Consider the following 71673-nt stretch of genomic DNA (forward strand, 5'->3'; position numbering starts at 1 on the left):
TGGCTATAGCAGACCCAAAGCAAGGCATATCCCAATACAGATCAAGAGGAGACCAGGTTCCAGTTTAGAAGAGTCATATGACTTGTTTCCATTGACACCTCTGTGCTCAAGCATAGTTTTTCTTCTTCTCAGATGGACTCACTATCTTACCACCATGTAAATGTCCATATTCATTGTCACTCCATTGACAGCAGTTCGGGGAGTGGCAACAGCCTTAAATCCCATCAGCAAATGAGTGGAAAAAGAAAAGGTGCTACGTTCACACATGTGGATTCTGAGGAGATGCTGGCACAGTCTTCTCATCATTTGGTACACTCTATACAGCTTCCCTCAGGCTCTCCCCTCTAAGCCTCATTGTTCTGGCTTTTATATAATACAAAAAAAAATGTAGGTTTCTTCATCCATTTCAGTAAAAGGAGCAAGAGCTGCTAGAAGCAGGCTCGCTGATAATATAAGAAATACCAGCAGAGGAAAGGGAAAGTAACCCAAAACCACATCAAAGCTAGCGTGTCTTACAAGTCTGGGCAGGATCATTTAATGGAAGAACAAAGGCACCATGGGCCAGTGAAAACTTTCAGATCCACAGTACTGATCCCTGGAGCACGCTAATATGCTACCGTTCCCAGAAATTGATAGGTGAGGGTGTGAGCCAGGCCTGTGCTCAAGATTTGCAGGCAGGGAGATAATAATCTACTGGAAATGGCTGGTCAAGCCATTCGGTCTCTGAATTTTGAAAACTACTTTTTCCAGGGAGTGAAGACTCCCCTGGAGCTCACTGGCCAGCCAGTCTAGCTAAATCTATGAGTCAAAGAATGAGGTGGGGAGCCCTGAAGGGAGATGTCTGACATTGGCCTCAGGCATGTGCACACACACAAATGTACACTCAATAAATATAATATGAATTCTTAAAAGATAAACCAGTAGTTTATGAGTGAGAAAAAAGCAAGATAAATATATAGTATGCAGCAGTACTCTTTATATGCTGGGCATTGAGAAATCACTTTTCAGAGAAGCAACAAGTGTCAATGGATTCTACACCCATGGATTTGGCTGTCAGGCAATGATGTCACTTTCAATTCATCAACTCAACTGCACTGTTTCTTTGGAGCCTGTCTTAATTACATTTCTATTGTTGTTATAAAATACCATCACTAAGGCACCTTATAAAAGGAAGTATCAATTAAAGGCTTACAGTTTTAGTAGGTTATGGTCCATGATCATGATAGTGAGGAACATAACAGCAGGCTAGAAGACATGGCACAGGAGAGGTAGCTAAAAGCTTACATTTTGAGAGAAGGAGAGAGAGGGAGGGAGGGGAGAGGGAGGGAAGTAGGGGAGGGGAAGAAGAAAAGAGAGGGAGAGGAGAGGGAGAGAAAGAGGGAGAGGGAGAGGGGGAGAGGGAGAGGGAGAGGGAGAGAGAGGGAGAGAGAGAGAGAGAGAGAGAGAGAGAGAGAGAGAGAGAGAGAGAGAGAGAGAGAGAATATGAGATCACCAGACAGGAATAACTTAGATATTGAAACCTCAAAGCCCATGCCCAGTAACATACCTCATTCAACAGGCCAACACCTTCTAATCCTTCCCAAACAGCTGTACCTGCTGGGGGCCAAGTATTCAAGCATAAGAGCCTATGAGGATGGGTTCTCATTCACCACCACAGAGCTGCATGTTGGGGTGCAAATGTGAACCCAGTCAGAATTGATTGTGTCCCTGAGGCAAGCTGGACCCATTTGATCCCTCCTTATTAAAGAGGGGCTAGAAGATGGCTCAGTAAGTATAGCGCTTTCACACAAGTTTGGGATCTGGATTCAATGCCTTAGAGTTCACATTAATAATTTAGAAATAGAACAATAACAAATAAACAAAAATCTGAGAGAATGGAAAAAGGCAGTCTCTGTGTGCAATTGGCTAGCCTGTATACCTGAGTTGATGAGTCCTGAGTTTAACAAGAGACATTGTTTCAAAATTTAAGGTGAAGAGAGAGCAAGGAAGACACCTGATAGTTACCCTAGATGTATATAGATATAGATACACATGAGCTCCAGGATTCAGCACTGTAGGCCTGAAAGGTTTTCATTGGCCCTAGGTGCCTTTCTTTGTTCTTCCATTAAATGGTCCTGCTAAGACAAGTAAGACCATATATATATTCTATCATCTGTAGATAGATAGATAGCCTCTGTCTTAATATATTTTGAGGGAGAGAGAGAGAGAGAGAGAGAGAGAGAGAGAGAGAGAGAGAGAGAGAGAGAGAGAGAGAGAACAGGTTCTGGACTTAAAAACAGAATGATTGGCCAATCTTTTTTTTTTTTGGTTCTTTTTTTCAGAGCTGGGGACCGAACCCAGGGCCTTGCACTTCTTGGCCAATCTTTAGAGTAGGACTACATTCATGTTTTCGATTTTCAGAAGACTCCAATTCTAGAAGGAGACTGATTTATGTATGACTCTTCAGCCACTTTTCCACGCTGGGATTCTTCAATAGCCACTGTGGAATAGTCTCCATGCTATCTTACAAGCTCCAGACAAGCATGAGGAAGTAGGTGTGACAGTGTGACTCCATCTATGGACCAACCCAGTGCTTCTTACTGTGAGAAGGAACCTGGAGGAAGAGGGCAGCACGAGGGCTGAGCTCAATAAATCTCTGTTCTCCCAACCACTACTGAAGTGTAAGGTCAGGAATTGAAATGTGACCGTCCATAAACAATCATCTGTGTGTAAAATTGATTCCTCAGATGGAGGGGCACACATCAGGCATGCAAACATGTTGGTGGGGTTGTCCTGGCAGGACTAGGAACCTCTGAGCCCCCACTCTTAAAAATTATATAGGTTTGGCACTGTCCTCACATAGCAACACCCAACTAGGAATGACATTCGGCATTTTCTTCTTGTGGTGGCTAGAATGAGAAAGACCCCCGGAGACTCATATTTGAAAACTTGGTAGCCAGCTGACTGGACTATTTAGAAAAGGATTTGAAGTTGTGGCCTTGTTGAAGAGGTATGTCAATAGGGGTGGAGGTTAGTTTGAGGTTTCCAAAGACTGTGCCATGTGTGTGTGTGTGTGTGTGTGTGTGTGTGTGTGTGTGTGTGTGTGTGTGTCTTTCTGTGGTTATAGATCAAGATGTGAAACCTCAGCTGTTTCCTCGCTCTGAGATCATTGACTCTAGCCCTCAGAAATGGCAAGTCAAATTAAACACTTTCTTTTCTAAGTTGCTTTTGTCATGTCATGGTGTTCTATCACAGCAATATAAAAATAACTAAGATACATTCTCTTCCAGTTGAGGGTACATCAACAGGCCATCGTTTGTCTAAAGTTAGATCCAAGGTCCTGGGGAATCTGCATTGTATTCAGTAGTAGTGCTATTGAATGAGAAAAAATTCTATTTTGTTTTTGCTAGCCTCAAGTAGCAATTTAGCACTTGTTCTTCCTTAAATGTTGGGGGCAAATCTCCCATATCTCACCAATTATTATTATCTAGTTAGAGCGGGTGCAGACAAGTCTGCTGGCCACCATTTTGAAATTGCATGAACGCTGAGACCTCCTCAACCTTCCCTTCAACCTATTTATAAGACAGTTTGTCCTAGGATTATTGGAGAATCAACCTTCATTATAGCTGGTACTTTTATAATATTATAAATTTTGTTCTATGCATTTAAATCTTGAAAGGGCTCCAAAGACTTCTCTAAGTCACCTGTGGTGCACCAGCTCCATGGATGCTGCCTTGTACTTAGTCTCTACTGGGACAGGGTGGAGCTTCAGAGGGGCTGGACATTTCCCCACATCTCCAGCCTGGCTTTCATCTACACATCAGGGCCTTTATACATCTTGTGTTGGTACTCAAGCTGGACAATGTGTAGGTGACATCTCCTTACCCTTCTGTGCTGAGACTGCCGCCCAGTTGTTACTGTAAGTGTATTTATTTCCTAGACAGAAGTATCCTGAACTGTGACTCCACCATTTTGCAAATTTTGTGTGTTTATAGCACAGGGTAAGAAGTTTAAGGAAAGTGAGGATGCTCTAATACATGTAACAGTTGGGAGCCTGTAGCCAGGCAACTGTTGTGTGCTAACTTGCTTCCAAGAAAATGAGGAGGAAAATCAGAGTAGCTCCTTGGTACCCTAGCATATATGATGACCCTCACTGGGAACCAAGATATATCTCACCTCAGAGAACCCATGCTATGATGTGGCCCTTGACATATGTGACAAAGACTCTTGAAGGCTTGGACGATGTCTCTGTTGGTAAAATACTTCCCTTCCCTTGATCCTGAATTCAATTCCCGATAATTCACATTTTAACAATAAGCCAGGTAGCAGGCTCAGTGTTTAAGAACATTGGCTGTTGTTCTAGAGCACTCAGTTGAACTTGAAGCACCCACATGGTGGCTTACAAGTGTCTGTAATTCCAGTTCTTGGGATCAACACCCTCTCTACACAGGCAGAGAACACACATGTGCAGACTTAAATGCAGGCAAAAAACCCACATACATAAAATACGTATGGTGGTACATGCTGCGGAGGCAGAGGTAGGAAGGTCACTGGGGTACTCAGGCTAGTTAGCATAGCCTTCTTGATGAATTACAGGCCAAAGAGAGGCCATGTCTCAGAAATAAGTAAAACAGCAACAGCACAGATTATCCTCTAGCCCCAGAGCACAAAAATGTACCTGCAGAAGAAGGGGCTTGACTTCTGTGGTCGTCCTCCAGAAAACCTTATACAGATCTCAAATGAATGGCCTTCATCCAAACACCCAAAGCTCAAATAGTAAAAGACTGCAAAATGGCCACAGGCTATAATAAGTTAAGGCAAAGACACAAAGTTCTATCATGAGGCATTCGGGGATAGAGGCTTCATTGGGAGAGAACTTGTGTCATCCTGCTAATGTCAGAACCCAATGACTGTGGAGCACCAATGTTTGCCTTTTAGTGACAGGGACCCCAAGGGTCTGTGACGGGGAGTTGCTAATTGTGTAATGGCTTGGATATAAATCAACCCCTCCCCCCAACTCCCCACTCACATACTAGAGACTTAGTCCTCAGTGTAATAATGCAGATCATGAGGGAGTTTAATTCATCAGTGAATGACCTATACAGAGGTTGTCAGCTATACAAAGTGGGATCTGAGTGGAGGATAGAAATTTCCAGATTTGTCATTGTTGAGTGTTTACTGTCCCACATTCTTGCTCTTTGCCTTCTGGCTGTTACTGTGTGACATCTTCCTCTCTCACACTCCTGCTACTATGATTTCTGAACCACCAGGTTACTCTTTTAGATCCAGTCAACAAGACTGAATTCCAGTGGGCAAGGGGCACTCAGCAGGAGCTCTGGGGGTCAAGGGTAAAGTTCTGCCCCTTCCTGTCACACACGCCCTCACAGGGAAAGGAAAAGACACAAGCCACTGCAAAGTTACAAATTTATTGGTCTGGAAATAAATACAAACATCTCATTAAGAAACTGTCCTGGAAAGACATAATACAATGATTTCTTGTCAGCATTCAGTCACTCTGGCCTGGATCCCTGATCTTTCTACACAAGGTCAGTGGAAGGCTCCATAGTAGGAGTTGGCAGGTAAACTGACTCCTTGTCTCTCATGCCACCTACATGGTGTGACTACATTCCTCTAGCAACTCCAAGATCCTGGAACTCACCAGGCCTTGAGGGCTGACTCCCAACAGTCAAGTGTCTCTGATCTGATCACATTTCCTATAGGAAAATTCCAAGGTTAGCCACAGTAAGAATCAAAAGGCAGTAGTATGGGGCATGGGCATTAGGCTGGCATTGCTTAGAGAGGCCAATGCTGCAAACCCAGTCAGCAGGAGGGGCAGGAAAGGGAAGCAAGTTCCCACGGAATGTACAGAATCCAAAAACCAGTCATTCCCCCAGCAGTACACATGGTTCTCTCTGAAGAACCAGCAAGGGGCCAGTTGAGAGACATTCAGTTATCAAGTTTAAAGTCAAGGCTACATATCAATAATGGGAGACAAGGTGTGACTCATTCTCACAAGATTCCAGATCACAGGCTGGTGTTCATGGAAATCCACACCCACCAGGTTCTATCACTTTGTCCTAACATTAGTCGTCAAATCCCATGCTCATTCTATCCCCATCCTTCCCATGCCTAGAGACTCATCCCAGACAAGGACCACTGTCACCTGCTGGGTTCTCCCTCCACCTCAAAGAATGCAACTACAAATCAAAACCATCTTCCCCAAGGACAAAGGTATCATCCACTCATTCACTGTGGAATGGAAGCCGGGCATGATGGGGTACATAGACTACATAGCAAGAGCCTTAAACCACTGAAGTATTTGCGGAATCACTTTCTCTATAAAGCCAGGAGTTTGTGACCAGTTTCCCCTGCATGTTAAAAGGTTGCCAGAAAAACAGGTTGCGAGTTTCAGCATTCAGAACTCTAAAATCAATTCCTTCAAGTGAGCCTAGTAGACTTGTTTTTCCTCTACCTGCCCTAGATCGCACCTCTTTCTCTTTCTTGTTTTCTCTGCTTTGAATAAGGTGCCCAACTTTCCTTCCTCTCTTTCCTTTCAAAACAGAACTACGTTTGTTTCCAGGAATGAGTTTAGTGGGGAGGAAACAGGAAGTAGGCAGGCTGGCAAAATGCCTGTGGACCAGAATGCTGGATCAGCCTGGGCTTGGAGCCAGGCAGTGTTACAGCTATATATTTCTTAGTTTTGGCAGTTTGGTGTCTGAGGGTAGAGAGAGGGTCCACCAGGCCACTTGTTAGCAGATCGGAACACTAAACTGCCTCTTGCCTCTTGCCTTTGGTCCACCACCACCCACCCTGGTCCCAGGAGGCAGCTTGAACAGCCTGGGTCTGCCACCGCCAGAGTTCATTCTTACAAAAGCAGCTTTAGATTAATACCGCATTAGCGTAGGGTGGCAGGCAAGGGTTGGGGGCTAAGGGAGAGACCACCAGTCCAGGATGACTGATGCAGACTGCTTAGCAGGACACCTCCATGGACTTGGGCCCGGCATTGTTCCCTGTGGCACCCGAGCTGGGGGTGATGTTGAGACGGGCATCCTCACTGGTGTGGGAGCGGCTACGGGACCCCTCACTTGTGTGGGAGCGACTTCGGGGCCCCTCGCTGGTGTGGGAGCGGCTACGGGTGCCCTCCAGGGATGTGACACTGGAGCCGGAGGCTGTGCGAGACCGCATCAGGCGAGTCATGCTGGCAGAAGGCACTGGAAACACAGAAGACAATAATTAGGATGCAGAAAGTGTGAGACTATACCCCTGTCTGCCAGCCATGATGCTAGCCAAAGAGCACAGCTGAACACCACGTCTCCATTGTCTTTGTCCTTGAAGCCATCTACTTTCTGTGCCACTCACAAAGGGGACACTAAGGCCCAAGATGTGGGAAAGGCATATAATAATCACATGACAAGAGACCCAAGCCAAGGCCTGGGTCTGAACCCCAGTTTGTTATGTGCTTCTTCACTGGCTGACTACCGGATCATCACACCTGAAGCCTTTCCGTTCCCGTTTGCAAAATGGAGCCTCTGTATGACCATGTAACTTCCTCTGCAATGTCCTGTTAGTAGGCAGTAGTAGAATGTGGAAGCCAGCAAGGCCAGTTCCTGCACATCCCAAGAAGGACGCTAAGATCTCACCACATGGTTCCTGAAGAAATGTTAGCAGTCTGTCTGCCTTCCAAAAGTCTGCTATCTCTCAAACCCTGGCAAGACCAAAACTGTCCATGCCACAGCAGATGCCTGACAAATGGATACAAGACAATCCTCCTCCTATCTGGGGTTGCAGTGTTTCCCCCAAATTCACGCTCACCCGAAACCTCAGAATGTGACCTTGTTTGGGATACTTAGAGATGTTTAGTTAAGATAAGGTCCTTCTGAATTAGGATGATCTCTAATCCAAAGGCCAATATCCTTAAGAGGGCCATGCGGATGGAGAGATTGGTGTAATGTAGTCACAAGCCACAGAAGGTCTATGACGTAGTCAGCAGAATCCAGCAGGCAAGAAAGGGCCTTGAAAAGTGAGCCCAGCCCTGTCTAAACCATGACCTCAAATTTGTAGCCTCTGAAGTTATGGGAAAATCTTAAGCATTCCTGATGCTTAAGAGCTTTATCTGTGAGAATCTCCTAGGTTAATCATTGGGGTGACTAATGCCACACCCCAGTGAAGCACTGCCCTAGGTCAGACACCGAAAATTGGATTAGTCCTTGCTCAGTGGAATTTGCTCCTTAAAGAAAGTGTTTGCTCCTGGTTTGTCTGTCTCTGTCTGTCTCTCCCTTCCTTCTTTTCTTTCTTTTTTGTTTGATTGTTTTATTGTTGTTGTTCATTTGTTTTGTTTGTTTTGTTTTGTTTTGTTTTGAGTAAGCTCCATTTATCCCAGGCTGGCCTTAAACTCTCTACGTAGCTGGGAAGACCTTGAACTCAGAATCCTAAGCATGCTGTCTCAGAACAGCCTATTTTTAATTCAGAAAGAATTAGGGTCAATGCATATCTGTGGCCCATGTGTTTGTTCCTGAGTCTCTATTTCTCCACCCAAATCTGAGTCTCTGATGACCTCACCAGGAAATGACAACTTCCCATGACAACACCAGACACACAATGGACTAGTTTTATGAGCCCAGAATCACAGCCAGGCCTTCTGTGAGCTGAAACCTTCTCTTTCAGTAATGCCCTTGGGTCTGTGTCTCTCCCTTTTATTTTTCTCCTAGATCTATGGGAACCTTTGTCAAACTGAACTGATGGGACAGATGGAAGACAAATTTTGGGAACAAGTAAGGCCTTGCTTTTGCTTCGTTTCCTTCCAGAATACACAGCCAATGATCCATGCTCAGCCAGGGAAACCCAACTACACCCATATTGGCCAGGGACAGCAGGCTGTGGAGGAAGGTCCACAAGCAAGTGTGCTTTGTTGGAGAGAGACACCTAGCAACAGGATCTTGTCTAAGGCACTCATATGAGGTTGCTTCACTCTGTCCTGCTGGGAAGCAGGCATGGTGAAGGCTCATATGAAAATTATAACTCACCCAACAGGCCCACCGTTTGTAAATGGGTAGGTGGTGCCAGGAAGAAATATGAAGTTAGACTTCCCCAGTTATGAAGACTGCATGGGCTATAACTCCAAGAAGTAGACAGGGAAAATGAGTAGGACTGCTTTGATCCAGAGCAACAACTAACATGTCAACCAGTATCCATCCAGGCTGCTACGCAGACTAGCCTATGAGTCCTGGTCAGAGTCTGGCATTTCTGAAAACAGAGGCTGCCTGAATGACAAATTCACTCTAAGCTTAAAGCAGGAAGCAACCAGACCTTGTAGCAGGGTACTCAGGGTGCTCAATGATATAATGATCTAGCAAAGAAGCACCCTTCCTTCAATCTCAGGCACTCCAGTCTCCCTCTTACACTGGGTTCTAGCTCAATCAGCCTTCAACCTGTCTGTGGTCTTCTTAGCCCCTCCCTTGTAGGATTATTGTGATGGTTAAAGGACAAACAAACTCACTAATCTTTCATCACCATTATCATCCCCATCATTGCTACAACTGCTGGTGTCCTGAGCAAGCATGTAGTCAAAATTAGGGGCATTCCTTGATCAGCTGTTGGTCATTAGTTTTTGTTGTTGTTTGGTTTTTTGGTTTGCTGTTGTTGTTGGCAGTGGTGATGTTTGAAGAGATAGTCCTAACCTAGAATAGTGGTTTCTGTCAATAATCCTAGCATTTGGGAGACTGAGGCAGGAGGACTATTATGAGTTCAAAGACAAACCTTGCCAATAGGGATATGGTCTCATTCTTGCACCAAATGGTTTTTAAATGGTTCTCATATAAAGCTAAATCAATGTCAGATGCAAAGCAACTTCTTCTGGTCATACACACACACACACACACACACATACATATACATGATGAGGTCCTCTGCTCAGAACACATTGCTCAGAAAGGCAAGCACCATCTTGGTTTGCTGTGTGATATACATAGCACAGTAACCACACTGGTTACTGATCCATTCCTCACTCAGCCATGTGTGACCGTAACTACTCCTTTCTTAGACTTGCCCAGTGCTTAAGAGCTGAAAGCAGCCAAGATGACAGAGCCCACTCCAGCCCCCAGTGGCTATAACATAACCACCCAACACCTGTCTGTGCCCAAGGTGTTATACTCACTGTATCCCATGCCCTGCACAAAGTACTTGAAGGCCTCTGCAAGCTTGGCAGGCTGTAGGAGAGAGAGGAAGAATGAGGTCAATGGCTGGAGATACAGATTATCATGGGCCACGTGCATCTGCAAGTCAGAGCTTTGGCCCAAGATGGAGCCACCACATGCGAACAGGAAAAGTCCAGAAGCAGAGGAAAAAGCCAGGATGGTTGTGGGGACCAGAATCAGCTTTGGCCAGGAAGAAACAGCTTAAGTCTGCCTTGCGGTTGAAAGAGCATGGATAACTGACAAGATTGCTGAGTCAATGTCCTCAACTGCATATAGGCTCAAGCCACAGTCTGTGCTCACAGCCCAGTGTATGAGCCACTTGGCCTGCTAGGGACTCCGTACAACCATCTCCAGGAAGCCTGACACAAGCCTTACAGGACACAGTACTCCCAAGTGCATGTGACATAGATGAGCAAAATGCAGGTTGTATAGATGAACCGGAAGCCTCTGGGCCAGGAACCCTTGTGCCAGAGGTGGTTCGCATCAGGTTGATGACAAGATGGTTGAGTAAGTAGAAGGATGGTGATGGGAAATATTAGTAGAAAGAGGAAAGGGTGGAAAGAAAGGATGGGGGGATAGAGAAATAGTGGGAGGGACAAAGGGATAGAGAGATGGAAGGAAAGGAAGGGCTATGAAAGGAGGGAGGGAGAAATGGAGAGATAGAGGGAGAGAAGGATGGAGAGATGGCAGGAAGGAAGAAGAGAAGAAGAGATGGTGGAAAGGAAGAAGGGATGGAGGTAGAGGAAAGGGCAGAGGAAAGGATGTAGGAAAGAAAGAGGCAGAGAAGGAAGGATTGCAACAAGGACAATAGAAGGAAGGGGTATAAAAGGTCAGATCGTGCACTGACTGGTAGATAAAAAGAAAATTGAAAAAGGAAAAAGATGGGTGGGAGAAGAAATAGAAGGAAAAAATGATAGAAGGATAGATGAATGTATTAACAGGCTATGGGAGGGCGGCTATATCACTAGCTGGGTTGGCCAGGCTATCCTTGGATAAGTGATCAGGCAGGGCCAAGACCACTTTCAAAGCCACTGTTTCCTCTTCACGACTCATTCAACCAAATCAGGGGACCAAGGTGCCTTCAGTGGTATATCTGTGTCATCCCATGATCCCAGTTCAGTAAGACACCACCCCGTGGCTCACTCTCCTCACAAACAGAAATCATGTGGTCCCTACGCTGCATCTGCACCAATCCTGCCACTCATCTGCAAGGAGGCAAAGAACTCATGTGACATTTGCCTATGTAAAAGTTGCCCACTAGGATCTTGTGACACTACAAACAATGGCATAGTAGGGCATGCGTTGGCTGCAGAGAAAAAGGATGTCTTTTGTGTTGAAGATGGGCTGATTCTGAATGAGATGAGTGGGCCAGCTGTGTACCACTGGCAACTGTTACCATAGGCAACATTCCTTCTCTTCAGCCTCAGTTTCCCCTTATGATGCTGAGCTGAGAAGCCAGCTCCTTCAGTCTCTGAGAAGGTGTGGTACAGTCTGACCAGAGGTAAGAAAGTCTTTTGCTAACACACCTAGTCTGGGAAGGGATGGTGGGAGGGGTTACACGGGAATCAGGCTTGAAGCTCAGCTCCTACCAGTGTTTAAATAGTCCCAGTCCTGATGAGGCTAGGTCTGTTATGGCTGCAAGCAAAACCGAGAGAGCAGGAAGCAGAACATGGATTGGAGTAATATGAACATATAAGCTGTGCAGATTCAGAGGTACAGGTCCCCTCACGACTGGATACATGTGCATGTAGGCACATGAATGTTCATGCAGGCACACATGTTCAACGCTCGTGTGCACATGCATATGTTGGGGGGGAGAGGGAGGGTATGAACATACATTTTGGTGTCATATCCTCTCTGTCCCTCCCTCTGCTCTGAGCTTGAGCTCCCAGTAGCCCCAGGCTAGGGTAGGACGACCAAGATTCTGACCCCATAGCCACGCCGGATCCATCTGGCAAATCTCTTAAACCCGTGGACCTCAAGGTCATCCAATCCCCAAAAGCTGCTTGATAGGGATGGAGTGAGCCCACATTATTCACAAAGAACATTTTACACAGGATATATGTATAAACAATAATTGGATGCCAAACAGAACCAGTGGAGAGCTCATGGGCCCCAAAGGCACATGTAATCTACCAGTGGAAGGTGGCAGGTATTGCATGAAAAAGCCATAATTTCACTCACCTGAGAGATCTGAGGAAGGCCTCCACAGTCTGCCATCTAGGAAGGAAGGAAGCTGGTTAGCACCAAACACCCACATGGTTGTGGCAATCTGTGCTCTATGGGACTGGTCCCAGCATCACCCACCTGGTATTGCTCTGGGTGGGTGCTGCTGTTGACTGTGACCCCTTATCTTCCTTGGCAACTACTCCTCAAAGCTTACACACAGCAATAGCCCCCACAGGTCACTTGTATGGATATAAGAGCATCCATACAAGACTTAACTGCGCCATTTTGGAAGCCAGAGTGGCTTATGGAACTTCCAAGATCCCAACCTCCAGAGTATACCCAGTGAAGAGAGATCCTCAGGAAGGAGCTGAGCCTGGGGCACATTCCAGACACAGCTGCCACACACAGGTGGACCTGGATGTGCAAACAACCCTGACTGCATGCTGTGGGGATTTTGTAGACCTCTAAGCACAAGGTAGCACTGAAATCAGGAGACTTTGCTGGAGGACGTTTCCTTAGCCTCACAGCCTCTCACTACACAGAGGGATCTGATATAAGGATATTCCTGTCTCGTCCTAGGTAAAAGAGACTTTTATCCTGTGCTCCCAGACTCTCTTTCTCCAACTATATGGGCAAATGTGTAGTCCCCTGCAGTCTAGTCTCTGGGATGGACCACTTAGCAGCCTCAGGTGGACTCCAAGCTTGCTCGCTCCCTCCCTCCCTCCTTCCCTTCCTTCCCTAACTTCCTCTCTTCATGTTTCCCTTCCTTCCTGTCTTTCAGAGACAAGGTCTCAAATATACCGTCTAGGTTAGCATAGAGCATGCTATATATAGCTGATATCCTCCTGCCTCTGCCTCTCCAGTGCTGGCATTGCAGGGATATGTACTACATCTAACCCCAACTCTAACAACAGTTCTGTGCTTCAATAAGCATAGCTCAGCTCCCAAAACACACGAGGCCTTGACACCATGACAGCTGCAGCCCCGCTCTTGCTCATTACCTTGAGCAGGGTGGTCTTCGTCGGGTCCAATTTGGAATTGCATTCCACCTAAACAAGGAGAAAGGCTACGTAAGTACTTGACTCACAGCTAACGTCATCAGTGCCCTGCACCCTGTCCTATCACCTGAAACACCAGTGTTCCTTCAGCCATAAAGAGAGAAGGTGGGCTTTAAGTTGTAAAATGCATGTGGCTTTGGAGCCTGGCTCTACCATGACTGTCTCTGTGACCTGGAGACAACTTAGGTCATATCCGGCTCCATGGAGCACGGCAGAGGCAGAGCAAGACAGTTTCCTGTCACACATCTCCCCAGGCATGGGAATGTGTGAAAATAGGTATCCTCTCTGTGCCTCCCTAGCAGTACAGGTGGGAACTAAAAGGTAGACTGAGGCAGGAAGCTCTGTCTGACCCAACTGCCTTGCTATTCTGCTAAGCGGAAAGGTGCACTGGTGCTGAGACTAGGAAAGAAAACCCAACCATGAAGCCTAGCATTAATTCCGCCATGTAGATGAGGTGCTCATGAAAAGCAGGAGGGTAGGACAGGAAGCAGATGGCCAGGCAGTGAGAACTGGTGGCCACACAGAGAAGCTGGTCTGAGCTCTGCCCCAAGGTGATGACGTCACATTTAAACACTGTCTTCACAGCAAGAATGTCATACAGGTGAGCACATATGGCCTGCTGAATGGATACGTACCACAGCATCCACGGCAGGAGAGTTGTCTCCAACCACAAGCAGAGCAGGGCACCTGCACGGGAAAAAGGGGAAGAGGAGTCAGCCCAGGATCCATCTCCAGGTTCTTAGTTCAGACTTCCAGTTACAGCAAGATGCTAAAAGGATGTTTAGGTTTCCCAGCACCCTCTGCGCCTCTATGCCTCTACGGTACAATCCTCTGCTTTGAACTTTGAATAAAATGGGCTATCAGTTACTTATATCTTAGTATAAAACTTCAGCCCAATGATTTAGTGTCTTAATAACTTCATTCCAAAGCACCTCCATCCAAGAAAGGAGAAAAGGGAATCTTCTAGGAATTAAGATGGAAAAAAAATGTCTGGCATAAATGACAAAGCCAGGTTCACAAGTACCTAACAGTGTGGCACACATGGCGAACCATAAAAAGACGCCATCATTGCCACTGGAATATGCTAGCTGCACCCTTTCCTACTAGACATTCAGGACTCCCTCATGTCGGGTCCTGCATCTTTCATCTATAGGCTTTGGGAAGATATCCTAGATATGATCACACAGTCCCCAACTTGATGCTGACTCCAGCTACACAAGGGGAAAAGTTCAAGTCAGGCCCCTGGGATAGAACATAGATAATCATCTCTACTGTAGTGTTTCACCCTAAGGTTGTGTTTCTCACAGCCAGCCAAAGCCCCCACCAGCAACCCTGAGGAAAGCCAGGAAGGCAACACAGGAGAAAGAAGCCACTTACTGCAGGGTGACAGTGTGGGTTCCGGGCATTGGCCGCTCAATCTCCAGGTCTCTCCGGCTGCAGACAATTCACATGTGGTTAGCATAAGCAAACCTACCCCAGAAGCCATTCCCACTACACCAATCCTACAGGTCCCACCATAGACCATCCTAGAAAAACAACCTCAGGTCATCTTCATACAAGCTTCCACTAGAAAGTTCCAGAACTTTTGACTGATGCCAATATCCTTGTGTAATCCCCTCTCCAGGAAAGCTCTGAACAAGTACTTCATCCTTTACCCTCAGCTGCCTCTCCTCCTAACAGCATCCAGGGTTCTACATCCTCACAGCATTCCGCTCCTTTGCCCAACTCTGCCCACAGGGGATTTTATTCTGAGTCAGCCTTGGGCACATGCCTCAGCTCTCCACTCTGCCTGCTCAGCTGCACCCCACTCATCTGGCCCCACTGTCTGGGTAGGAGCTCAGATGCCAGCAGAGCTCAGTCAGTGCAAAGGGCCAAGCAGCTCCTACACAGCCATTGTCCTCCCCAGGCCCCACTCTATTAACCTAGAGCTGCGCGGTCCTGCTCTCTGCTTTTACCCCAGGTTTGCTGCAGGAAGCTGATGAGGACCCTGGTGTGACCTGGCCGTTTCTGCCCCTGCACGGGGCTCTCACCTGTTGTAGGCGCTGATGAACAGGTGTAGGTTGCTCGGGTTCATGTCGTTGAGGATGTGCTGGCGGTATGTGTGCACTACCTCCACATTGTTGTGTATCTCCTCCTGTGGTGACAGAGGAAAGAGTGGGGAGGCCTTGTCACCAATCTCCAGCCACAGGGATGAGGAGGGAAGGCACAGATGAGGCAGAGGTAGCTGAGTGAGTCTGGTGCAGACATCTGAGTGATAGCTACTGGTACTAGAGAGACCCAGCTTTCCCTCAGGAGCCTCCGCTAAACTCAGGACTCCAGCTTCACAGTAGACCTCAGAGCAACCTGCCCCCATCACTCAGGGGATTAAAGTGGGAGGAGAAGCCCTTGGTTCTGCCAAGGCTGGATCTCCCCCCTCCACAGTGTAGGTGAATGTCAGGGCGGGGAGGGAGGAAGGGGTGGGTGGTTGGGGACGGGGAACACCCTCATGAAGAAAGGGGAGGGGGAATGGGATAGGAGGTTTATGGACGGGAAACCATTTGAAATGTAAATAAAGAAATATTCAATAACTCCCCCCGCCCCCAAAAAAGGATCCTTTGTCAGCCTTAGCCATGACAGAGACATCCTGGGGGAAAGTGGTCTGAGGAATCTGATCAAATAAACAGCAGTAACTTGTGGACATCAGAAAGCCTCAAGGGACTGGGGGACAGTCTGGACTGTGTGCTGATAATCTCAGGTTGCTCTAAACCATTTCAGTTACAAGCCAAGGGGTTACACCAAAGCAGGGTGTTTTCTGCTACCCTAAGACTCAGGAGGGCATCACCATGATGTCACATCCATTAGCTCAGCAGTTGAGAATGCGGCATCCAGTAAGCAGTGCTTCACTGGGTCTGGGCAACCAAGGGATTTTCCAGACATGGAACTTAGATGTGAGTCTAAAGTATATCCTCCCTCATGGCTGTTGGCCCTGGAGGAGGCTAAAGATGTGACATCAGACAAAAGCTGAGGCCAGGTCTGCCACCAAGTATACTGCATGGATGCCTGCTCTGTCTTCACTTCGTGTAAGAACCAGGCAAAGGAAGAGGCTTAAGAGACTGTTGTAGTCAAACTTACAAGTTCAAATTCCAGTCATACTTCTCCTAGTCTCCTGGAGACCTTACCCAAGCCATTCAACCTCTGGTCTGAATTTCTTCAGCTCAAACTGGAATGAATGTCGTGTTTACCCCATGGTCACAGAGTTCCTAAACAGATTCCTTGAGCTAATTCTTGGAAAGTACTGGGGATAAAGCCTCACACAGACACGGAGCTGATCTCATAAACATGCACACTGCAGACTTCACTCCCGACAATCCCAAACTATTACAAATGAAGGCCCGACACAGGTCAACAGGAAACCAACGGTATATCCATTCAGTGGAATATTACAAAGTACCAAATCTATTATGGTGTCCAAAAAACGTGAGTAGATTCTAAAATAATCACGCTAAGAGAGAGAAGCTATGGCAATGAGAGGAGTACAGGGCTCACCTCACAGACAGAAAGCAGAGCAGAGGGTGCCTGGGAGGAGTGAGAAGAAGATGGCTCACAGTGCAATGAAATGGAGGGGAAGGGTGAAGGACATTTCCATTATCTCAGTTGCTGTGATGACTGATGGATTTGTTCAAATATGCAGCACATTGTGCTTCAACAAAAACAGTTTATCACTAAACCCCACCCCTGGGGAGGAGCAATTAGTTGTTGATGACTGCTGGAGGGGAGAAAGGGGATCAGTTTTCAGCAAGAACACACACACACACACACACACACACACACACACACACACACACACGAAGTCAGTAAGGAAATCTGGGAAGAGCTAGAGGGAAGAACTCAGGGTACGTTTGTTCAGAAGACATTGTACACATGCATAAAATTCTCAAAGTGGGAGAGGCAAGAAAAACCATCAGAATGGCTTGCTGGCTGTAAGTCAAAATTTCACAATAATTCAAACTTTAGCCTGGGTGACCCCTTGATTGTATCTTGTTTGTACCATGTGCCCATGTGGCTTTGTGCTGAGTGCCACATAGCTAACTGCTCAGTGAAGACATAGGACACAGGTCTACACCACTCACCTTGCCGAAGAGGTGGGACACCACCATGTCTGGCAGGGCCTGGGTCCATCCTGAGATCTGTGGAGGGTGAACCAAGAAAGAATCAGCAACTAGGACTGGCAGCAGAGAGGAGAGTCAGACAGCCTAGGGCCCTGGAGGCAGAGTGAGAGCCAGCTGGCTCCCTAGGCTTCACCCAGTTCTCCATGATAGCCTGGGTAGAGCTGACTCTGGGATGTGTCTCATAGGCCACTTCAGTAGAGGCTGGGTCCTACTGGGAGGTAGGACATTGGGGTAGTTTCTCTTATTTTTGTCCCCAGCCTGTGGGACCAAGATCATAACCAAATCCTCTGAACGGAGGAGACCGAATAAGCCTTTCCACAGCAAAAGTTAGTGAGCGCAGACATCTTGGATATCACAGATCAGCTGTGTAGCAGTTCAGCTCTTGTCTCCAGGCTCCCTAGACCTACAGCCCAAGGCCAGGTCCGTCTGGCTTTCTATCCAGTCCCTTCCCATCAAAGTCCACATGGAAGACACATCCAGCAAATGGGAGGAGCCACCACCCAGCTAGGCCAAGCTTTCCCTGCTCCCAATGCTCAAAATCCTCATCACAAAGGCCTCATCACCCCCACACATGGTCACCTTTGTATCCACAGGTGGGGTCCATTCAGCCCTGGCTGCCCCTTCTACATCAACCCCCAGATTTTCCCCTCCAGCCAGCCTCTGACCTATGAATTCCTATGAGATCTCTGAATTCACTAATGACTTCCCACACCCCCTCCAAAGAAACTGTGTACAGCAGGACATGGAAGCATAGTAGTATTCAATAAATGTTCAGATCATGACATAAAATCTAAGCCACTAGGTATACAACAGGAGCTGTATAAATGCACATGGACACTGTAGGTGCTCAATAGATATAAAGCTGATAGCACAGGTAGCTCCACTTGAGTAGAGACGGGTAAGGGAAATGAACCCTTGACCTGGGTTTCTGGAGTGACCCAGTGGCCACTTGCAGCTGTGGAGTACCAGGGGTGGGGGTGGGTGGCTAACTGAGGTATTAGGAACCATGTCATCAGGCCATACTAAGGCTCCCATAGTAAGGATCCCGTAAGTCACCAGGCATCATAGGCTCTGACACTCATTCTAGGCGCACCAACAGCCCTAGATATGCAGGCTGTCTTTTCAGGCCAGAGGGACTGCACATGGGGAAATCATTAAAACCACAGCCTATCTCTCAGCTGGAGGCCTATGCCCCAGCCCTCCCTGTTTGGCTTAGAAGAGTGGACCAGCAGCCAACTGGGCCCAAATGGAATGTCCCTTTCTCAGCTGGAAAATAAAATAAAAGCCAGGCAAGATCCTTCATTCCAGGCTGCCCTACAGGGAGAGACAGGGCTCCCAAACTCTATCAAGGATTTAGGAAAAAAACAGCATCTAGCAGACAGGAAGAGGCGGGTTCAGCCCATGCCCCTTTCCCCAACAGCTGCCCAAACTAAGAAAAATATTATCCCAGTGAGAGACAAGTCACACCAGCCTGTGTAGCTTAGATCAGACGTTTCTCCCTATCCTTGGTATATGACGGGGATTTTTACAGAAAAAAAGAAAGCAATCTTCACTTAAAAAAAAATCAAGTTCAACAAGATCCCTTGGGACAGCAGTTAGGGCCAAACCACTAAGACCTCTAGAGCAGCAAGTGGTTGTTAGCTTAAACAGGGCTGAGGAAGGGTGCTCTCTTGGACAGTAAGGAAAGCAGAAGAGGAGATCTAAGAAGACACTACCCTGAGTAGAGACTGGGACCCTGTCAACCTGTCCTGTCCAGCCTTACCTTGGAGGCAGCCCAGTCCATCCAGCCTTCAGCACAGGGATTCACATTCATGAGCACAAGGCCCTCCACCATCTCAGGGTTGTTGAGCTGTAATCAGAGACATAACATGATATATACTGAGGGCTTTAAGCCAACAACAATGGGACCTAGAGCAGATGTTAATGGTTTCCTGCATAGTCAGTGCAGAACTGAGGTTCTTGGATTAGGTCCTCAAGAACTCGAGAGGAAGAAGCCATAGAGAAAGAAAGAATGCACTTGCATGTCCCCTCACTTCACAGAGCTTTGGCTTCCCCATGTGCCCATTATGTATCAGCCAAGCCATAACTAAGTGAGAAGGGCACAGAAATGCCCTGTAGCTCTATTATGTGAAATCCCTGTGTATTTAGAACTCTAAGACTTCTAGCATCTAGTTGAGACTGATGCCCAGGTTGATTTGTACTTTGACAGTAAGCCTGAATACCCTTAAGGTGCTACACTTACTAAGCATCAAAATATCTTGGGCTGAAGGGCATAAGCCACTTTAAGATAACTGGTAAAGACAAGAAGGACACCCACAGTGCTAGGAGTGGTCACTGTCATATTAGGACATGTCTGATTCTCATTTAGACTTAATTCTGGATTCCAGATGACCCGAGTCACAAAACCCAGAGATAAAACAGTGCAGGATCAGAGGATTCTTTGAGTCAGAAGCCATTCACATTTCTGGTTCATGGAACAAGACCAGTGAGCAAAAGTCCTATATATGGCATTTCAGCACTAAAAAAAACCCAAAGCTGTTAGTATGGGGTATATGTCACAAATGGTCCCAGTGGCTCTCACTTGGGAAAGGAAAGTACAGCTTTGTTCTTTCTTCTGTTTAGGCTTGTTGTTGTTGTTGTTATTGTTGTTGTTGTTTTTGATGCTTTTCAAAGTGTGTGTGTGTGTGTGTGTGTGTGTGTGTGTGTGTGTGTGTGTTGCATACTTGACTGTGCAAGTATACATGCCCAAAACATCTATGCAAAAGCCAGGGCAAGGCAAAGGTATTTATCTCTGTTACTCTCCACTGTGTTCCCTTGAGACAGGGTCTCTCATCAAATAGGAAACTAACTTTTAGGCTAGGCTGGCTTGCCAGACACTTCTCTAGATGCCTCTGTCTCCACACCACTGCAATGCTGAGGTCACAGGCACCTGCAGCTATGCCGGTCTTTTACATGGGTTCTGGGGATCCAAATTCTAGCCCTCAACTCTCAATGCTTGCACAGCACATTCTTTCCCACTTAGTTAGGTCCCCAGCCCCTAAGTAATTTTTAATGTAATCTTACAAACTGCCAAAGAACTTACTGCGAAGCGGGTCAGGATGTAGGCACCAGCTCCTGTCCCCATGCCAATGACACTCTTAAGCCTGGAAACCAAATGAAGATTCAGGTCACCAAAGGGCAATGTGATAATGCCTCTGTATATTACTATAAACTCCCCTCACTTGCTCCCAAGAGCTCCACCCCTTGGATGTCATTGCTGAAGATGCTGACAAGCTTGCCCATGCTATGAAAGGCAGACTGCCATGATGTGCCCTCCAGGTTCAGAGCTGTGACCTTAGAAGCCTCATCCTCTTGCTCCCTTTCCACTGACTATGGCCAGGCCAGGCTCTGAAACATCTAGCATCTACATGAAGGCCCATAAAGAAGTTGCCTCACTATACTTCCAAGCTTTATTCTGGATTCTGAAACTTGGAATGAGAACAAATCAAGCCAGAACCATAGTGTTTAACCCTAGGAGAGGCTGAAGTGAATGAGAAAGGGGAGCTTGCAAGGGCAGAATGAGAGTCTGGAAAGAAAAGCCAAGTTCCCAGGGAACACTATTCCAGAATGTTCCATAGGGAGCTTGCAAGGGCAGAACGAGAGTCTGGAAAGAGAAGTCAAGTTCCCAGGGAATACTACTCCAGAATATCCCATAGGATCAGGAGGCAAAGACAGAATGTGTTTTGGGGCCACTCACGAAGCAAGGCCACAGTCACAGGACAGAGTGGGATGTTGAGCTGGGGAGACAGTGGATACAAGCTGTGACAAGTTCCTTTCTGGACCTGTCTGAGAACTCCAACCTGAACTTTAGTAGTCAGGCCAGCAGCTACCCTTTCCTGACAACCTTGGGAGAGAGGGTCCCTTGCTCTTACCCAAACTTGTGAAGGACTCCAGGAAGCATTTCAGCCAACTGATCCATTGAGGGATACATGTACCTGCGGGGTATATGGGGAGGCAGATCTTGAGAACCCAGACCCTGGGGGAAGCAAATCACCCACACCAGCATATTCTGAAAGCCCAGGTACCAGCTGGCCCTTCCACACACAGACACTACAACCCCACCCCTCGGCATCCACTGTGTAAGCACACCCCACCCGAACACTGTAGCTTCCTCTGAGCTGAGAAGGGACAGTGATAGGCTGGGAGGACACAGAAGCAAGGGATCCACTCTGTTTAATTGGTCAGGAAAGGTTCCCTAGAGGAAGTGATGCTGAGACAGAGCCCAGTGGGGAAATGGACCCTAAACAGAGCTATGTGGAGGACACTGAAAGAGCTGGGGGGAACCTGAATGGTGTGACTTTACTTAACTGAAGGCTCCTTTAGGAGAAACGAGAGGCAAAGACATGTGACTCCTTTGGGAGTGGTCACACCTCAGCTTGGAGCCAGAGCATCTCAAGTACAATAATGGAAAAGCCACCTAACTATGAAGGCGTCAGTTTCCTGTTAGTTTCCTGGAACTAAGTATACAATAAACAAATAAACAGAGTGGTTGATTCCTAAGCAGGAAGAAGATTCTAAAGAGGAGAAGACAGCCATTGATCCCCAATCCTGCTTTGATAGCTCTGTAACAAGAGGTGTCACCCAGGCCCTACCCCAGAGGGCAGGGAGAAGCCGCATCCTGTTCCAACAGTGCTCTACCTTAGGCACACTGAAGCCACCAGGTAAACTTGGGTACACACACCTCACATCTTAATCTACAAATAGTCTCTGCATAGTTGTCTAGGGGAGGCAAGGTCTAGGAGCACAGTGAGTAAGAGCCTCTGCATGACACCCCCCACCCCCAATCTCTCAGACTAAGTGGAGTTTCAAGGTGACTTAGTAGAGAGAGCCCTGGTTCTCTCAGCTGGTTAATGGTTAACTGTACCCCACTGTTGATCAAGCTCTTTACATCTGGGCCTGTCCCGAGGGGCCAGATGTCCCTTCTCTTCTTTAATGATAAAAGTTAATAATTAAGAACTGAGATGGGTAATAAAAGAGTATATCTGTCTGTCAATGGTCGTGGGGACACGATGGAAAGCCTGTAAACCCAGGAAAGGGCTGTTCCTGCATCCGTCCAGCACTGAGTGTTGGAGGAGATTCCCTGCATGAGACATTGTAAGAATTAGCGAGCCCAACCCCCCCAGCTGCACAGACTCTGTGAGATGCACAGCAGAGTGAATAACCTGGACAAGGAGCCCTGATTTGCCCAGAGACAGAAGCCTCCCTCCCATAGGCAAACCAGAGTTGGAGCCCAACTCTCCATCCCTACTGTGTGGCCTTTCATTAGCTCTGAAGCCTCCTCCATGCCTCAGCGACTTCACCAAGAGGAAGCTAATAACTCCAGCCGAAGAACAGTGGCTGTTGAGGGATGCCATTTCCTTAAGTGAAAATGACATTTGTCCCTGAGGATGCACAGCAGCAATCCTGTCCCTCTCTTCCCCCCTTTTTTCCCCCACTTTCTGGGTTTCCTCTACTGGCTAGCTCATCTTGGCAAGGCTATTCCCAGCCTTGTCCTGAATAGCTGAGGCACAATACTGTCTCAAAGCCAGCCTAGCTGGGATGTGGAGTCTGGGTTTCCTGGACACAGTATCAGCTGGAGCTAGAAGTCCTAAAGGAAGAGGGCACACTTGCAAACAATGTCACGATGTACTTTTAAGGACAGTTAAATCGGGCTGGGGAGGTGGTTCAGTGGTTAAAGCTCCTGCCACAGGAACAGTGAGGAGCAGGGTTTGGATTCTGAGAACCTGTGTAAATGCTGCACAGGCATGGTGGTCTCCCTACAATTCCAGCCACAGAAGATGGAGATAGGAAACCCCTAAAGCAAACGAGCTAGTGAGACTAAACGTATCAGTGAGCGCTGGGTTCATTAAGAGAACCTGCCTCAATGAACAGAGTAGAAGAGTGGTTGGGGTGATTCCACAAGTCAACCTTGGGTCTCTATACATAAATGCACATAGGTGCACATGCACCCACATCCCTAAAAACATGTGTATACATAAATGTGTGCACATGTGCTCGTACTCTCTCTCTCTCTGCTCTGTCTCTTTCTGTCTCTCTGTCTCCTTCTCTCTGTTTCTCTGTCTCTGTCTCTGTCTCTGTCTCTCTCTGTCTCTCTCTGTCTTTCTCTCTCTCTCTCTCACACACACACACGCACACACACACAAAAGAAGTTTAAAAGTAAATATTGTTACACACACACATCAGCCATAAAAATAATTGTTGAAATAAAATATATTGCCTTGGATTTGTCTTTCTTTCTCTTCTTTTCTTTTCTAAAAACTTTGAGATGATTTTGTTACGACCTGAAGCTGATCTCAAACTAGTGATTCTCTTGCTTCAGTTTCTCAAGTTCTGGGATTCAGGTATGCATCACTGTGCCCAGCTTAGAAATCATAAATCTTGTCTTTTACCATGGATAATTTTTTTTAACCCAGATTGGCATTTCTTCCCCTACCTGCACCCCACCTGTTCGTAGGGTGAAGGCCTCTGCTCTTACCCCACTGGGAAGGAAGGGGCACCATCCTGTTGGCCAGGGGCATCCACATGGCAGACCGCAAAATGTTGTGTGATCTCTTGCATATCCTCAGAGTTGAAGAGAGGGTTGTAGCAGGTCTTGTCTGCAGGATAATTTAATTGTAATACTTCTTAGACAGCAGAAGAGCAGCAGAAGGGTCCCTAGAGCATCCAGTGCTAACAGCAGAGTATTTTTCAGGTTTTCCCAGGCTGAGGCTGGAACCAAGAAGTCCCCAAAACAGAAAGAGCTGCTGACTTCCTCCAGCCCTCCCCAAGTATTCCAGCTCCCCAAACTCACGGTTCATGCCGATGTCGTGATACGTGAGGATGACAGGACGGTTGCCCTTGGGGGTTCCACACAGAGTGACATGCAGGGAGCCATGTAGGGTCTCAATGTCCTGCTCCTGAGGAGAGACCACAGATAGAAGCTCATCACGTGGAATTCACAGTGTCAGTGTGGCTGACTCACTGACTATGGGCATCTGCCATGCTCCCAACTGTGTTCTGAGGATACCCAAGGGCATACGTCCTTTGGTCCCCATAGCTCTGCACTGGTAACAGCAGATGTCTGAGACCAGAGGAGAAAGGAAAGGAACGAGAAGGGAAGGGGAGGAAAGGGGAGGGGAAGGAAATGTGAGGGGAGAGGGGGAGAAAGGGAGGGAGAAAGGGAAAAAGGAAGAGAGAGGGGAAGAAGGAGAGAGGGCAGGGAGCAGAAAAAGAAAGAGAGAGGGGGGAAGGGGAACAGGAAAGGGTAAGGAGAGCGAAGCTGTGTCAGGAGGTAGAAGACAGGAGCCTGGCAGGTTAAATGCTACAGTCCAGGGACAAGTGGCCTCAGTTACACTCCCTGCAAAGTACTCTGTTGTCTGTATCTGGCTAGAGCTTCCTGATTTCTTGTTCCTGTGTCTCACTTATCCCATGAGTGATAGGTATTTTCTTATTTGAGGCTTCCTAGAAGTTACTCCCCATTTCAAAGAACAACCTCAGTTTCCTTTGGGAACACACAATGTGATGACTTGAATAAAAATGCCCCCCCCCAGGCTCATATATTTGAATGCTCAGTCAGCAGAGAAGGGAACTCTGACAGGACTAGAACTAGGAGATGTGACCTCATTGGAAGAAGTATGTCACTGGGAGTGGGCTTTGAGGTTTTCAGAAGCCCGTACCTAGCCCAGTGTTCACCTTTCTTTCAGCACCCCCTACCTCAGCCTCTGGATCAAGATATAGATCTCAGCTACTGCTCCACCACCATTTATGCCGCCATGCTCCTTGCCATGATATAACTGAAACTGTAAGCAAGTTGCAATTAAATGGTTTACTTTGGTAATGGTATCTCTTTACAACAATAGAACAGTGACTAAGAGACACACACACATACACAAACACTGGCTCCCTTGAGCCTGTCACAGACTGAAGCCAATTGCCACATTGCACTTCTCTTTTTTTTTTTCTTTCTTTTTTTCGGAGCTGGGGACCAAACCCAGGGCCTTGCGCTTGCTAGGCAAGTGCTCTATCGCTGAGCTAAATCCCCAACCCCTACTTTTTTTTGAAAATGCTAACACACTTCTCAAATGCCGTGCACTACTAGGCAATACCAACCAAAGGTAACCTCATTCACTGTGGAAGTGGGCTGTGCCTGACCTAGCAAAGTTTAATTAGCAGCCATCATATTACCAATAGGCAACCATTTGCCTGAATTGAACCACCAGCCCAGGGATGATAAGGGCAGAAAGGAGGAATCAGTCTCAGCATGGCATCCACCTCCTGGGACTGTCAGTGTAGTAGGCCAACAACTTCCCAGTCTGGATTGAACAGAAAACCTGCAATGGTCTCCTTAAATTCCTTCTCTTTCCTGCTCCACTCTGAAGCCAGTTCTCAGTAATCCAGTCAACCCCACCCCCATGCACTCTTATGAGAGCAAAGACCATGCCTCTCTTTCTTCTACTCTCAAAAAGACAGGCCATACCTCAGTTCTGAGCCCTTAGCTCCCTGCAGACTGATTTTCCCTGACAATGTCATATGAACCTCCCATGTAGATGGTTGTGAGCTTCTGTGATCCTCTATGACCCTGCCTTTGTCCCATGGTGCCTGTCCTCTTTGCTGTCACTCTAGGCTTCTGAGAACCCAAGATATACACATTCCAAGAGTAATTTCCTCATCTAAGAGCAATAGCTTCGTCCTCTGATGTGGTTGGCCCTTGGCTGCCCTCCTCAGGTCTGCTAGGGACACTGAGGCCTTCCCTGTGGCTGGGCCAGTTCTCTCCAGATCCTTCAGCTCTTGCAAAAACCCTGAAGGGCTGTGTGACACCTCCAGCCACAACCAGTAGTCAGAGCCACGCAGGTGACACAGAGGCACAGAAAATATCAGGTGCCAAAAACGTCCTTCCAGAATCTAGGATCCATATGTCTCACGAGGTGTGAGACAAGAGACAAAGGTGGCACCCACAGTGTAATGTGAGAGAAAAAGGGATGGGGAGGGCCACCCACTCAGGAGCTGTGTTCTGGAAAAGTCACCCTAACCTGTCACAAGAGCGGTCTCCATTCTGCAAGACTTGAGGTGGTCAGAATAAGGCAGTAAAGCCCATGTGAACAGGGATTCCCTGGCTGGGGCACTATTGCAGCACAAACAGATATTTGTGCACATACAGCAGTGCAAATGGGTGTACTTGCACACCAGTGCGCATGCCTGTGGCAAAAATAGCAGAACACATGTTCGTAGTAGTAGAGCGGGTTGGAACTAGTACAGCAATGTACATGGATGTACAAGCACAGCAATAAACATGGATGTACGAATAACATGGTACACACAGATCTCCTAGAATAGCATTGCATATCAAATAGTTACATTATGGCTCATAATAGAGCAAAATTTTAATTGTGAAGTAGCAACAAAAATAATCTGCATGCCTAGTACCCAGTGTGGCATCTCACCAAGGCCTCGCCTTAGGTGGTTATGGCTGTGTACATCTTCAATCCCAGCACTGAGGAAGGTAAGGCGGTGGGATATAGAGTTTGAGGACCGCTTGGGCTACATACTGTCTTAAACACAAATGAGCACATAAACTCAAGAGCTGGCCCTGATCCAAGCAGGCCAGAGAGATGCAGGGGGTCCTAACCCTGAATACTTCTGAAGCGAGCAAGCCCAGAGCCCTCCCGACTCTCTGGAATATGAATTTGAACCTGCAGTAGTCTCCAAAAGGGAGTGCTGATACAGCAAGCGCAGACCAACATTGGCATGGGCGCAGGCAGGCACAGACAGACACCAGAAAACACAGTCAAGCATAGGTAGGTACGGGCAAGCACAGGCAGAGATGCCCAGCTTCTTGAACCCCCAGCACAGGAGTCTCCTGAACCATATGCCTTATTACCCCAAAATAAGTCCCCTGGGACACAAAGCCCGGCCCTGTCTCCCTCCCCCCTTCCCTTCAGGCCTGGCACCTCTTTCCTGCACAGAGCAAGCACTGGAAAAATCCATAAGACAGGAGCAGCAGCCCAGCCCCGTGGGACGTGGGTCATCTGCTGTCCCTGAAGCCACCACAGGAACAATGGTCTTGTGGGGCTACATTCTTTATTGTCTTGGGGCTAACCCACATGGCTCCATCTAAAAATAGGCCAAGCCAGCCTCTCTGTGGATACTACCCTTCAAATCCTTGTACCGCTCCATAAGCCTTCTGGGCCTCATCTCTAAAAAGGAAGAGCATATCCCCAACCTAGGAGCTTGATCAGCAGTGATAGCAAGAAGAGTGGAAATACAACCAGGCAGAGAGCGTCCTCAGCACTCATACCACTCAGACTGGCTTGTGGGGGCGGGGGGAGATGCATAACTGACTTTTCTGCTGTGACAAAACCTCTGACAAGAGCTTCTTAGGGAAGAAAGGGTCTATTTCAGCTTACAATTCCACATTACGGTCTATCATTGAAGGAAGTCAAGACAGAAATTTGAAGGCAGGCCTTTCTGCTATTCCACACAAGGCTTTCCTCAATTCAGAACCTTAGCTTACAGCCAGAGTATGGTGAGAAACACAGAAGATGCTGCTTGCCTGCTGGCAGACAGGTTTGCACTCAGCTAGTTTTCTTAGGCAATTCACCAACCTGCCTAGGGAATGGTGCCACCATGTACTCTCCTACATCAATTAACCATCAAGACAATGCCCCAAAGACATGCTCCTAGGGCAATATGATCCTGGCAATGACATTTTCTACCCAAATAATTCTGAGTCATACCAAGTAGACAGTTAATGCTAACCAGAACAGGAGTAAAGGCAAGTTTGTCTCTCCTCAGGCTGCTACCGCAGCTAAGACCCAGAAGTGCTTTTCATGCAGTTACCTCTCTCCATGTTGGTTGTTATGGCAACTGTTGGAGAGGTGATTACTGTGGAGACAGAATGGCTTAAGTCCCTGGCTGGATAATCCAAGGCTCTAGACACCAGCTGCTGTACCCACCATAATCTAACCCTTTCCTGAAGGCCCTGGGCAGATGCTAGAGGATGTTACTCTCCAAGATTCTACAACAGCTAATGGCATGGACCACCACTTTCGCAGGCCAGCAAGTCACACCACAGGAGATACTGGGAGATGAGACTGCAATGACCTAAGTGACCACCACCTTTTGTGTCACCATTCCACCAAAACAGAGAAGAGAAGCTAAGGATCAAAACAGAGAAGAGAACCCATTGTTGTGGCTTTGTGTCAGCCTTGGTCATAAAAAAAACATCTAGGGCCATATTGAAGACCCAGAGTCTCCAAAGAAGGCAGACAGGAGAAGAATGTTCCTCAGACAGGCAAAAGAAAAAGGGGTGACCAATCTATCCAAAATCCAGTGGAGAAGCACTGTGGTCTGTACATAGGATCAAGGGACATGGATGGGAGGCTTCCCACGCCCTCCATGGTAGTGATACACCCTGCCCCCTGCATAGGTTTCACGGATTAGAACTAAGCTTTGGGAAAGGAAACATGCAACTAAGGACTTCTGTCCATGGCAACATGTCCTTACTATTGCCAGGTGAAGGTCTACCTGGGTCAGTCTGACAGATCCCGACCTGGCGTAGATACATTTGCACAACTCCAAACCTCAGCCTAGATGGTTTTCCTTTACGGTTCCAGGGGATGTTGCTAGGAAACCCCGGAGCAGGCAGCTGGCCTGTCACATGCACCCAGATGTGTATCCATGCCATCTGCCAGTGGAGTTTCTGAATCCCAGGAGCTTGCTGAAAAGTGGGACCAGGAAAGGGAAAGGACAGGAAATGGGGAATTAAGAACTCATAACTTTCTGTGAGAGTTCTGCCCTCTCTAGAATGAATTAACTGGGGAAGGAAGACAGGAAACAAAGGTGTAAGGAAAGAACTTAGTCCAAGATGGCTGCTTGTTTGCATATCCCATGAGCAGATGGGTTTGCAACAGAAGGGAAAAGAAACAACGCCCAGCCAAGCTTGCTCCAGTGAGACAAGGTACAAGAAGTAGGAACCAAGCTTGGGAGTTACTGAGGTCAGCCACTCTGTCTGGCTCTCTACCCTCCAGGAGGCCCTGAAGGGAAGGAACATCTGTTCATTTTCCAGAATGCCCTGAGTACACTAACATATTCCCATGGAAACAAAATCAGATGAAGCCATTTAAACAAGCAGAGCCTAGGGAGAAGGCATTAGACCAGTGTTTCTCAACCTGTGGTTCAGAACCACTTTGACATTGCATATCAAATAGTTACATTATGGCTCGTATCAGTAGCAAAATTATAATTGTGAAGTAGCAACAAAAATAATCCTCTAGTTGGGGGTCACCACAACATTAGAAACTATATTACAGGGTGGCAGCATTAGGAAAGTTGAGAACTACTATTAGACACTGAAGACCTCCCAGTAAATGGAAGCCAACCGGCCTGGATCCAGAAGTGACAGAGTAGATCTGAGTCCCTCCCCAAACTACTTGCAGAGGAGACTCTGTATCTGGATGTAGGAGCTGAGTCAGCTTCAATGCCCATCTCATCACCATGTGATTTCCCTAGAGTTATATCTTAGATGTTACCACAGGGAGGGCAGGGCATTGCCCTTAGCTGGATGGCAAGAGACTCATATATGGCCATTTGGGGAATGCACAGAGCAGTTTCCAGAAGGTGCTCTGTGCTCAGAAGTAAACCCTTTTGACTTTACAACTTCCTGGACTATTTTGTTTTCAGGAGAACTTTCTCAATAGTGCCTCTGGGCCTCTTCAGACAAACCTCTTTGCAAAGATAGGTTACACTGTGTGAGACCTAGTGAGGAAGCCCTGGAACCGATAGGCATCCAGTGGCTTAGACATCTGGAGCAGAAGGGCAGGACTGGACCATCTCAAAGGCGACTACCAGTTTTAATAATCCTAAATTCCAGAATTGTAGTTAAAGGACTTAAGTTCAAATCTCTCAAACACTACCACAACTCTGGCTCATCAAACCTAGAGACAGAGCCATTATCCTCTAAGGACAGCTGCCCCAGCAGGACCAGATCAAACTGATCTTCTGTTCTTCCTGAAGCACTGCAGGGTAGCAGCCGACAGCTAAAGTACTAAGGGATCCAGAGGCCCTTTACAAAGGGCCATGCATCAATATGAGCTAGAACAGTGCTCACCTCAGACAAGGAGATACCCCAAGGTGACATAGGCAGGGAAAGATAAGGTCCATACCACTTGCTCCAGCAGTCCAGCTATCTCCAGAGAGGGGTTATCCCTCTTCTTGGTGGGAGAGTCTTTTCTGGTTAGCACTGAGCATTGAGGCGTATGTTTCTACTGCTTGAAAAATTGCGTAAAAATCTTACACCCTTAAGACCATGGAAAAAAGGAAGAGTCATCTAGGTTCATTGGAAATGCCAAAGTAGGGGCTGTTCCCCATGGTAGCAGCACAGACTGCCTTCAGGTAGGCACGGCTAAACAGCTGGGCTCCTCAAGCCAACTCCCATGAGATTAGCAGAATAGAAAGTGGATGAAGACACTGAATGGTCGTCAAGAAGGCAGAGACATTTTAAGCCTCACATCACCTCCTCCCTTCCAAAGACCAAACAAGAGAACAATGGAGTAGGTATAAACCATGCGGTTGGCCAGAGAGACCAAACAGGTATGGTACAGGCAAGCCCCAGTGCAGTCTTATGGAGAGGGGGGTCCCTAGATCTGGAACTATAGAAAAATCTATGGGGGAGAGTCCTAGCCAGGCTTGGACCAATGGGGGGCCACCCTATAGATGCAGTCATGGTCTCAGTATCCATCAGCAGAAACAATGAGTTGATAGTACAGGTACCTGAAGACTCATCAGAGAACAGAGAAATCCCAGGGCAACTGTCTGAACCTCATAGTAGACAAGTAGCACCATTTTTACCACGCTATGACATTACCAAAATGAAGCTGCTATGTGGCCCCATTTTCACAAGATGCTTAAAAAAAACAAACTCTGTCAAAGAAGGTGAAATGGTAGTAAGAGGGCCTTGGGGAGAGGAAACATGGACTTTTTAAAGCTATGTATTTATTGCCACCAAATTGCACACTAAAAATGGTGAATATGTCAACTGTTCTGTGTATTTTACCACAATGAAAATCTAAGGAAAGTCACAGTAGAGAGTGGGATATGTTCCGTGATATTAGAGCTCCAGCAACATTATCTTCTCTAAAATACAAAGTCACTTAAACAAATGAGGAAACTATGCTACTGACTGGTTTGGTAACCAGAAAGAGGCAGCTGGAATTAGCCTCCCACTTTTACTGGGTCCACACTCAGCCTTAACTCTGAGAAGAGATAATTACTTTGCTAATCATACATTGAGCAGGAAGGCATAGAGAGCAAAGAAGGCAAGTCACCAGGCCCTAATCAGGGAGAGGCTTGTGGGGCTCAGCCCTCACTGCATAGGTGGGCCCCAGGGCTGTCAGTTACAGCTCTCTGCTCGGCCCACACAGACAACTGAATAACCAGGGCCTCAGGGGACAGTTTCATGGCTCCTATTACCCTGGGACAAGAGGACACAGTGATTAGAAGCAATGTGGGGCGTTAGACTCTTAGCCACCGCTGAGGTACAATGTCTGCTCTTACTCTGTCTCTCCATGTCTCCAGCAGGACGGATCAGGGCTGAACAAGATGAACCAAAGTCCTCAGAACATTCCATTGACTTCCAGCTCACCACAGTACAAGCACATCCCTGAGGCCTAGATGGCTGGTGTGGAGTTCTGGCCATCGCACAGGAAGTACGATGACCAAACACACAGGCTCAGAACCTGGAAACGGTGAGCCAAAAATGTTCACTTCCTCCAACAAAGCCAAAACGGGATGTGCTGTGACACCCAGCACTACCAGCTCTACCTCACTGTTTCCATGTGAGCCTGTGAACGTGATGCTTCTCACAATTGTTGAGGTGTTAGATGGGGTACTGGCTGGGAAGCCCATAGTATGGTTCCTTGTATATAGAACAGGCAATGACTTTATCACCACCACCCAGACATCTGTCAGTCTGAGACAGTAAGGTACAGACTGTGACACTGTCTCCTAGAGCAAACACAAGGTGGCCTCTGGCAAGCCACTCTCCAGAGCTGTCTCTCCCTTTCTTAACAAGAAAGTGGGTGGAAGTGGCAGCACCACAAACCCTACTCTCCTTGCTGATAAAATGATTCCCCTCCATCCGCAACCTTCTGACAGACAATGGACCAGGTCTCAGGGAGTCAAATGGAAGGGATGAAGTAACAAGCAGTCCTCAGTGGGCCTTCAGTACTTCAAACCCCTCCCTAGATCCTCTCTACCCAAGGAGCTGCCCCATCCCATTCATGGTCCCTCTTCTGCTTCTACATATGGGGCCAGAGAGCCTGTCTGTCTTCCATATCTGGTGGGCTCCAGGCTGGATGCAGATTACCCTACTAATTTGGGGGAGAGGGGCTTCTCTTGATGCTCCCACCCATGCTCCTTAGAAGCAAGTTTCTGGCCTGACCTCATGTAGATTAAGAAGTCAATTTCCTGAACTTTAAAGGACACCTCTGCCCACTTGTGCCTCTAACACGCTTCCTTGCAGACCATAGCCTCTGCTTTCAGCCACTACTGGAAGCTCTAGTTGTACCAAGCTGTTACAGATGAGAGGCATGGCAGGGCAGACAGCTCCACAGTAGCCCCAGACCGGTGTGCCAGCAGCACCAGTCACCTCCGAGACAACCTGGAAGCTCCCATTAAGAGATGACCATAGAACCCATCACTACTAGGTCTTTTGACTGAGATTAAGTGGATGAGAAGTTTATAACCAGGGCTCTTGTGGAGAGTGGAGGAGTAGATCTCACAGTTATATTAAAGCATTAAATTCAGATAGACTCAGCATGCTTGTAACTGTATCTACTACACAGTTAAATACTGGAACTTTGTTGTGTTCATTGGGTGAAGCTTACTCAGCAAGGTGAAGGAAATTGCCAAAGCACACAGCTTGTCAGGTTAGTAAGAACTAACATCACTGCAGACTCTTAAAAGGGTCAGTTTCTTGGGGATGCAGAGGTCTGAGCTATGATATAACCTTGGGTAAGTCTCAGTCTCCCCATAGAATGCAGGGATGCTATCCCTATTGGAAATTTATCAACTGCAGAGACAGACTGAGGGCAGCCAGGACAGTGAGAGCTGGGCTGTGAGTCAAGGAGACTGCCCTAGGACACTAGGCTAATCTGCTGCCAAGCAGGAGCCCTGGGGTCGAAACCACAACCTGCTCCTCCAGGAATCCTCACTGTGCCTGAGGCTGCAGGCTTATCCTCAAATGGAAGCAAGTGTCATCCCCGAATAGCCTTTAGATGGTCACTGGTCTTTGCCTCAGAGCTTCCTCTTAAGGGCCAAGATGAGTGTGTGATTGTGCAGTTAAACCCCACAGGGTCTCCTGCACAAGTGTGGACTAGACAATCTATTTCTGCTTTGGGAATAAGAACAAGTCCTCTACTTTACAGGGTTCTTGGGGTTCAGAGAGATATCTCTGCACTGTAAAGGTACTGCCTTTCTTAGTGGACTCCAAGGGCTGGTATACAGCAATGGCTTAATACCTCATTCCTGTTGCCAGTTCCACTGGCTACTCTGTCCTCAGAGGGGAACAGACAGAAGCTATGGTCTCAGACCCACACTAGGTGTCTCTGGAACCTCGAGGTCAGAGTAGCCAGTAATCCTACAGGTGCCGGACTCTCAAAGGCCCACCTTATGTCTTTAGACCTGTGATGGAACTAAGCAAACTTAGTTCTAATTTTTTCTCTTTACCTTCCAGAGTCACCTCTATGTGGAAGGATGAGTGTACATCAAAGCAGGAGACCCTGGAAGAACCAGAGGTAGGAGATTCCTCTATCTGCAGAGAGCAGGCTGAAGTCAAGATGTGTGATTGGGAACTGGTGGAGGTCTAGGTGAGCATGCCTGCAGACAATGCTACATGCATTTATTCTACCCTCCATGGTACTCATGCTTGAGAATGATGGCTCAGGACACTGGAGACGCCAGGGATTCTCCATTCTCTATAACAGGACAAAGCTGGAAACACACCCTGGCTGGCCCTCCATCTGGCTCTGCATGGGCTGGATACTACAACCTTGTGCCTAGAACCCCAGTTTCAGACACAGCCAAGATTACTAAGTGTCCACATCACAGGATCCCACATCCACTGGACAGCTGTTCTTTCCCATAGCCACCCCAGCTCTCCAGGGGCAAATGGCAATATGTCTGTCTGCTTTCCTTGGGGCTGATCAGTTCTTGACTTCTTGGCTAGAACTCAGACTAGCTTCTTCCAGGAGAAGCTGCAAAGTGTGGGTATAGGTTGAGCCCACTCCCTGCTCTCTGATGACTCCACATTTTAAAAAGCAATCTACTTCATTCCAATGGAAAGAAGAAAAGAAGGGAATAGGTAGACCAGTGGATGAAAAAGGAGACATCTTCTACTTGCCTGAACATCGAACTCTTGCAGGAGACCAGTGATGCTCTGTGGAGAAATGGAGAGCCATGGTTATATAGTTAGTTTCTTTGGTTGGAGACAAACATCAATCAAAATTTATGGTCTTTTCCTTTTTCTGAATCTAAACTCTGCTCAGTGGGCTTCCCTCAGTCCATGCAAAGAGAGACTGTCTGTTTCATCTCAGGGAACAGCAGCCCAGTAGAAAATTGGTCCATCTACTAGATTTTTTTTCCAAGGACACTTGACCAAAAGAGATCTGAAGGCAGAAGCAGGACACAAGCTTGGGTCACAGAACCCTGTAGGTGGCTATGTAGTCAATACAAACACTGTGTGTGCGCTACTCCTGAAACTCAAATGGGACCATGTCTCTTCTGCTCTTGCAATTTTCACGTGGCTGCCAATGTCTGCATTTTGGATTAAAATCCATTCTTTTGTGGTGAGAAGAGGGCAATGGAAACCTCGATGCCTTTTCCTCAAGCTCCACACAATGAATTTCATCCCAGTTTTCATCTTTAACAACTTTCTGTAAAAACAAAGGCCCAGGAAGATAGAAAAGGGTCTTGACTTCAATGAAGCCAGGGCAGTGTGGTCCAAGAAAGACTTGGACCCTCACTCTTCTAGTCAGCATCTGGTTTCTGCCTAGTTCAGAGACTGAATCCAATAGAAAGTTGGGCCCCAGCCAGAGCCTCCAGTACAGAGGACGGATCAGCAGTGCCAAATGCCCTAGAGGCCAGAAAAACAAAACAGAGTGCAGAGGACCACAGGGGCTGGAACACTATAAACCAATCATAACAGATGCCCCAATTACAGGGGTGTGACTGGACAATAGACAAGAACATCAAAAGTCACAAAATGTGAATAGAAACAAAGGAGACCACTACCTATGCTGTGTGTATGTGTGTGTGTGTGTGTGTGTGTGTTCCATACATTTGCTTATATGCTATGCTCTTGTTCACATATGTGCATGCTGTGTACAAATGAACTTGTGCTCATACCCTCGAATGTCCATGCCATGTACTTACATGTGTGCTCACTAGAAGCATGTGATGGTGTAATTTGAAGTAGCTCTACTTACCTCCCCCTTTTCCACCAGAGGCTTCACCTCGGCGAGGTCCACGTCATGTAGCTCTCGGGACATTTCCGTGCTATCACAGACCTACCAGGGGAAAAAGGCCAGGAGATCAGCACTTCCCACTGAGATAACTTTCCTGGAAGAAGCTAATACACAAATGGAACAAATAGGAAGGCCAGTTCCTGTCTCCCACTCCCCACTGTCTCTCACTCTTTCCACCTACAATCATGCCCATGCGTGGGCTACAAGGAGGCCCTCGTCCCCTCGAAACAGATTCACAGTTACAGCTGCAACAAAGGAGATGGATGGGGAACAAAAGCAGGTGTTACATCTAATCCAGACCTACCAAGCACATCCTGATGCTTCTCAATACATACTAGAGGGGTTCCCTCTGCCAATCCCAAAGCCCAGTATCCCCCAGATTAACAATCAACAAGACCAAAAGGCCCCTGGGTGCCACCATGCTATATGTACTTCTGAACAAGACTCTGAGCTGCCTGACCACAGTGGAGAGAACAGGACAGGAACAAACCCAGGACAAAGGTCTGATAGACACTGAACACTCAGCGGGATATGGGAAAAGTCCTTACAGCAAATGGTACCTTCTGAGCCAAACCCCAAAAGACCAAGGAAGGGTGGCAACAGGGATCCCTTTAGCTGGCATTAGGATGCATACTCCATAAGGCCAAGAGATAAGGGCTACAGAAATGGACAGGTGCAGAGCTAAGAAGAGCTGGATGTTGCAGCCTAAAGGGCACCTGCGGGGAAGGAGAGGGGAGGAGGCGATGCGTAGGAGAGGTGTCCCATGGTTAAGGTCTCGGGACTGTCAACATGCTGAATTAGCAAGACTCTCAGAGAGGGGAGGGGGGGATGATCGCACATTCTTCTGATCCATAGCCCAGTTGAAAAGGTAAATGCCCAGAGAGAGTGGGGCCCAAGGAACGCCAGAGAACAGAACATAAGTGATACAGGTGGCACACAAAGGCCACAGTGAGTGGAGAATGCCAAGAGATGAGCCCAAGGTACAGCCTCGGACTAACTACATGCTAAGAGTTAAAACTCCAGCTGTTTAAGGCCATATAGATACTGCAACAAAGGAAGCTAAAGTCTCAAAACTTCCTGAAAGCCAGTTGCCTAGCCCACTAGAGCACTGTGACCCTCATCTACCGGTCAGCCTGCAAGAGCAGGCCCCTCTGATCCATATCCATGCCAACATACGGCATGCAGTGGGTAGACGGGGTGTGCTGGTCTGGGGCCCCAGCGTGACTCTCCCCAGGAGATGACCATCTTACAAGAATGTCTTTATGTAGCCTTTTGGGTCTGGGATCCAGAACATTTCAAAAACAAAGTCAGTTTTATATCTGCGAACATTCCTGGGCCGCTGCCAGCTCGGAGGCAGTAGGCATGAAAAGCTATGCTCTGAGAGTCTTGCTAATTCAGCATGTTGACAGTCCCGAGACCTTAACCGTGGGACACCTCGCCTACGCAGCCTGGAGAGACCTTCCAGAAGCCCTGGGCTCTGGCACCACCACCTCTCATGCCGAGAGTGGAGGACTTCACATTTCACAGGGATGCTGAACACAGTCTGCTCAGCCAAGAGCCCCGGGTGAAGCAGAGATCTTCAACTTTCCCACAGTATGGGTTCTGGCAAACCCTCTTCAATCCTTGGCTATGAGCCATCCCTTTCAGATAGTGCCCCTGCCTGTGCCTCTACCATTTCTACCTCTAGTAGTTACCTGAATCCCCCTTGCTTGGTCACTAACCGACAGAGCAAATGCCCTGCAAAACTCCTGTGCTTTTACAAAGATGCACACCACATTATAGACCAGCTGGGTTTGGTTGGTTCTCCTCAGCTCTTGAAACCATCACTTCATTGGAACTTGATGCCAGTCCCTACCTCTTTCAGAAACTAAAGGAGATCAAGTGTAGCCTCAGTTCCCTCACTGAATGTCCCACCTTACACCGTGTCTATCTTTCCCCCCCAACCACAAGATGAGAAAGGCTGAAAGATGGTACAGTCTCTTGACACCTCAAACACTTGCCAATCTGCTCTTTGCAGAGAGAGGCCCCTTTCTGACAGGCCCTTAGTCACCTCAAGGCCTTATGGAAAACAAGAGATGGAGGGTACTGGCTGTAATCTCCACTATGATTGATTCACAGATGCCCTTCTGCAGTAACTCAAGACCTCTTTGATTGTCACAAATGGAGTGCTACTGGGTGCATCGTGATGAATAGAGGCCAAGAACATTATAGTGCGCAGAACAGACCCACAGCAAAGACCATCTGACCCACTCCGATAACAGTGTGGAAGCTGAGACATCCTTGTCTGGCTGAGGACCCAGAAGCTGGTGGGGAGAGACCACGTCTCCCAGCAGACTGTGGGGTATTCTGACGGTGCAAACATCTGTTCAGTCTAGGTCACTGTTTCTCAGTAACAAAGACTGTGCAGTAACCAGGACTAGAGATGCCTGGGCTACAATGGCAGGCATTTGTTCTGTGTATTCATGAGCTGCTGGGACCCAGAGCATTGCCCCTCTACATATATTCTCCTGACAGGATCAATAGGGGGCCAGTCCCTAACTTGGCTTTGGCAACCCATCAAAAGTATCTTCCATATGTTTTTTTTCCATGTACTTTTGTACAAAAATAATTGAATTGGGACAGTCAGTATAGAAAAACAGATTAGATAATCGAATTGGGACAGTCCGTATAGAAAAACAGATTAAGTAGCAAAAACAAGTATATCTTGGATCCAACCAGGGCTACAGGTATGGCTCCTTCTAGATGGCCTTGTCTCCCTCCCTAACCACACCCATTCTGTTTTGCACCTCCAAAGCCAGCAGCAAAAGTGCCGGGGGCAGTGTGCAAGATCCATGATGAAGTCTTGGTTTCTTCACGAAGGACATAATTAAGCATCCCATGCAGGATCAGGAACAAAGGCAACTGGTGTGCTGAGGAGAATTTACCATGTGATGGGTCCGGAGATAAAGCGATGGCTGCTCCCAGGATCTCAGACTCAAGGCTTGTGTGCGGCTCTTAGGCTCCCTCTGTAGCCAAGTGGCACATCTGTCTGTCTTACAGGGCCTCCAGGAGCATGAAAAAAACCCTGACTTACCAGTGTGCCTTAGCACTATGACATTCAGACCCTTAAGCAGTCTATGATGTCAAGAAATACCCTGGTCCTGGACAACCACACCCTCAAGCTATGACAACTACAAATGCCTGCTGACACTACCCAATGTCCTCTGGATGCAGACTCAAACCTGTCTGAGATGGCTTGAGCTTGGTGGCTCCTGGTATGGAAAGAACACCGAAAAAAATGTCTGTTAGACCCAATTCTTTAATCCAGTCCACATTCACATCCACACACTCTTGCCCCAAGTCTAATGGCTTCTGCTCACACAGCCAGCTGCAGGGATTAGAGGAGGGCAGATCTCCTCCCAGTGAAAGTCTCCTACAGGGGTGGAGCCCCAGGTCATACCACCAGCTGGCAAGCTGGCTGCTATTGCTTCTTCCTGTCCCACCTGTCTGCTCCAGGAATTCAGAGAAAATTGAAAGAGGAGTAAAGGCCACCTGGTGCTAAGCAGCTGGCTGTGAAGCAGATTCTAGTTCACTGCCAGCCAGGAATCTGCAAATCGTCTGAAGCTCCACCTCTGTGTGCGCGCGCACCTGTGTGTATATGGTGCCAGGGCTCCCAGCAAACCACAGGTTAAACCGAAAAACAAAGCAAAGAACCTACAAACAGCTGTTTAATGAACCAGTGTCCCTTCCTTCCTGTGGTTCTGGGGAGTCCCCCAGGGCACTGTGAAGACACAGCCTGTGCTTTACACATTGCTAGTTCCAGAGCAGCCCGGTGGGGGAGAGAATGTATTAAAAAATGCTCAGCAAATACCAAACAGGCCTCCAGATCTCAGTGCAGCACCATGAGGTCCCTCTAACACCAGTGGTGTTAGATCATGAGTGACAAGGCTCAAGAAGGCTAGGCAAACACATCTTGCCTATCGATGAACAAGAATTCAAGGGCTCCTGGCCAAGTCAAGTTAACATGTGCCGGGAGCAGAAATGTAACCCTGGACCTCAAAGAACAATGGGTGGAGTCCCCCGTGGCAACCCAAGACCATGTGAGAATCATTAGCAGGTATCTGAGGGCAGTGGAGACAGAAGCTGGAATTCTCAAGAAGCCTCAGAAAGGTAGTTGAAAATGGCTTGGGAGTTCCCAGCAGGTCACCTTCCCGCCTCATAACTTAAAGTCATAACCCCTGTGAGCCTCAGTGTGTCCACTTGCAAAGAATGCATGTACACATGGACCCAGGTAGGAAAGCATAGCTCTGAGACCGAAGTACCCTATGCAGACATAGTGCTCACCTCTGGCCAAATGGCCCACCTCACTCTCTTCCTCATCAGGTCTCAGACTCCTCTATGCTTATGCTGGATTCCCTAGTTCTGTCATTCCTTGGAGCTGAAGTTGCTCTGTGGAACCTAATCCTCTGCTCGCCCCCTAGGGCAAGCTCTCCTAGGCTCCTAGAATCCCCAGGGGTTGAAATGAAAGAGACATCCAGCAAAGAGGCATTCTTGAACTGCTCTGGGACTTCCAGGACCCAGTGTCCCAGGAAGAGTGTCCATGGGGACTGGACACCACAGTAAATGCCAATAAGTCACTTCCATGACCCTATACCCATTTTTGTGCTCAAAGAAGTCCTAGGCAGGGGCATTGCCAATTTCATAGGAAGGCCTCAGGAGCCCATTAAATGACCCTTATATGACTTCCCAATGGTTCTGTATCTTCATCCTCTGCCCTAGGGAAGAATGACCAACCACCTCACTCTGTTGTTGGAAGCAGACAACAGACTCCAGAAGTCTTTTAGAGACTCAGAGAAAGGAAAACCAAAGGGGGCCACAGCTAGCTCAGCACTGACTGTTATGTCCACAGCTGGCCCAGATTCTGCCTTTCAGGTAGCAGACACGGAAGCTTGGGTATTTTTAACAACTTGTCCCTTACAGTGCACTGAGTGAGGGTCAGTGTGTGCTACCAATGGTAGCATAGCAACCCTTTAAAATCGCAACCTCAGGGAGATCTGGAGAGCAGTATCACTTCTGTGTGAACCCAGGAAAACTACCTTGGGGCATGCCCATGTTCCCCCACATGCCTGTGGGGACATTCCTATGTCAGTTCACATGGACTCTGAAGTCACTCTGGGAAGCACTTAACCAGCTCTCTTGGTATTTTCTGAACTTTTGAAAGCAAAGATTCTGGGAAAGGCAAGGCAGTGGCGCTCTGGGCTGGTTTTCTTATGTAATCCACCTCACAAAGAGTGTTATGGACAGGCTGGATCGGAGAAAGCGCTACACTTAGGGGAAGTGTAGAATGGGATGTAAAATCTCAAAGCTATTAAAAGACCAAAAGGCAGTACAACTATCTTTCTTAAAGACTTCCAAACAGGGGTTCCTCCAGGGCCGCCAGGGCTCCACAGAATACTAGGCATCGATGCCGTGCTCCATAATGGAAAAATGGGACAAGAGTCACAAGGAGAAAGTCACCTGTTGTCAGGCAGCCAAAGCTGTATCATTACCCCTGAGCATCTGTGCGACTGGAATTTGGGGGTTTTAGATTGAGCCTAGTATATTTCTAAGAACTCTACCACTAAACTATGTTCCCCAACATCCTTCCATATTTTTTTCTTCTGACACAGTCTCAAGTTGCTCAGGCTGGCCTTGAACTTGCAGTCCTCTTCTGCCTCAACATCCCAAATAGCTGGGACTACAGGGCTACACTACCCACCCCAGGTGGAAGGGGGATTTGTGTATTCAATCAGAGTTCCCTGAACACTGAGCAGTGAGATAGGCAGAGTAAAGGGCCGGCTAGAAGAGAAGAGCAGGAAGTGGGAGTGCCAGGAATGTGCCCACATGATCTTCCCAAAGTGCTCGGCAATGTCTTGGCACTAGAGGTCTAGGCAGTTAGTGGTTTGGCACAGGACTGACTGAGGGATAAACCAGTAACTGGAAGTCTGAAGGTCGCTCTAGAAGACTATTCTGTGAAACCATGGGATGGCTTTAGGCGATCTATGCTACTGAGACTAAGACAATTTATTAACATCACAAAGACAGTGTTAGCCTAGGACAGAAATGGATTTTCATACAGAGCCCTTTGAACCCAAAATCAGACTGCATGCTGGCCACCTTAATGAGATCCTTCCCCAAAATGGCTGTCTTTTCCACACTTCAGAACAGCCCCTCCAGTCATTCCTGTACAGATGGACTGGTTTATCTCCCTCATCAATGGAGATTTCCTCTGGACAGACATGGATAGAGTACTCGATAAGTGCCAGGCCCTGGAAGGGGGCATGGGAAAGCAGACAGATGACAGGACAGTGTGATCCCCACAGGACAAATCAGCCCAGCTGCCAGCCATGGTGAGGCCATGGAAGAGTCTAGAAGGGCCGGGGCTGGCTAGCGGAGAAAGGTTCAGAGTCATATGTCTCCTGAGAAGCCCTATCATCAGAGTATTTTGGAAAGTTCTCCTCAAGAACCATCTTACTAGCAAGGAGGAGCTGGAGACAGAAACCAGTGAGGCTAGAGGGTGGTCTGCACCCTGTCTTTCTAGGCAGAAGACGACAAAGTAAAGATGTAAAGGTTTCTGCAGATAGGAGGAAAGGAAGTATCTGTACTAAATGAACTGCAAACCTCCAGGTTCATAAGCCTTTCTTTCTACCTCGTTGATTAGGAAAGGGCTGGCTATATGGACAGTCCTGGAGACAACTTGAGAAAGGAGGGGTAAGTAGTGGGCATAGAGGTCTACTAAATAGAGAGTTCAGTAAGAAACTCTTGGTTCACAGTGGTTGTTTGTAGGCCCAATTTTTGTAAGCATGCTCTTATTCTGAGGTGCCAAGACAGACTTCCTCACCTTCTCCCTAAGTGCCTGAGCTCTCCTCCACAACGCCCACCCTAGAGAATTCAGCTCCATGTCAACATCCAAATGTTACCCTCCACCTCTGCAGTCAGCTTCCTGTTGGGCCACTGTGCTCATTCTGCCCTTGTACAAATCCCCTTCCAGTGAAACAACTGGAGGCCAACTTTAACAGCTCCATGTCTCATGGAGGGAAAAAGTGAGAAGGGCTAGCCTATGGTCAGATGTGAAGAAGAAGGTCCACAGTCTGAAGTGAGTCTACCAGATTGACCACCCATCCCGAAGCTGAACCTGGAGGATCTATGTGGCCTGAAAGGGGCAACGTTAAAGTTAGAAGTGGCTAGGGATAAAGCCATTTGGGCCAGATCCCTTTAGCTGCTTCTACACTGTGCCCAGCCTGTTTTCTAACCTGAGAATTAAGACTGTCTCCTACCTTCATTGTATGAGGCGATATGCTAGACCACATCGCAATCTAGGTAGGCAAGAGCTATTTACTATAAACTTCTAGATCTAGGGGCCCAAGAAGACACAGCAGGTGTGCCCTCCTCCTCTCTACTGCCCCCCAGGCTTCTAGAATAAAGATTCCTTAACCTAATCTTGCCGTTGTTTAGGTTTTTAAGCAATTTCAAAAAGCAAAGTAGTCCGGGACCATTGGGAGCCTTCACAGACCTGGCTTGGGTTATAACAAGCGGTGCTCTGGACTGGTCATCAAGGAGTAGATCTATAGTCTCCTTTGTAGTTTATGTGAAACTTCCACACAGTGCTTCCCACGTGCTGACCACAGGCCTCACTTCACAAGGATTTGCTAAAGCAAACTCTCCACACCCAATGAGATTGTCTGTGTTATTCTACCTTAATAGAAGAGGGCAGCTAAGGGTCAAAGCCTGTGACTATCTCTACATGTCTCATTCTGCTGCCCTGCTTCCTTCAAGCACCTGGATGTATTGTTATGCTAGAACACAAAGGATTTGAGGACTGACCTCAAAGGTTCTGTGTGGTTCTCCCACTTTTAGCCCTATAGTTTCATATAAGTCTTTGGTTTTCTCATCCACTCAATAGAGATGATAAGGCCCAGGCAGAAGACCTGAAGACCTAAGGACATTGGGATGCTCTGTCTATCCTGTTCCAGACTTTCTTCCTATCCTATACTTGTCCTGTTCTGGCCACACCACACCCTCAGTGCTAGTCATTACACTAGCTTCCTCAGAAGGTACGGGACCTTTGATGACTCCTCTGGAGCTAGGTCATAAGAGAAGCCCTGCAGCTTTTGGGATATCAGAAAAGCACATTGCCTTCTTTCTGACCCCTGCTGGGGCTAGTTCAGGCCACCAGGGGTCAATGCACCCAGGGCCCTCAGCACTGTTGGGGGTTGAGGGGAGAGGTACCTAACTCAGAAAACCACCAGGCAGAGGGGATGTGATCCTTGTCTCTTTCTCACTGAACTGACTTTGCTTCTACTTCAGCACCTGATTTAAACACTTTCAAAACAAACAAACAAACAAAAAACAAACAAACAAGCAAAAAACACTTACACTTTGCCTTTCTCTCCTAGTGACCTCACCTGAAACTCGGTAAGAAGAAAAGTTCCCATTCATATTCTGTAGCATTCAGGGGAAAAACAAAAAACAAAAACAAAAACAAAAATAAACAACAATCAGTCCTAACCGAGAGACTTCTGAGAAAAAGATTCTGAATAGAGTTCTGGCTCTGGCTGACCTGGACACAGACCTCTCCAACTCTGATCTCGGTTTTCATCTCTAAAGTGGCAAAAGACAAGAAAGGATGGTGTAGGAGTTTGGATTTTCTTTTCAAAGAGCCCAATCAGTACTTAGAAATATCTGGCTTGCCTTCACCAAGAGAACGCTTACCAGAGGAGACTCTATAATGGACCCAGGAACTAAGCAATACCTCCAGTCATAGCATTGTATCCGATGCCTACCAGAGTCAAGGCAGAGAGCAGAGCTGTCCCAGTCATTTTTAATGTACATTTGAGCTCTTCCTATGGGTCAGGCTACTGTCCTTGGTATGGCAGAAAAAGACTTCCTTCCCCAGGTTCCTGGTACTGGTCACTGGGAGACCAAGTACCACAAAGCCAAGAAGGCACAGGAGGCATTAGCGCCCTGACAGCATCTACTGTAGAGCCTCTCCTGGGGCTTTTCCAGCCCTTCCTAAAAAGCCTCCCTCACACCTTTCTTAGCCCCTACTTGGCACCACCCTGGCCCGCGTCCCATTGAACCACACCCATACAACAGTGGTCTGGCCCTTCCCTGCCACTGTCCAGAAGTTGCCAAGTCTCTTGAAACTGGTGTTAGAGGCTTTTCTCTGCACCTAGCTTTCTCTCTTCACACATGTGAAATAGGCAAATTGCTGGGATTTCTGACAGTAAGAAGCAACCTGGAGGTTTGCTCTGAAACTCATTGCACTTTGAGTGGTGTAGAGCACGGAATGGGGGAGGGGGGAAGCATTGGCTGACCTGAATTTCCCATCTTCTACAGGACCTTCAAGAACTCAAATAAGCTGAATTGCCCAGGAAGCCTGCGAGGGAGAGCTGAAGGCTGTTCTAGGACACGACACGGACCACTGGACTTCCCTCCCCCATCCGCTGTCCTCCCACATTAAAACCCAAGGGGCGGTACATGGGGATCCATGATGACTGCCAGCATGGGCAAGAGACAGGGGAACACTGAAGGTGGCAGAGTAAGCAAGCCATCCACAAATCCTAGCTTCAGCTACTAATTTGACAGAGGCGGTGACAGCGTGTTTCCCCCGAGCCTGCAGAATTCTGCACGCCCCTCCCGAATCTCCCCTACAGGCTGAATCAGAGACCGCGATGGGTCTCCCGGGAACGGACGAGCAGTTCCAGCTGCTCTCCCGGCTGGAACAGCAGGGAGGATCGCCTGGGAGAAAGAAAGGGGGGTTGGGGTAGGCGGAGGCGAAAATGACGACACTCGGAGCTCCAGCCAACTCTAGGGCTGCCAGATGCCCGCGCGACCCTAGAGGCACAAACCACCTCTCCCGCGCAGCCACATTGCCAACCCGGTACTACCTAGAGGGCCGCACCCTGCCTATGCTGCTCTCGCCGCCAACACTCGCTGTGGCGCGTGCAGCACGCGCCGGGACACACCCCGGACTCTCCCCCAGCACACACATGTTCTCTCACACGCACAGCTTGGAGAGCACCGGGCTCTGCGACTGGATGGGAACCTCGGCTCAGATAACACTGTTTCGGGACCAGGCTTCACAGAAGACACACCCTCGCCCCCTTCTCCATACTCCCCGCCAAGTCTGCTCACCCTTTCTCATCCCCTGGATACACATGCCACAGTCGCTCTTTTCCTAGTCATCCCATCACCCATTCACACCCCTTCACACGCGCGAGCTCACACAAAGTGTCCCCTTGAGCCCAGTGGACAGTGGAGTCAGCTGTGGCTCAGGGCTAATGCCAGGAAGCGCGACCCAGGTATTCCTAGGCTCTCCGCCCCAACTTCAACCCCTCAATCCCACTTCCCCAGTTAGAGAGAAAGCTGAGACCCAACATGTCTTTTTCTGCCCTATAATAATTGAAACACGCTCCAAGGATGCCAGCGACCCCTCCGGCGCTGGCGCCACCGAAGACCACGGGTTGTGATCTTCGCAAGGGCCACAAAGCACGGGCGGGGAATCCAGTAAAGTAGCACCCCGAAGACGAGTTTTCCTGAGGGTCCTTGTCTTGGCCCGGAGGTAGAAGGGGTCCGGAGGGCTTACCTAACCAGCAAGGAAGCACGGAAAGGAGCCAACAGCAAGGCTGAAGGTGCAGCGCCCCGCGGGAGGTGAAGAGAGGGAAGAAGATGGGTGAGCAATCTGCTGGCAGCGCCGAGAGGGTAGCCTGGCAAGGTTTGTTTACGTCCGTGCGAAGGACGATTTAATAGGCGCCGGGGCCCCGCCCCCAGGGCCTCGCCCCTCCCAGACCCTCTGCTCCCAGCGCAGCAGGGGACGGGGACACACCCCTTTCCCCCGCCCGGCTCCCACTGCACCCTGCCTGGGCTGGGCGGGGCGGGCTGGAGCCGCCGCCTGTTGCGCAAGCCTTTGCAGGGGCGCGTCGGGAGAGACTGCCAAGCCCGCCCAAGCCCGCCCAAGCCCGGCCTGCCGCTCCTCCCTGTGATCTCGTCTCGGGACCGCGGCGTGTGCCGCAGACGTGTGTGTACCGAGTGGTAGTGTATGTTCCCGTGCGCGCCCGTGCGTGTGCTTGCGGACTTCCTTGTGTCTCTCTGCCCGACCGCGTGGCCCCCATCGCCTCCGAGTTTCCTAAGCGTCTGCCCGCGCCACGCCCTTCTGGGCGGCAACCCCCACTTCCTCTGGGTCTCCACGTAGTCATTCCGGATCCCCATTTACTGCCTAGATACTAGACTTTCTCTCCAGGTTCCTTTCACGTTGCTTCGCTCCCTTCATTCTCGCTGATCCTGGCGCCCCACAGCTCCCTTTCTATCCTGAGATGACACTGCTCCAGCCTGCCCGGGCAGCAGTGAGCACTCTACACACTGCCTTTTGTGGTCCCCAGAACTTGAGTGGTGTTCGCTTTCCAACCACGGACCTTCTTCCTGTCATGCTGTTCTAAAACCTTGGCCTGCTTGCCTGTTACCGGTTTCTCAGCCCTGGCCTACACCTGTGTGACTCTCCAGGAAGCGTTTCTTAAGCAGGTAGCTATCCTGGCTGCACCCCAAAAGCAGCTTAGTCAGAGTCTCTGGGAATGTGCAGCGACGCTGGGGCTTTGAAAAAAAAGCTCGTCAGTGCGTGCAGCAAGATAGCTCATCTGGTAAAGACACTTGGCCTACCAAACCTGAAGACCTAAATCCCATGCCTGGAAAGCACAAAGTGAAGAGAAAGAGCACACTGCCAAAAATTTTCCTCAGACCCTCACTATCCCCATTCACACTAAATACATAAATACTGCCCGGGTTGACTATGATGTGAAGCCACGCTGAGAATCTCAGCACCCAACACCAAGAAAAAAACATTTTATAGAGAGACTGAGTCACACCTACGCCCCATCCAGTCATTGTCTCAAAACCACCTGCTCAGCTCAACCTTTATGGATCAAGTGGCCTTGCCCTCCCCCTCCTACTAAACGTCGTCGAGGCTCAGTACCCACTCTTCTTTACCCTCCAGTGTGCCTCTAGGTACCCCCGCCCTCACTCTCCTGGTCTATGCATATCTAGGAAGCTGCTTTCTGAGCCTGCCCTGTGCTAAGGAACTGGGGGAGAAGGAAGTAAAAAGGGAAAGCTCTTTATTTTGAGAGCATAGCAAAACTGAGCCCCAAGATTTCAGTTTCCCAAAACATCCATACAAGATCGCTAAGCTGAGCTTAATCCAATCTGTAGTTGTCCTGAACACCTACTATGTTCAAGAGCTGCTGGACACTAGGGCCATGAGAATGAACACTGGCAGATTTGGGAGCCATTTTGTTTTTCGATTAACAACACTCTTAGACTAAGCAGTCTGTTGCCCCATTAATAATCATTTCCCCAGAATCTTCCCTCATTTGTCTTTCAACAAACATTTATTGAATACCTATAGTTTGCTATCTGTCAAAGAGTGTCAAATTTGAGATGCTGACAGAATTGCCAACTTCCCCAATAAATGTAGCCTCAGTGTGGGCTGGGGGTTGGGAGGGAGTACTTTGCCAGAAGAAGCCATTTCCTGCCCTTTGTGGAAGTCCTCCTTCAGGACAGTGCATGTAGAACACCCCCAATCTGCAGCTGAGCATGTTGCCTGAGGGACCTGGGTCTGTGTTGAGGAAGCCACACCTTCTAGGTAACCCACAGCACTGAATTCTCAGCTGGACAAGCTGAACCATTGTAACTCCACCCTGATTCCCAGCCCTCAGGTTGCTATAGCAGGAGGATTGCCTAGACCAGCATGGGCTATGTAGGAAAGAAAACCTTATCTCAAAACAACAGAAAGAGACCAGGTCAAGAGCTAGAAGAAAGAAGGATGGAGAGAAGAGGAAGACCTTGACCTTCGGTGCAGAATGTACGGAGCAGTCGCCTCGTAAACCCACCTCCAAGTTCTGAGTGAGGTCCATTTGAAACCCCACATACCATAAGTTGCCATAAGTCAAAAGCAGAGAAGTTTCCCTTCCTGATAGAATCGATTGTCCTGTCGAGTATGGGTGAAGCAAATTTGTATTGCTATAACACCTATGTATAGGTAAGAGACTGCTTAGTGTAGCTGTGAATGCATACCCAGGATGGAAGATACTTGCTCTCAATAGAGATCACACACCCAGGGAGCTGAGCCCTGCCTGAACACCCACCTCCCCAGCCCATGGCAGCTGAGGCAGCAAAATCTGTTGAGCTGAATGTGGCTGTCACCGCATTGAGCTGTTGGGATGATTCCTCTTTTTCTCTGGTCAGCAATAGAATTGGATTTGCTTAGCAAATACATACAGGCTGCCAACCCTGCACGGGGTGAGATTAGGTTTTCTAGACTAATGTGCACTGGAAATTTCTATTCTGCAACACCTTAAATTTCTAAATGGCCACAGGACACAGCCTCCTTTCCTGTAGTCTGTGAGTACTGGGGTTGAGAGAGACCCCAGACGTAGCTGGCCTCACGGAGAAGAATGTGGAGATTTGTGGTATCTTATACACCTGCATTTCTGTGAACCACTAAGAAATCTACGAAAGATTCTGGCTTCAACCTGGGCAAAACAGAATAAATACTTTGAACATAAAGAAGTGACATTTGGTTCCCTGGAAAGGTAGTGTTTCCTGGCTCCTGGTTTATATGAGCTTGCTAAAACAGTCATATAGCCATGTCTCACAGGCTGAAGGAAATTAAAGCCACAGTGTTTATTCTCCCTCAGTTCCAGAAAACAGAGGCCAGCATCAAGGCACAAAATGGGGCCTACTCCTTGAGAACCTTGGTCTGTCCTTGTTTGCGATCTGGCATTAGTAAAGTTTCTTGGTTTCCCTTGGCTTGTAGGGACATTACCAGTTATCCTTCTCTCTGACTTTGGGCCTCTTCTTCCTAAGTGTTTTTTCACAATGACCTCTGTGGTAGATACGCAATGATTCTTGCATGTGTGTATATGTGCATATATACGATGTGTGCAGGCACATCTACTACAGTGAATGCATGTTCATGTGTACAAGTCCCTGAGAGGTTAGAAGAGGAAGTCAGATGGAATGGCCTGACTTGGATCTCTCCATCCCCAGAGGACACCTTAGTGGAGACAATTGTCTCCCCCCATCTTTTTGTCAGTCCTGGAGATTGAACTCAGGTTGTCAAGCTTGCATCAGAGGGTGGTATCTGCCTTTACCCACTGAGTCAGCTTGCTGGCCCTATCTATGGCCGCTAGTTCTGATTGTTCACTCTATTGAATAGGAAATTACCTAATAGACAGCCTCTGAGCCTGTCTGTGCAATATTTCTGAGATTATCTAACAGAAGATTCTTCCTGAGACTGGCTTGCTTTTTGTTTCTTGCTGGCCAGTGAGCTAGCCCAGCTGTTTCCATTCCTGCTACTTTTCACTGAAGCAAAAGCCAGCCTCTTCATCATTTCAGTGCAGACTGAAGACTAGAGCTTTCCAGGAGTTCTATGAACCTGGTCAACAGACTAGGACCCATGGGTGAGGCCTCCAGCTGTGTAGACTTTTGAACACCTTACTAGTTCTCAGCCTCTCCAGCAGGCAGTCGGCCATTTTATAATGCTTCTTCAATGACTCTGTCCCTCTAGACTAATGCAACCCCAGTTTTAACTAATCATTAGGAAACAAAAACCAAACCACACAAACGGACTGTTTCCCAATGCAATACTGTTTGCAAAGTCTGGGAAAAAAATACATTTGGAGGTTACTATTCAACTCAGTGTATGGTTAACGTGGGTTTAGCAAGTGTGCATAGAAGATTCCAGGGAGACCTGCTCAGGCAACCTTGAGGTGGTCATAGCCCATGACAAGCTGTCACTCCTGCCATATACACATTTCCTGGCTCTTGTTTCCTGCCAAGACTGTCACCCTGTCCCCTTTTGGGGCAATGGGGCCACCTCCAGGAACCCAAGTTGTGCTCTCCCTGTCTGCAAACTTACTTCTCTAGACACTAAGTTACCATTTTCTCTACAAATGACTCCCTCATTCCCATCTTGTTGCCCCCACAAGCTGTTGCTCCACCCAAATCCTTCCTCCAGAGACACGTCCCTTGCTTACTCCCCTATCCACACCTCAGGTGAAGAGTTCCTTACTTCCTGCCCCTCCCTCCTTGAAGTGAGGCATATGAGTAAGATATGTTAGGTGAAAGGTGACTGGAAATGACCCACCTTCCAGGCAGGAAAGGTCATAGCCACCCTCTGAAGCCTGGGACTACATTCTTTCACTCTAATTACTTCCTCCTCTGCCACCAAGAGTAGCACGAGTTCAGATGTTAAGGTGTCTGCCCTTGGGATCTCAATCCAGAGGGAAGAACCTTGAAGCAGAGCCCACACAAAATAGACACCACGGGTGGCATCTTCTTCCGGTGGCTCAGACAAAGACAGGGACAAGAGAACCCTCAGCTTTCATAGTATCTCAGAACTGAAATCCCAGCATTGGGAAGGCTGAAGTGGGAGGACTGCTGTGAGCTTGAAGCTAGCCTGGTCTATATGGTAAGATGCTAAGCAGGGCATTTCCTTTTTCTTTTACTTTTTTTTTCTTCTTTGTTATTCACTTTACATCCTGATTGAAGCTTCTCCTTGTTATCACAAATCCCTCCTTGCATTACCCTGTCTCCTTCTCAGAGAAGGGAAAGCTCCCATGTGTACCAACCAGCCCTGGCACATCAAATTGCAGGAGGACTAAACACATCATCTCCACTGAGGCCAGACAAGGCAGTCCAGCTAGGAGAAGGGGACCTAGAGACAGCCCCTATATATTATATTAATTATATATTGTATTATATTGATATATTATATTAATTAAATATTATAGTATATTAAATAAATATTATATTATCTTTCTATAGCCTTAGCTGGCTTTGTCTGACCTATTAATCTTTCTCCAGAGCCCAATACAACATGAGGGTTCCCCTAGCAAACCTCCATCAATCACTGTCAATAAGACTTTTATTTAATCCCACACCTGTCTAGTGATGACTTACAACTCACCAGGCTCAGTGCAGTGTGCTTAGAACAGCAGGATCAACAAACATACATATTTCTTGCCCTTGTGAGAGCCACATGAACTCATGGCATGACTGTCAGAAAAGCAATTGCCGTGAATCTTTTGAGGTAAGATTCCAGTGCCTTAGGCAAAAAGAGCCAAGACTTTATCCTTTCATGGAGATGGAGGGGAACACCTTCTGGAAAGCGACACCTGAAGCAGAAGCTGTCTGGAGAAGAGCAGGTGGCTGTGACCTTACCGCTTCTGATCCCGTCGGTGTCAGCTGTCCCTTCTATCTAAACATAACTGCCTGGCCCAGCCAGCCCTAGCAGTATCTTTACACCTCTGCCTTATGCCTCTATAGGGTGGAGCTTGGTCTTGAATACAGTGGTTTCTCCACCCTGGAAATGTGTCAGCATATGTAAAGTGAGCATTCAGTGATGTGGTTTAATTTAGTGGAGGGGATGAAAAGAAAAAGGAAGAAAGGGAAAGAGGGAAGAGAGAAAGGGAAGAAAGAAAGAGAAAATTAATTAAAGGAGGTAGGAAAGGAGAAGGAAGGAGGGAAAGAAGGGAGGAGGAGAAGGAAAAAGAGAAGGATAAAAAGAGGGGAAAAGGAAAGGAGAGAGAAGAAAGGAAGGGAGGAAAAATGGTAGGAAAGTAAAGAGGGTGCTCTCATAATACCTACAGTTGACCTCAGTCATCCAGGTTCCTAGAGCATGAGGCTCATTTGCATTTCCCAAGCTTTAGCCTGTTCTTTGCCCCCAAGGTTGGCTTTATTGTACGCTCCTAGAGTCACATGAACAAACGCATGTCTTTGTAAGCTTGGTTTAGCCTCGTCTGACCGGTTTCCCACCTGGCTCCAGAGGCAGGTTACTGGCTCCTTCTCCTCTGGGGTCTGACTCAAGAAACACAAGAGGACTTCACAGCAAACCATAAAAATGAACTCCCCAACCTGATCACAAGGCAAATGTCACCTGGCCACTTGCCTCCAGGTAAAGCCCTTATCAGGTAGTCCTGTCCTTTGCTAGACTAGGCAGAAAATTCCATCTTGGTCAATAGGCATCCTGTCTGATATTCTTAGAACTGGGGAATCTGGTGGCTTCCCACTTTCTTTTTCCTTACTGTGTCCTTCTCATTTTGTTTTATTTATTCTCTCTCTCTCTCTCTCTCTCTCTCTCTCTCTCTCTCTCTCTCTCTGTGTGTGTGTGTGTGTGTGTGTATGTGTGTGTGTGTGTGTGTGTGTGTGTGTGTGTCCCTGAGATTGTGCCCAGTAGGCACCAGGGTCTGCCTGTCTCTGTGTCCCTGAACATGACACCATACCCAGCTTTTTAAACAACAACAACAACAACTTCTGGGGCTCAAACTCAGATCCTATGCTTGCAAGGCAAAGGCTTCAGTGACTAAGCTAACCCTCCAGCATACCTTGCCATGCTTTCTGAAGCTAGGTGTGAACGGTTGTTAGGGTCACTATTGTCAGGAGTCTCCTAAACCCCACATTCACATCTCCCTCATCCATGGATTGCACCGGGGATTCGGGCAGTGTATGCTTTTGACTTGGGTCAAAGACAAGGGAAGAGGGTTCTGTACAAATTATTCTTACTGAGCAATAAGAGCAGAGGACTCACTCTGACAGTCACAAGAAGTGAAATGGCAAACATCTGTGTCCAGGGCATGGTGCTACCTACCCTGGCTACCCTGAACCTAAGCAAAAATAGAAGTGACCAGAGGAGAAACCATGAAGCCTTCATCTCAAAACCCAGCAAGAATTTAATAGAGTGGGTGGAGAGGCTCGGTTGTCTTCCTTGTAAGTGCGTGTACCCTCTTTGCTGGTAGTCCATAGCCAAAAAAGACATAGACACTTCTGTAAGATGACCAAGAAGTGCAATTCTCTGCCAGGGAAGGTAGGACAATGACCAAAGGGACCATAGTTGCTAAGCATCCATCTGGTGATGTAATCTGGTGACTGGCCCAAATAAAAAAAATTAAACCAACAATCTTGTTGAGGGCAGAGGGAGCCAAGCCACGGGCAAAGAGGAAGAGGAAGAGGGAGAAGGAGGAGGAGATGGAGAAGAAGAAGAAGGAGGAGGAGGAGGAGGAGGAGGAGGAGGAGGAGGAGGAGGAGGAGGAGGAGGAGGAGGAGGAGGAGGAGGAGGAGGAGGAGGAGGAGAAGAAGAAGAAGAAGAAGAAGAAGAAGAAGAAGAAGAAGAAGAAGAAGAAGAAGAAGAAGAAGAAGAAGAAGAAGAAGAAGAAGAAGAAGAAGAAATGTGTCTGCTAGGCACTACCTTCCCATGTGCTGCTGCTAGGGCCATGTCCAAGGGAGGAGTGGCCCCATCTGCCTAGAACACATGACTGTCCCTACTTTATTGCATGTCTAAGCTCATATTTGTACAAGCAGAGAGTGACTTTGCCTCTAGCACATGGAACGTCAATAGAGCATGCTTTAATCCACTGTCCCATATACCAGGGAGCGCTGTAAAAAAAGAAAAAGATGGTAAGTTCATCTTAACAGGTTTAAAGGTTCTAGAAGTAAATGCATGTTTTGTGTACAGTTATCAGCAAATACTACATACTTTTATACATATACATACATACACATGTGTGTACGCCTATACACATACAAAAGTAAATACAGTGTATATATTTATATACATTTGAAAAATAAACCACAACAAAATATAAAATATAAGACACACTATAAAATATGAAACAAACCCTCATGTAGAAATAATCTTTATTAAATTTTTGAGTTTCTCCTTAGAGAAATTTTCTTATGCCTTTGGATGTTTGTTTGTGTGTAAATTTATTTCATTTTTACAGTATTTTAACTAATTCTTAGAAAATTACATGCAATGCATCTTGACCATATTCACCCCAAACTCCTCCAGACAAACATCTAATTGTAAATAGATTAATTTTTATTGAGCCAGAGATTCATGTAACTAAGTGTAGCCTTGAACTTTGAACCCCTTTTGGTCCAAGTGTCCTATGCTGAGATTGCAGGCATATATCACTACCCCCAGTTTATGCAGTGCTGGGATCAAACCCAGGGCTTTGTGTGTGAAAAGCTCTCTCTCAACTAAACTACACCCTCAACCAAAGTATATATAGTTTCTTTTGTAATTCTCCCCATCCCCATAACCACACACGAAGAACACCTTTATATTTAACACAGCTTACCCACACATCCTTTCCACCCGTTATAAAATAGTCCATGTATAGAACAAGAACAAAACGCATCACACTTAGGTGAAATGAAAGATTTAGGTGAGAAACATACAGGATACATCAGCCTCCTGGAGGAGAGACAGAGAGTAAATTCACCTCCTTCTACACTGTCTGCAGACAGGCTCAGGGCCCTCAGACCTCCCTCAAGACACACAGAGTCTGCCCATCCCATGGATGATGGCCCACAGTTCAATCTGTGTCTCTTGCTGTCAGACCCATCCCACTCCTCAGACCTTTGGCTGTTTCCGGTTCTGTGCTGGCAGACCTAGCCCTATGTACTTTCACACACATTTCTAAAAAAGTAACTAATAACCTCTTCAGGTACAGTCACAAAAATAAAATCTCTGGGCCAACGTGTCTATAGGACTTTTGAGACATTGCTGAACACAGGCTTCCAAAAGCCCTCAGAGGGCTGGGCCTGCCAGCTGCTCTGTCTCTGTCCCCACCCAGATGCTTGCTTGTTCACGGGGTGCGACTCAGTGCACTTAATTGTTGACTGGAGAAGTTCAATGGCGTTAATTACTTCATGTATTTATATTTGGTCCTTACGGATCACAAATGAGAGACCTTGCTACCAAATCATACAATCTCAGGAGCTGGTCCTATATCTGTAATAAAGCCTTAACCTGCTCTTCTTCCCATGTGGAAGCCATGACCCAGATAGGAGGTCAGACTGGACATAGACATCAAGTCACTGATTCTGCTGGTGAGGAGCTGTGGAAACAGGCCACATCGCTCCCTTCTCTGAACAAACAAGGGGCTAGCCAAGGAGGACATCATGAAAGTAGGAAATAATTATAGCCTTAATTGTTATTAATGAACCAGTACTCATTAATAAGCCAGTACTTGTGTCAGATCTAGTAGCTGTTGGATGTAATATCATAGAGCAAGGACGCTATGCTGCTGACTTCTGCATGTAACCTATGATGCAAGAATCGTAGTCCTCAGACATAAGGAACAGACTGAGAGAGGATAGTTGGGTGATTTGCAGGAGTCCTCCCACCTAATTTCTAGAACCTGCTCTGGGAAGAGAGATACCATCAGCATCTCTAGTTGTCATTTGGAATGACTGTCACTAAATAGCATCCAGAATGTTCTCCGAGAAAGTTTTCAGATACACTTGCTCAACTCCTCCCTACCTTCAGTGTCACTACTAGTTAGCACAAACATCTAGAACTAGAGGACTGTTTGTTCCTCATTAGAAGTCCTTCTCTATGCTCAGGCACAATGTAGCCAGCTCCCCAAGACAGAATGGTGTTCGCCTCTCCTTTGGTCACTCTGTGTTCATTAAGCCTCTGGACTCATAACAGCTCCTACTCTTAGCCCTAGTGTCCTTAGCACTCTTGGATGAGAACCCAGAAGATCTAAGCTGAAGGGCTCTCAGGAGCAAAGGATGCATGGTCTTGCCATAGCTAAATGTCTGCCAGGGACTCCAAACACTTAACACACACAGGAAGCAGCCTGACCATCAAGGAAGGGTTGCAACATCTCCCTTACTTAACTAGCAAAGCTAAGTTGCAGACAGTGTAAGTCTTGGACCACCAAAAGTTCTCTGGTATAAAAATAACTTAATAACACACAGTACCTAGGAAGCTATAAACCATCTGCATGTCGCCATTGTAATCTTTACACTTTTCCAAGAAGCGAATTTCCTTTTGTTTATTTGTTTGTTTGTTTAATCATCCCTACTTTATAAATGGAAATACCAGGGCTGAGGGGAAGAAAGTCATTTGCTTAGGAAGTCCCAGATAGCAAGTAGCAAGTAAAGCTGGAATTAGAAGCTAGGCAGTCTGCAAGCCACCGCCCAACCTGTTATATGATCCTCCAACCCCATACTCTGCCATCAAATCCTCAACCTCCATGTGCAGGTGACTCCGAGCACGTTCTTGTAGGTAGTGCTGGTGGGTGGGGACGTGCTTTGAAGCCAGTACTCTTTCTGCCACCGGAGGAACCTGACACCCACAGAGAGTACACCTGGCCTCAGGTGAAAGGTCTTATGACTAAATCCGGTCCTACCAGAACTCAGACTGTTCCTACCTCCTCCCTGGCCCCCAGGCAGCTGTGGGCCTGGATTCTGAAGGACTGATACAGGCTTAATCACCAGGTGAGTAACCCTGGCAAGCTTCTTCGAGCTGCTTATTAATAGAATAGAGGTGTGTGTGCTCAGTGGTAGTCTGGCTATTTGGGAAGTAGAACTGGCTTGCTGTCCAAATTTATATCAGCTGGATGAATCAGGCTTTGGGCCATCCCCCTTGGTGCTTTTCCAGTAGAAGACTGGGCACGACATCCCCAGAATACCTCACTTCCGCAGTAAGTCAGTGCTTTCAACCTGTCCCTTCGTACTAAATGACTTCATCAGTTCCCAGGCTGGCTGTAACACCTGAAGTTCCTAAAGGAGTACTGGGGCTGAAGCCTAGGAGCCCCTGACCATACTGCCAACATACTAGACTTCAGTTTTATTGTCTTTGTAATGGACATATCAAAAGAAAAAAATGGTGCAAAATGTGTCACCAACCACCACTGTAATGGATATGACTAGGGGGTTACCAGGCTGGAGCTGCTGCCATAGGCCCTAGAGGACCCTTCTCCTTTCACTTATTTATTTACTTTTGCTTCTGTTTTGGAGATTATAATATAATGACTTCATTTCTTCCTTCCCTTTCCTCTCTCCAAACACTCCAATACATCCCTCCTTGCTCTTTCAAATTCATGGCCTCTCTTTTTATTATTAATTCTTGTCATATGTGTATGTATGTGAATACATATATATATATATATATATTCTCAAAGATAGCCTCAAATAATATTCCTTGTATTATATGTGTTGTCAGAGATAGTCATTTAGTATTGGATAAGAATTGCTATGCACTTCCCTGGGAAGAGTGTTTCTCCCGGTCTTGGTATTTCTTAGTTGCCTGTAGTTCTTTGGGTAGGGTTGAAGCCTCGTGGGTTTTCTCCCATCCACTTGAGCAAGTCCGCTGTGCTGTGTCAGCTTTTGTTTAGGCAGTCATGTTGGTGAGGCTTTCTGAGTGGAGCTTTCTGAAACTGTTCGGACACACAATCCCACAGCATGCTTCCTGGCCCTCAGGCACTTACGGCCTCTCCTCCCCTTCCTCTTTTTCTGTGAATGTCTTTTCTTGGTGTTTCCTATGTCCTTCAGTCAGGGCCAATAACAGATCTCTGAGGGACGAGGACACACGGCCGTGTTCAACAGTGGAGTTCATTGTATTTTTAGTAGAGTCTTTGAGAAGAGACCTCCACCCGAAGATTAGAGTTACAGAGCCCCAACCAAGACACAGCCCGTGATGGCTTTTGTTTCAGTAAAACCAGAGGCATGAAAGATCTGTGCCAAGAATACCAGAAGAGAAGGAAGGAAAAGGAAAGTGGAGACAGACCCACCCTGTTCTGGGTGGGGCAGTTCCCCAGGTGCTATTGACAGCTAGGTCATTTCTTCTCCCTTCCACAGCAAAGAAGAGGGTTGCTATGTCCCCAGTCCCCTCTCCTTGTCTCCTGAGACCCTCCAGGAAGCATCCCTGAGGACCCTTGGATTCTCTCTTCCATGCTGCATAGTCCTGGGCTCTTAACATTAGTAGGAGAGCTGGAGCACTCCTCTTGTGACTCAGAGGGAACTTGTCACTGCGTCAGCAAACTATGGGCATACATCCACACAGACTTCAAGGGAACAAAGAAATGGAGGTTATTTGATTGGTCTTTTGTTGTTGATGGTGGCGGTAGTATAATGAAATTCTGGAGACTGGGTAATTTACAAAGCAAAAAGATTATCTTGGCTCAGAATTCTGGAGGCTTTGGGGGTGATGTGTGTGGCGGGGGGTGGGGGTGGGGAGGTGGGAGGTGTCCATGAACAGGGCCTACATCTGTGCAGAGACTGGTGCTGCCTCAGTCTGTGGGTACCCAGACAAAGAAGAGTGCATCCTGCTTTCAAACAGTCTGCCCTGCACCTGGGTACAGTTTACACTGGGAATCCCATCATTAAAATGTGAGGCAGATTGAATAACCAAAGTTTCCAGGCAGCCTGATGCATAGTCAGGGACCCTGTTTTAACCCCAACCCCTCCAAAATAATCCAATCTGATCCAGAGGTGATCAGTCTAGTCCCACAGAGCAAGAATCTACTCCTTCATACAAAACGCCAATGATTCATTCTTAACGTTCTGTTTTGAGATGGTACAAGCCTTTTGGATGCTCTAAGTAGCTGAAATCCTTCTCCATTCCATAGTCAGGACTTGAGAGTAATTCTGGGTCCTTGGGAGAGGAAGCTACCATAACTAAGCACCTCCCACTAGGGTCCTCTTCAGACATTGTATTCAAGACCGAAGCCTTGGCATAGGTTTCCATGGATATGAACCAGACACACCATAGCAGATGTTTCTTAACATCAGGCTTGGAGGCCCAAGTTCCCCATCCCCCACACAGGTAACAGTGCCCTGCCCCCCTGCATAAGACAACCACCAATACGTGAGGTCCACACAGACAGGGGAGACTTGAGGATGAATGTGCTATGGGAATAGGGTCTTGGGGCCAGGAGAGAGTATTGTTCTCCATGGCTAGACATGAGTTGCCTCATGCAACAGCCAACTGCCACGTGCTTACCTCAGATAAAATGAAAAGAGGGGTCATATAGCCAGGTCACCATTAGCTGCTGAACTAAGCAAAATACACTGCTATCATCAAAGAAAAGTTCTACTAATTTACTGATTCAAGGGCCTAGAGAATTCTATCTAGACTGACCGAGAGCAATTCCTTAGTAAGCTCTTCGGGATGGGGAGGCAGATCAAAACAAAATACTTTATCCCATTAGATCAAAGTAAAAGGCAGCTCCTGTTTTCAGTGGTTGTTTTATTTCTAACAGGTTAAGTTGAAGAAGAAGCCTAAAGAAGAAAAGGCTGGGTAAAAGTTACACGGGGGAAGAAAGTGTGTGTAAATCATTCCCTGGAGTAGGAGATCTAGGCCACTGTGTTCTCAGAGATCGTTCCTTCCTTCCACAGGACATTATCATGGGTGGAGACACTGTCCAGGTGTCTCTGAAGGCTTTCAGGGACAACAGTGCATGGACGATTCATTTTCTGTTAAAAGGTCTGCTGAGCACGAGGGAGGCTCTTACAGAAAAGCCTCCTGATCAGAAGAGTGTCCCTATATCCTCAACCAGCATGCTTGTTAGCTCTGTCAACTTGAGTCACCAGCCTAGAGTCACCTGAGAAAAGCCTCAGCGAGGGATTGTTTATATTGTGTTGACTTGTGGGCACATCTAGAAAGAGGTATCTTAACTGAGTTCATTAATGTGATGTAGGAAGACCCAGTCCACTATAGGAGGCCTCATTCCCTAGACAGACGGTCCTAAACCCTAGAAAGGTGGGGAAATTGAGCTGAGCATAAGCAAACAAGCAAGCAACACACCTGTGTTCATTTCTCTCTGCTCTTGACTGTGGCTGTTATGAAACGCTGCCTCAGCCTTCTGCAGCTGTGACTTCTCACAGTGATACAGAAGTGGGAGCTATGACCTGGAACAATGAGTTAAAGTAAACTCTTTTTCCTCTAAGTTGTTTGTTGCTGGGATATTTTATCATGGCAGCAGACTGTATCAATCAGGCTGCAACCCATAGAGACTTCGTAAATGTTGGCTTGAAACGGCTGCCCATGGCCTCCTACATTTCATTGCAAAACTCTATCTTCTCTAGGAACCCCCCAGCTTTGGACCCAATCCTCTTCCACGATTTCCAGATGGACCTCTTAGCAGACTAGTGGCAAGAAGCAGAGAGCAGAGCAATACAGAGCTGAGCAGAATTCCACAGCTGGCTTTGTAGTTATAAATCAGGGTGCTGAATGATCAATGACCAGAAACGAAGGAGGGAGGGGGTAGGTGGAAAATTGATACTCTATACAGAGCAAGAAACCCTTGTTGGGCTTTGTAGTGGAAAAACCTTTCTGGCCTAAGGTTTTTCTCACCAGTGACTAGAAATGGTGGGGAAGGTGACTGGAATAATTTACCACATGGGTCTTTAATTAGGATCCTGTGAATCCTGTAACAGATAAGTGCAGGAAAAGCCCTTTAGAGAGCACTCCCTAAAGAATAGTGTGAAAAACAGCTCTAAGTAGAGCCTAGGTCCTGAGGGGAGCCGGATCCTGGTAGGTAGGCTGACTCTGAAAGGTCAGAAGGTCACCTGGTTTAGACATAGATCTCTGGCTAAACAATACTCAGCCTCAGTGGGTTATGGTCCCAACTTTAAAGTCAACACATCAGCCTCTGGGTGCGAGCTCTGAGTGCCTTGGCAGCTGAGCTCTGCAGGTAGCTAGCTACCAGCTCCTTGGGCAGGGCCAGTACCTTGCACTGGCTTGCCTATGTGTTCTCTCACGTCCCCCTCGTCGGCCTCGTTCCACACACAGTCTGCACAGCTTGACATGCCTATAACCTCTGGCCTGAAGCCAGGCGCGTCTCTTTTGGCTGCCTGCTGGGCGGGTGAGTTAGCATCCCTGCCCCCATCCTCAAAAGAAACCTGTCATTTCCCACACAAGCATCAACTAACAGTTTAGTTGTGGTTTTAAACATTTGTAGTTTAAGGACCTCGGTAGCTAGTTCAGTCAGTAAAGTGCTTGTAGGAGCGTGGTTGCCGATGCTTGTAATCCTAGCACTGAGAAGTAGGAAACAGGCAGATCCCTGGGACTCACTGACTTGATGAGTCCCAGGCAAATAAAAAAGAGACTTTGCCTTAACAAACAAGGTGCATGGTATCTGAAGAACAATACCTGTCCTCTGGCCTCTACATGCACATCCACATACACACACACACACACACACACACACACACACACACACACACACACACACACAGGCATCCAGGCATCCAGACATACATGAATACACACATAGACATACAGTTTACTCTGCTATGCAGCCATTTTAGCCTGATCTCTTCTATTGAACATCAAAACAGCTCTCATTCACTCATCTTTCATTCAGTCAAACAAGACAATTCTCCAATGGGGTCCACTACTATGAGCAAAGTATTCTATCCTGCTGAATACCTGCTGAAGGGTGGGCCTTGAGTGGGTCAGGATACCAAGCTGGGTGCTATCAGTTGTCATAATTATAGTGTGTACCCTCTGTAGTGAGGATTTTTGGTTTCTTTGAAAATACTGAAATTATAAGACTAGGTTTTTGTTAAATCCCAGGCCTGTGATATGGGCCTGCTTCGGATCATCCACAGCAGCAAACTATGATTGGCCTCATGCTCTAGCAGGGCCATGATTTTGCCAGCAGCAGAGTTTCTGCGACTGTGTGACATTTGGAACTCCCAGTATTTTTCAGAGGATATATAAATGCTAGAGCCCTGATACGTGTGTTGCTGACCGGTCGCTGTCTTGTTGAGGTTTGTTAAATTGATATATGCAAAGAAGAAACAAGAAAAAGAGGAAGAAGAAAAGAAGGAGGAGGAGGAGGAGGAGAACAACAACAACAACTTATATATCCTGACAGCTAGGATCAAACTTGCCCCCAGGGAACTAGATACCCCTAACCAGCAGAAAGTAGCCTAATGATAACATAACCCTCTTTCCCCTCTCTTTTTTCTCTCCTATCAAGTGTTAGGGGGTTGAAAGAGTGGAATAAGGGTAGAAGGAAGAAGAATCCACAAAACAGCCAAAATTCCAGCTATAGCCTGCAGAGGATAGACCCTGCACCAAGAACCTTCCATACCCGGAGTCTCAGAACAGTCTGAGAAGGGTAATATTGTTAGAGCTCTGATTATACACAAGGAAAGTGTCACGCTGCTTGTCAGCTCCTAGGGCAATGGTGACTAAGTATTTACAGTAGTGGTGTAATCCTCAGAATGTATTTCCTGCAGTTATTAAGGCTAGAATGCAAGCTTAAGGATTCATTCAACAGTGCTGGTACCTCCCGAGGGTTAAGGATAGCCCTCTCTTCTTGTATCTTCAAACGGTCTTTGCTCTGTACCTAATAATATCCAAATCCCATCCTTTATGTACCCCAATCCTATTGGATTAGTTCACCCCATTAACCTCATTTTAACTGGGTTTACTTTTGAAACAGCCCCAAGCAGTCACATTCTGAGGTCCTGGAAATTAGCCTTCATGTGACTTTAATGGACACATTTCAGCTTATATCATAGCTAACAGAAGAGAGAGCCCAGATTTCACCCCATGCTGTAACCCCCAAAGTATATGTATTGCCTGTCACAGAGAGTTCCTCCAGAGGGTGACAGATTCACAGAGGTCTGTGACCCTGGACCTGGAAAAGGGTCCGTTTGCTGGCTTGATTTTATGTCAACGGGACACAAGCTAGAATTGGTTTTCGTACAAGAAACCCCAACTAAGAAAATACTTCCACCAAATTGTCTGATGGGAAAGCCTATGGTATGTTTTCTTGCTTGGGGATTGATGGAGGAGGTCCTAGCACACTGTGGACAGTAGTACTCCTGAACTAATGGTTCTGAGTACTAGAAGGAAGCAGACTGAGTAAGCCACGGACAGATAGTAAGCAGCATCCTCCATGGTTTCTGCATCAGTTCCTGACTTCAGGTATCCACCTTCCTTAAGTTCCTGACCTGACTTCCCTGGAGGACGGACCATAAACTGCAAGATGCCATAAACACATTTCTCCCCTGGTTGATTTTGGTCCTGATGTTTCATTACAGCAATCACAACCCTAAGACAGTAAGTAGTCAGAGCAAAGGCTATCAGGAGTTGTTGGTTTCTGGGACTAGTGGTGCCCCTCAGAGTTCCCCCAATAGCCCCCATGTCTGAGTATCCCAAATTCCTATATTCTGATGCTCAAATTGGTATCTTGGTATCTTTTTCCATGATCAAGGAGGCCAGTCACCTTCCCCTCTGCTCCCCTGAAGCAGAAAAGCAGACAGGATGCCTAAAAGACAAGGTTCCTTTCCACCCAAGCCTGGTAGCCACTTCCCCAGAAACTCTGAGGAACAATTATTCAATGACTGCTATCTCTCAGAGGAGGGATGGATGGAACCTCCTCCCTTTCCTTAGGCCTCAGAGACATCCTGATAGAGTCTAGCTGAGCATCCTTCTAGTGACCATGTCTGTGACAAAGTCCCCAAGCTGTGATGGCCAGAACCAGGCTTCCTGAAGTTGTGGACCACCAAAGTGACAAAGCCAATGCTCATTCAGGGCAGAAGTTGGTCACTTTGGATTCCAGGCAGAAAACTCAGAGCAGCACAGGTCAGCCCTTCATGTAGATTTGTTTTAAGAATAATGAATATATTAGTAGAAATGAGCAGATGAATTCCTAGCACAAGCCTTTGTTTTTGGGATCCCTATCACTTAGGAAAAAGTCACCAACCTTCATTCATTCTTCTGTCCCTGGAGACACTTGACTTTTAAGCTCATTCACACTTAAAATGAAGATGCCTCCTGGTGCCCTTACACGTGAATATGTTTTGACTAATTAATCAGAAGTGGTTGAAGGCTTCCAGGAAATATACTTAAAGAAAAAGAGTGAGTCTATTAATCTACTTCCTGTTTAATTCTGGTGAAGTTAGGATGCAATGGCTGGAGTCTTCATGGCCGTAACAGACCACGAAGTGACTTTAGGTAGCAAATCTATACAACAGAAGACAGCAGAGAGGGAATCTATTTCTTTGATATGAGGAGGCACCACAGCCACCATGGGCAGTTCCTCTGGGCATATGAAACACAGGAAAGAAGTAATTTCCATATAGTTTAAACCACTGTTATTTTGGAGTTGTTTCTGTAAAGTGCAATTTGATATCCTGAAGTCTTCTGGGGGAAGTTGCATGGCTCCCAAATGGCATGGGAGCCAAATAGTCATAGTCGTGGGTTCAGTCTAGGTGCACGCATGTTCTTTTTTTCCCCCCTCTGCTCTTGCTGAGCTAGCCAGGCAGTCTCCTGGGATTCCTGGCTGTGGCTCTGGGACAAGACTTTGGCTTTCACCACAGATGGGTGGGTGGTTCCTGCTAAGGCTAGAGAAGCCTGTGTTTTGTGGCAGACAGTCGTCCCAGGCCAGAAGCACGTTCATCACGGCATCACTTTTTGCTAGCCGTTTCTACATGCAGGGGCAGGGCTGCTGCTGACTCAGGCTTCCTGGCCACTGGGTTGCTTATTAGAGCAATAGAGCAGGAGTGTTGGGACCTGCATCTGTCCGCTGGCCCCAGACAAGGGGAAGGAAACTCTGAGGGTCTGAGCAGGCTCACCTTCAGAGCGAGGGCCAGCTCTCCCTCTGATTTTGTTCTGGTTATTCTTCCCACTGCTCATGTACTAAAGCTGCCCACATTCCCACATTCATTTGGATAGGGAATATTTTAATAATCTGCCAAACAGACAATGCACAACAGTATACAGGAAGGCAGAGGGAACGGGGTAAGTTTGTCATCCCAGCATGTGGGAGGCTAAGACAGGAAGATCAGAGGTCTAGGCCAGCCTAGGCCATATAGCAAATTCTAGTCAGCCTGAGGTACATCCTGTCTCAAAGTAATAATAGTACTATAACAATAATAATTATAATAAAGATACGAACAAAGTGTCTTATTATCATTAGTCTTAATATTCTTATTCTTGCCTTCCATTGAGTTCCCCTAGCCCACTATAGTAGCCACTGTTATTAGTTTTGCACATTCCTTACCTGAGTGTTAAAACTCATGAATATACAGCTTGCCCACCTCTATTAAGACATGGTTAGCATATGATTCCTCAGACCCACATCCCTTATTTCCTGTAAACAACACCCCAGAGTTCTTCCTGTTCATGCTGAGAATGGCTTCAGTCATTGGGCTATTGGAATATATTCCCCTGAATGGATGTACTGGAATCATTTCACCTCTCGACAGACATCACATATGTGTCCAGCCTTTTTCTGCAAACAATACAGTAAGCAAGGTGAGCAGGTGGCTCTGTGGGTTCTAAGGGGATGCACACACTTGCAACTTTGCCAATGCTAATGGTTCTGACTGATGACAAGACAGTCCAATTTGTTTTGTTCGGTTTTCTGGAAATGTGGTCTTTTCTGTGTTAGCAATTGGTGGTGATATCTGCTCGGGAGCAGGCCAGAGCCAGCTGTCTGATGTCTTCCTCTATGGCTGGCTAACTGCCTTGAAAGGGGATCTCCCACTGAATTGGAAACACACTGTTCTGACTAGGGTAGCTGCTCAGGGAACTCTGCTGGGACTCTAGGCAGGCACAGCCATGCCTGCTTTCTTAATACAGATGCTGAGAATTTTAATTAATATCCCCAAGCATCTACCCATTGGACCATTCTTGTGGCCTCTTCCTTGGTTTTGACAGGGTTATTGGATCATAAAACCCTCGCAGGTTAGAAAGCATCCAATCAGACCAGTGCTTGCCAAACAGCTCATCCTAATTTACATTTTCACCAGCACTTGACCAATACCTATCCAACTTTACCATGAAAATACACCATCAATGTATTTTTAATTAATATTCTGAATAAAAGATAATATCTCACTCTTACTTTAACTTGGTTATTATATATCTTGTAACAAGTTATAGATACCTTTTATATATTAAAAACTCACTTGATTTCTACATCTCTCTTTTTTATGTTGCTCAGGCTAGCCTAGAACCTCTGAGCCTCCTGCAGTGACCTTCTAAGTACTAGGATTAACAGCCTGTGCTACCATGCCTGGCTTTGATTTGCAAACGATCAACTCATGTCCTCAGCCACTCTTCTTTTGAGTTACGTCTTTTTTTCCTGTTTATTACCACAAGCTCTTTGCATATTAGGAAAATTAAAATATTAGTATAAAATATGAACTGTGAACAACTTTCTCCAGACTGTTTAACTATGATTTGCTAATGGCTCTTGGTTTGCTACTGGATTTTGTTTTGCTGTCTAAGAAATGAATATTGGATTGGAAGCTACTAGGGTTGGAAAATGATTTACATGGCTCCTCTCAGAAGCCCATTTTGTAGCAATGTGGATGGAGCCTCCCAGGAGGTCCTTAGGTCACTGGGGATGTGCTACCTGAACAGAATGCTCTGCTGCTTCAAGAACTGGCCTTTCCCTCTTGTGTATGCTCCCCCTTCTACCATGTGACCTCATCACACCCAGCCTTTTGGCTGTATGAAGTAAGCCTGTCCAGGTATGCTATGGGAAATAGATAAGCACATTCTTCAGCAGGATTTCATGCTTCCTGTTTCCTTTGCTTTATCTACTTGTACATAGCTAGCTTGTTACCATGCCCCCTCGTTATATTTTTCCTAAGATTCACTTATCTTTATGTTAAGTTTATGAGTGTTTGCTGCATGTACACCTGTGCACCATGTGCCTGATACCTACAGAAACCAGAAGACTGTGTGACATCCTTTGGAACTGGAATGACAAATGGTTATGAGCTGCCCTATGGATGTTGAGAATCAAACCCAGTTCCTCTGCAAGGTCAACCACTGAGCCAGTGCTCCAGCCCTCCCTATTATCTTCTCTGTCCCTTTGTCTTTTCCCTGTTGGCCTAAGGGGCCACCTTCATTTTTACACTAAGGAATGTACTTAACTCTCTTTGCACTTTCTGCTTTGTTATATTGGATGATTTCTGTATCGTGTCATGACAACTTAATTAAACATAAATTTCTTGATATACTTAAACGCCTGCCATTATTCTTTCTTTAGAAGTCTTGAACTCACTATGTAAATAAGGATGACCTGAACATCAGACCCTTCTGTCTCCCACCTCTCATGTGCTAGCATTGCAGGTATGGGCCACTGTGCCTGGCTTTTTGTAGGGAAAGGAATCTCAGGCTTTCCAGCATACTAGGCAAGTATTCCTCTGGCCTTCCTACAGTTTATCATGAAAATCATCTAGCTGCTTCCAAAAAAACAAAACAAACAAACAAACAAAAAACCAAAACAAAAGCTTGGAGTTCTTGTTGAGGTGACACTAAATTTAAAATATAACATTCACAGAATCTGCTGATGTTGTGCGACTGAGTCTACCTGACCGAGGTCAGGTTTCATGTTGTTATTGGTTCATGTCTACCATTGTGTATTGTGGCTGTGTCGTACAGTTTCCTCCATAGGAAATTTTATTTCCTGTACAATTAATTCCTAGACATGTTAGCATTTTATAGCTGCTAATCTCGTGTGCTATCATCTACTATATCTGTTTGATCAGTCAGTCCGTAAAAAACAAATCCTGTTAGGGCTTTCATTCTGAGGAAATGGAATACAGGAATTGACTTCAAAGTTGCTGGACGTGTCGGTGAGCGAAAGCGAAGTGGTGTAGCCTGTCCTAGAGAGGTGCTTACGTACAACTACCCATTAAGGCCCACGAAACAACTGCCAGTTCAGTGGAGATGCCAACATTTTCCATGCCTCAGCAAACTGAAACACACTCTGGAGTATCTGCCACAAGAGTTTGAGACCCCCCTTTCCACCCCTGCCATATCTCCTATCCCCCCACCCTGTGTTATCATATCCCCCACCTCCATCAAACCAAAAGCCTTACAGAAGTCAGGTATGTATTCTACCACTGAACTATACCCCATCCCAGTTAACTTTCTTCTTAGTCTACTTCCAACCATCTTTCCTAAATCAATATAGATTACATTTAAAACAAACCTTATGTACTATATTATTTGGTCTGTAGACATTTCAGTATTAATCATTAAAAATTAGGTATTCTGGGTGGGGAGGTGGCTCGGTCAGTCAGGTACTTGACTGGTATACATGAGGACCTGAGTTTGCTCATCAGAACCCACAGAGGAAGCCATGGAGACAGGAGTAAGTGAATCTGAGGCTTGCTAGCTCACTAGCTGTGCCTACTCAACCAGTTTCAGACCAACCCTGTTCCCAAGAAAAGGGGGATAACACCCAAGGCCTAACATCCAAGATTGTTGTCTCCCACCCCACCCCCCAACACACACATGTAGTCCTTTTTGTGCTAGCCATGAACTCATTCTCTCCCTACGTCAGTCTCTGAGCACCCAACTTACAGACATCATCTGGCACATTGGCAAGTCTTCCTTTCAAACATAGCTACAACATCAAATGCATTGGTGTATTGGTTATGATCAGATAATTAGTCAATATCAACATTTCCCCAGTTGTAATCTGAATATTTATAGATGTTCACTCCTTTTTTCCCTCAAACTAGAGTCCAAATAGTCTAGACAATTGAAATTGCTAGCGATACAGTGCAAGCTTGTTAATCACACATTTTCCTAAATCCGTGTCCTCCACCATCTACTTTTTTTAACTTTACCTATTGAATAAACTCAGTCCCGCCTCAAGGTTGATTCCTGTAGTCTGGTTGTACTTGCTTAGTTTCAAGAATAATTTGCTACTGTCTCATCTCCAGGCATTTCCTTGGTTTCTTGTTCATTCCAGTTGGTGAGTCAATTCACCTGGATGTGGGACAATGCTAAGGACACCTTGGAGGTCCCTCTAGGTAGTCAAGTCATGGTTAAATGTATTTGACCATTGAACAACGTCTCTCCAAGTTCTTCTCATTTATTCTTTTAGAAACAAATAAGCAAACAAAAAAAAATCCCACTATTTATGTTCTATTCATTTAACTTTTCTTCTTGCTTTTCTCATGCAAATTAGATTGCAGTTATGTATTTTCTTGTTTTGAGTAAGTATATTTGGGTTCCCCTCTCTTGATTTCTGCTTTTACACTCAGGTTAGTTCATTATTGTTCTGCATTTAGCTGTTCTTTTTCTAATTTTGCATTTCTCAACCTGTGAATCTCAACCCCTTTAGGATCAAACAACCCTTTTACAGTAGTCAAATATCAGATTTCCTGCATATCAGATATTTACATTAGTATTCACAACAGTAGCAAAATTATAGGTATGAAGTAGCCCCAATAATAATTTTACAGTTGTGGGTCACCGCATCATAAGGAGCTGTGTTAAAGGATCACAGCATTAGGAAGGCTGAGAACCACTGCTCTAACTTGACTTCCTCTGCCTAATTTTTGTCTTCAATTTCTGTGCCTCTCATCTGTGAGGCCCTTCTCTGAGTACTGTTCATCTCCACCCACACGCTCCAAAGTGCTTTTCTCTGGATATTCTGCTGTGTGGACTTGGCTTTGCCTTTTACACAGAGTTGTTTCAAACAGATGGCCTGGTAGAGTTTCTAAGTTCCCTGGTTTAGACGTGGCTTGTTTCCAGAAAAGTCATGTTGAGACTTAATTCCTCAATGTGGTAATGCTAAGAGGCCTGTCCTAGTGGGAGGAGTGGGCTGAGCCATCCTTAAAGGAATGAGTTATCTGTCATAGGAATGAGTTGTTTCCTCTTCTCTCTATGCACGTGCCTCCTCCCCTCACGAGAAGCCAAGTGGATGCTAGCACGTTCAGATTCTCCACATTCAGAACCATAAACCAAAATTAGCCTCTTTTCTTTAACCCAGACTCAAGTGTTCTCTTATAGCAATAGAAGATACACCAAGGCACCAACTGAAAGTGCCTTTTGGTTTTGATGTTTTTTATCATCATAATTATAATCATTATCATCATCATCAACAACAGCAACAGCAGCAACAACCTTATCCTTATTATTTTGAGGTAGACTTTTCAGCTATCCCAAGCTGGCTTAAGCTTACTATGTTGCTGAGGGTAACCTTGAACTTCTGACCCTCGTGTCTCTACTTCCCAAGTGCTAGGGTTGCAGATTTATGCAGTGCTGGAGAATCAAACTTTTGGTAAGATGCATCTCTACCAATAGAGTCACATTCCCAGTTCTTGGTCCATATTATTAATTCCGAGTTTCAATTAACTGTGGCCAGAAGAGGGTTCATATTATTTTCATATCCATTAAGGTTTTATTTCTGGAATAGTATATTCAATTTCAGCATAAAGCATTTCTGTTTTTCAGATGCAGCATTTAAAAATCTATGCTAAAATATAGATTTTCAGTTACATTTTAAGCTTATTTTATGATAATTTTTTAACCAGGTACTAGGTCAATGAAACTGAATTAAAAATCTCTTAATAACAAATGAAGTTTTATCTCTTTCTCCTTTTAGTTAATAAGTTTCAGTTTAATAACAGTACTACTGTTCTGCTTAGACAATATTCATGGCTGTTTCACTTCACTTATGAATTACAGTATTTTAGCATTATGTGTTTCCAACTTTGCCCCATTCAATACCCCATAGCAACATTCCAGTCATTTTTTCTCTCTCTTTTTGTCTTCATGCTATCTCCTTTAATATTTTAGTATGCTTTATTTTAGATAGCTCAAAGGTAGTACACTGCAGAGATGAGCTTTTTCTTTGTAACTAAATTTGAGGATTTCTCTCATTAATAGACAAGATCAAAAATAGCATTTTGTGTTGATTTGTCTTATAATTATATGCAATGTCCTATTTTAAGAGTAAAAATCATATAAAGTGGTCTGTTTTAACATGGTACATGTAGTTCTTAT

The 71673-nt window shown here is 46.8% G+C and overlaps 1 protein-coding gene and 1 long non-coding RNA gene across 4 annotated transcripts; one reads left to right on the plus strand and one right to left on the minus strand.

The window, feature by feature from the left end:
- Nucleotides 1-5386: 5386 nt before the first annotated feature.
- Ndrg1 (N-myc downstream regulated 1) lies at nucleotides 5387-46842 on the minus strand. The gene is made up of 16 exons (XM_032916310.1): nucleotides 46690-46842; nucleotides 36045-36125; nucleotides 34961-34996; nucleotides 24377-24482; nucleotides 24062-24182; nucleotides 21459-21521; nucleotides 20630-20690; nucleotides 19310-19396; nucleotides 17509-17565; nucleotides 15430-15533; nucleotides 14777-14833; nucleotides 14035-14086; nucleotides 13343-13390; nucleotides 12357-12392; nucleotides 10133-10184; nucleotides 5387-7190 (listed from the first exon to the last, which is right to left on the minus strand). Exons 2-16 carry the CDS (start codon nucleotides 36105-36107, stop codon nucleotides 6949-6951), a joined length of 1185 nt encoding a protein of 394 aa, XP_032772201.1. The 5' UTR covers nucleotides 36108-36125; nucleotides 46690-46842; the 3' UTR covers nucleotides 5387-6948.
- A 10348-nt stretch (nucleotides 46843-57190) lies between these two features.
- On the plus strand, nucleotides 57191-62751 carry LOC116912305. Of its 3 annotated transcripts, none has more exons than XR_004389443.1 (3): nucleotides 57191-57386; nucleotides 58749-58978; nucleotides 62606-62751. It is a non-coding gene; the product is annotated as an uncharacterized LOC116912305 (long non-coding RNA). The 3 variants fall into 3 exon arrangements; XR_004389442.1 differs by lacking the exon at nucleotides 62606-62751 and adding an exon at nucleotides 60288-61211; XR_004389441.1 differs by lacking the exon at nucleotides 62606-62751 and having other exon boundaries at nucleotides 58749-58992.
- Nucleotides 62752-71673: the final 8922 nt, after the last annotated feature.

Source organism: Rattus rattus, chromosome 1 (genome assembly GCF_011064425.1).
Source record: "Rattus rattus isolate New Zealand chromosome 1, Rrattus_CSIRO_v1, whole genome shotgun sequence".
Lineage (NCBI taxonomy): Eukaryota > Metazoa > Chordata > Mammalia > Rodentia > Muridae > Rattus > Rattus rattus.

Bases quoted from the DNA above. Each gene is read 5' to 3' on its own strand.
- Ndrg1 (XM_032916310.1), bottom strand. From the start codon at position 36,107: ATGTCCCGAGAGCTACATGACGTGGACCTCGCCGAGGTGAAGCCTCTG. The intron at 14,834-15,429 runs GTGAGAGCCCCG...AATTGTCTGCAG, and splicing joins TTCATCAGCGCCTACAACAG to CCGGAGAGACCTGGAGATTG. The intron at 10,185-12,356 runs GTGAGTGAAATT...TCTCTCCTACAG, and splicing joins GCCTTCCTCAGATCTCTCAG to CCTGCCAAGCTTGCAGAGGC.